The sequence below is a fragment of the Malus domestica genome, chromosome 10, assembly GCF_042453785.1.
Source record: "Malus domestica chromosome 10, GDT2T_hap1".
Taxonomy (NCBI): Eukaryota; Viridiplantae; Streptophyta; class Magnoliopsida; order Rosales; family Rosaceae; genus Malus; species Malus domestica.
The window spans coordinates 28,898,522-28,970,610 of NC_091670.1; the positions used below are offsets into that span (position 1 = coordinate 28,898,522).

The 72,089-nt window shown below is 38.9% G+C and overlaps 5 protein-coding genes across 5 annotated transcripts; 3 read left to right on the forward strand and 2 right to left on the reverse strand.

Annotated features, from left to right (window-relative positions):
- The first annotated feature begins 8,412 nt into the window (after positions 1–8,412).
- LOC103422213 (xyloglucan galactosyltransferase MUR3-like) lies at positions 8,413–11,436 on the forward strand. The gene is made up of 2 exons (XM_008360253.4): positions 8,413–8,554; positions 8,677–11,436. The coding sequence occupies exon 2, from the start codon at positions 9,105–9,107 to the stop codon at positions 11,100–11,102; it is 1,998 nt and encodes a 665-aa protein (XP_008358475.3). The 5' UTR covers positions 8,413–8,554; positions 8,677–9,104; the 3' UTR covers positions 11,103–11,436.
- A 26,337-nt stretch (positions 11,437–37,773) lies between these two features.
- On the forward strand, positions 37,774–38,537 carry LOC103422214 (large ribosomal subunit protein P1-like). Its single transcript, XM_008360255.4, has one exon. It carries the CDS (start codon positions 37,939–37,941, stop codon positions 38,272–38,274), a length of 336 nt encoding a protein of 111 aa, XP_008358477.3. The 5' UTR covers positions 37,774–37,938; the 3' UTR covers positions 38,275–38,537.
- Positions 38,538–42,095: 3,558 nt separating this feature from the next.
- LOC103445570 (putative F-box protein At1g23770) lies at positions 42,096–42,896 on the reverse strand. The gene has a single exon (XM_008384582.3). The coding sequence runs from the start codon at positions 42,894–42,896 to the stop codon at positions 42,096–42,098; it is 801 nt and encodes a 266-aa protein (XP_008382804.3).
- A 1,368-nt stretch (positions 42,897–44,264) lies between these two features.
- LOC103445470 (subtilisin-like protease SBT1.2) lies at positions 44,265–47,425 on the forward strand. The gene has a single exon (XM_008384488.4). The coding sequence runs from the start codon at positions 44,881–44,883 to the stop codon at positions 47,179–47,181; it is 2,301 nt and encodes a 766-aa protein (XP_008382710.3). The 5' UTR covers positions 44,265–44,880; the 3' UTR covers positions 47,182–47,425.
- Positions 47,426–47,683: 258 nt separating this feature from the next.
- Positions 47,684–49,148, reverse strand: LOC103445471 (photosystem II reaction center PSB28 protein, chloroplastic-like). Its single transcript, XM_008384489.4, has 2 exons — positions 48,875–49,148; positions 47,684–48,374 (listed from the first exon to the last, which is right to left on the reverse strand). The coding sequence occupies exons 1-2, from the start codon at positions 48,945–48,947 to the stop codon at positions 47,905–47,907; spliced, it is 543 nt and encodes a 180-aa protein (XP_008382711.3). The 5' UTR covers positions 48,948–49,148; the 3' UTR covers positions 47,684–47,904.
- Between the last annotated feature and the right edge of the window lie 22,941 nt (positions 49,149–72,089).

Here is a 72,089-nt window from a genome sequence, read left to right on the forward strand (position 1 = left end):
TTACCAACACTCCCTGAATAAGGTCTTATGTTCGGACACCAGACAAGACTAAGATCATGTTCAATAGAGAGAGTTAAAGATCTAAGAGCCAAAAAATAATTTGGTTTGTTCAAAAACTTATCTCCAACTAATGGATGAACTATAATTTTATAGAGCCCACCAGATCATTATTTGGACAAAGGAGTTTCATAGTGGACCTTTTTTTGGGGTCCTTATCTTCAATTGCAATAATTGATTCAACAGTTATATTTACAACAACAACAACAACAAAGCCTTTTCCCACTAAGTGGGGTCGGCTATATGAATCATAGAACGCCATTGCGCTCGGTTTTGTGTCATGTCCTCCGTTAGATCCAAGTACTCTAAGCCTTTTCTTAGAGTCTCTTCCAAAGTTTTCCTAGGTCTTCCTCTACCCCTTCGGCCCTGAACCTCTGTCCCGTAGTCACATCTTCGAACCGGAGCGTCAGTTGGCCTTCTTTGCACATGTCCAAATCACCGGAACCGATTTTCTCTCATCTTTCCTTCAATTTCGGCTACTCCTACTTTACCTCGGATATCCTCATTCTCAATCTTATCCTTTCTCGTGTGCCCACACATCCCACGAAGCATCCTCATCTCTGCTACACCCATTTTGTGTACGTGTTGATGTTTCACCGCCCGACATTCTGTGCCATACAACATCGCTGGCCTTATTGCCGTCTTATAAAATTTTCCCTTGAGCTTCAGTGGCCTACGACGGTCACACAACATGCTGGATGCACTCTTACACTTCATCCATCCAGCTCGTATTCTATGGTTGAGATCTCCATCTAATTCTCCGTTCTCTTGTAAGATAGATCCTAGGTAGCGAAAACGGTCGCTTTTTGTGATCTTCGCTAAATTGCTCCGGTCATTAGTGTGGATAAGTATATAAATGGATAGAGATAGGAAAGCAAACACAAGATGTACGTGGTTCACCCAGATTGGCTACGTCCACGGAATAGAAGAGTTCTCATTAATTGTGAAGGGTTTACACAAGTACATAGGTTCAAGCTCTCCTTTAGTGAGTACAAGTGAATGATTTAGTACAAATGACATTAGAGTACAAATGACATTAGGAAATATTGTGGGAGAATGATCTCGTAATCACGAAACTTCTAAGTATCGGAGTGTGGTATCGACTTGCCTTATCTGTCTCATAGGTAGATGTGGCAGCTTCTCTGGAAGTACTCTTCCTCCATCCAGGGGTGGTATCTTTAACTGGTGGAGATGCACAAGGTAATGTATCAATTTCACTTGAAGCTTACTTGTAGTTTCAGGCTTGGTCAAGCGCGATACAAACCATGTAGTAGGAGTCCCCCAAGTCGCCGAGCTAGGGGATTTGCTGAAAGAGGTGACAGACAAGGTAAGCAATCAGAGCTCCGGCTGATTGTTCACCTTCTCCCCATCTTGCAGCAGCATGAAGGATAAAGAGAAGAAAAATGAGAAGAGATGATATGGGATACTTTTGCTTTTGAAGAAGTAACTTTCCACAGGCTTATTCTTGAACTGAGCTGGAGGGTTTTCTGGTTTCCTCCAGAGTATAAGGCCGACTGAAGAATTTGAGGGTCAAAACAAGTCCATCAAATCTAGAGTACGTTCGACCCTGCTGATATGGGATACTTTTGCTTTTGACGGAGTAATGGATGGATCGGCACGTGTGCTGTTACGCTTGTCTCCACATGCTTCCTTGTATCCTTCGCACTTGCCCTATCTGTTCCTCAAGCAGATACGGTATCTTCCCTGGCAACATAAGATGTTGAAGATGAGTACTCGAGAGCAATGCCAGGTAAGTAATCAGGTAAGGGGTTCCAGGCTGTCAGTTCCTGGCTGGGAGCTTGATTTCAAGTGCTGACTGATTGCTCTCTTTCTCCTTGTCTTGCAGGTAAAAACAAGGCCAAAGGAAAAGACAGGGAAAAAGCATGATATGGGATACTCTTGCTTTTAACCCTGATGATATGAGATATTCTTGCTCTAGTATAGCTTGTTTGCAGAGGTATTATCGGGGGGAAAGAAAGCTGAATATTTCGAAAGGCTTCGTTGGGAGTGCCCTCTCAGATATGAGGAAGGGTTGAGCATTTTTGCAGGTCTGCCTGTCCGTTGGGGATGGAGGTCGACATATATAGGAGTCTCCCTAACAACAAGTAGTAATGCTATTCCTTTACCCTGCTTGGTCATAGCACGGTAGTGGGAGCTGCCAGCTTCACATGTTTTAACTCTGTCAGAGCACTTTGAAAAAGTGGTATGTGGTATCTGGCTCTCGAGATTCGGAGAACGATGCTTCTTCGATTTTTGAGAAAGCAATCATGGTGGGGGTCTGGCTCTCGAGATTCGGGGAGCAGTGTCTCTTCGATTTTTGAGAAAGTAATCATGTTGGGAGTCTGGCTCTCGAGATTCGGAAGGCGGTGCCTCTTCGATTTTGGAGTAAGCAATCTTGTTGGGAGTGTTTTCTCGGATGTGAGTAAAGGTTGGGCATGTTTGCTAGTCTACCTTGCCACGAAGCACGGAGGTTGACACACAGGGACTTTCCAATTATCCAGCAGTGGTACTGTTCCTTTACCCTTGTGGGTAATAATATGGTAGCTAGACCTTCAAAATTTATGCGTCTAAACTTTGTTAGTGCTGTTTCTTTGCTATTCTTTTACCTTTCTTGGTCAGAGCGATGTAGTGGGAGCTGCAAGCTTCACGTGCTCAACTTTGGCAGAGACTTTGACAAAGTTATCTGTGGTACCCATGAGCTATTGTTGCGTGTGGGAAGTGGGTGATTGAACAGTAAGATTCATGTGCTTTCTACTTCACCAGAAGTCTTCGACAGAATGCCCATAATTTCCGCAAAGCTGAGTGTGCGTGTAACATGTGCTGACAAGGCTAGAAAAGAAGGTGCCTCTTTGATTTCTGAGATCGGCCCTCGTGGTCTCTGAGCAGCCCAGCTTTTGAGAAAGCGAGCGCCTCTTCGATTGATTCGGAGAACGATGCCTCTTCGATTTTTGAGAAAGCAATCATGCTGGGGGTCTGGCTCTCGAGATTCAGGGAGCAGTGTCTCTTCGATTTTTGAGAAAGTAATCATGTTGGGAGTCTGGCTCTCGAGATTCGGAGGGTGGTGCCTCTTCGATTTTGGAGCAAGCAATCTTGTTGGGAGTGTTTTCTCAAATGTGAGTAAAGGTTGGGCATGTTTGCTAGTCTACCTTGCCACGAAGCACAGAGGTTGACACACAAGGACTTTCCAATTATCCAGCAATGGTACTGTTCCTTTACCCTCTCTTCGATTTTTGAGAAAGTAGTCATGTTGGGAGTCTGGCTCTCGAGATTCGGAGGACGGTGCCTCTTCGATTTTGGAGCAAGCAATCTTATTGGGAGTGTTTTCTCGAATGTGAGTAAAGGTTGGGCATGTTTGCTAGTCTACCTTGCCACGAGGCACAGAGGTTGACACACAGGGACTTTCCAATTATCCAACAGTGGTACTGTTCCTTTACCCTTGTGGGTAATAATATGGTAGCTAGACCTTCAAAATTTATGGGTCTAAACTTTGTTAGTGCTGTTTCTTTGCTATTCTTTTACCCTTCTTGGTCAGAGCGATGTAGTGGGAGCTGCAAGCTTCACGTGCTCAACTTTGGCAGAGAACTTTGGCAAAGTTATCTGTGATACCCATGAGCTATTGCTGCGTGTGGGAAGTGGGTGATTGGACAGTAAGATTCATGTGTTTTCTACTTCCCCAGAAGTCTTCGACAGAATACCCATAATTTCCGCAAAGCTGAGTGTGCGTGTGACAGGTGCTGACAAGGCTGGAAAAGTAGGTGCCTCTTCGATTTCTGAGATCGGCCCTCGTGGTCTCTGAGGAGCCCAGCTTTTGAGGAAGCGAGCGCCTCTTCGATTTCTGAGATCGGCTTTCGTGGTCTTTGAGCAGCCCAACTTTTGAGAAAGCAAACACCTCTTCGATATATGAGATCAACCCTCGTGGTCTCTAAGCAACCCAGCTTTTGAGAAAGCAAACGCCTCTTCGATTTCTGAGCAGGCGCCTCTTCGATGTCTGAAGCTCCGTCGAGTGCAGCTTTTTATAGGGGCTGGCATTAAGTTCCAAAGCACACTTGAATCTCCACCAGTAGAAGCTCCATTCTTGCACTTCTAAGATCTTGATTTGTCCGACCTCTTCTCTCTTCAATACCTTTGAAAATGTCTGGCCCCTCCGACCGTCGTTTTGACTTGAACCTTGTTGAAGAGGCAGCCCCGCCTTCTCCAGACAACATATGGCGCCCATCCTTCGTCTCCCCTACTGGTCCTCTTACCGTTGGGGATTCCGTGATGAAGAATGATATGACCGCTGCGGTGGTGGCCAGGAACCTTCTCACTCCCAAAGATAACAGACTACTTTCCAAACGGTCTGATGAGTTAGCTGTTAAGGATTCACTGGCTCTCAGTGTTCAGTGTGCAGGTTCTGTGTCTAATATGGCCCAACGCCTATTTGCTCGAACCCGCCAAGTTGAGTCATTGGCGGCCGAAGTGATGAGTCTCAAACAGGAGATTAGAGGGCTCAAGCATGAGAATAAACAGTTGCACCGACTCGCACATGACTATGCTACAAACATGAAGAGGAAGCTTGACCAGATGAAGGAAACTGATGGTCAGGTTTTACTTGATCATCAGAGATTTGTGGGTTTGTTCCAAAGGCATTTATTGCCTTCGTCTTCTGGGGCTGTACCGCGTAATGAAGCTCCAAATGATCAACCTCTGATGCCTCCTCCTTCTAGGGTTCTGTCCAGTACTGAGGCTCCGAATGATCCCCCTCCGATGCCTTCTCTTTCTGGGGCTCTACCGACTGCTGAGACTTCTCCTAAGCAACCTTTGTGAAGGCTCCATCTTGTTTGTTTATTTTGACTCATGTATATGTACATATTTGTAGCTTATCGGGGATATCAATAAATAAGTTTTCCTTCATTTCAACGTATTGTGTTAAATACACCAAAGCCTTCTTCGCTAAGTTCTTTGAATTTTCTTTTGTTGAAGCTTGTATGTTGAAGCTTTCTGAGTGGAGCATGTAGGTTGGGGTAGTGTTCCCTTAATTTTTCGAGTGAGGAAAACTTCTCGGTTGGAGACTTGGAAAATCCAAGTCACTGAGTGGGATCGGCTATATGAATCTTAGAACGCCATTGTGCTCGGTCCTGTGTCATGTCCTTCGTTAGATCCAAGTACTCTAAGTCTTTTCTTAGAGTCTCTTCCAAAGTTTTCCTAGGTCTTCCTCTACCCCTTCGGCCCTGAACCTCTGTCCCATAGTCGCATCTTCTAATCGGAGCGTCAGTAGGCCTTTTTTGCACATGTCCAAACCACCGTAACCGATTTTCTCTCATCTTTCCTTCAATTTCGGCTACTCCTACTTTACCCCGGATATCCTCATTCCTAATCTTATCATTTCTCGTGTGCCCACACATCCAACGAAGCATCCTCATCTCCGCTACACCCATTTTGTGTACGTGTTGATGCTTCACCGCCCAACATTCTGTGCCATACAGCATCGCCGGCCTTATTGCCGTCCTATAAAATTTTCCCTTGAGCTTCAGTGGCATACGGCGGTCACACAACACGCCAGATGCACTCTTCCACTTCATCCATCCAGCTTGTATTCTATGGTTGAGATCTCCATCTAATTCTCCGTTCTTTTGCAAGATAGATCCTAGGTAACGAAAACGGTCGCTCTTTGGTATTTCTTGATCTCCGATCCTCACCCCTAACTCGTTTTGGCCTCCATCTGCACTGAACTTGCACTCCATATATTCTGTCTTTGATCGGCTTAGGCGAAGACCTTTAGATTCCAACACTTCTCTCCAAAGGTTAAGCTTTGCATTTACCCCTTCCTGAGTTTCATCTATCAACACTATATCGTCTGCGAAAAGCATACACCAAGGAATATCATCTTGAATATGTCCTGTTAACTCATCCATTACCAACGCAAAAAGGTAAGGACTTAAGGATGAGCCTTGATGTAATCCTACAGTTATGGGAAAGCTTTCGGTTTGTCCTTCATGAGTTCTTACGGCAGTCTTTGCTCCTTCATACATATCCTTTATAGCTTGGATATATGCTACTCGTACTCCTTTCTTCTCTAAGATCCTCCAAAGAATGTCTCTTGGGACCCTATCATACGCTTTTTCCAAATCTATAAAGACCATGTGTAAATCCTTTTTCCCATCTCTATATCTTTCCATCAATCTTCGTAAGAGATAGATTGCCTCCATGGTTGAGCGCCCTGGCATGAACCCGAATTGGTTGTCCGAAACCCGTGTCTCTTGCCTCAATCTATGCTCAATGACTCTCTCCCAGAGCTTCATTGTATGACTCATTAACTTAATACCCCTATAGTTCATGCAATTTTGTACGTCGCCCTTATTCTTGTAGATAGGCACCAAAGTGCTCGTTCGCCACTCATTTGGCATCTTCTTCGTTTTCAAAATCCTATTGAAAAGGTCAGTGAGCCATGTTATACCTGTCTCTCCCAAAACTTTCCACACTTCGATTGGTATATCGTCTGGGCCTATTGCTTTTCTATGCTTCATCTTCTTCAAAGCTACAACCACTTCTTCCTTCCCAAAACTTTCAACAGTTATATTTGAAACGAAAATTTTGAAAAATAACCAATTTTAAATGCATGGATTGAATTTTAACCAAACTTTCTAATCTCTTATAATTCTAACCAAAATCCAGATAAAAAGTCTTAATTACCCATAATAATACTAATCCTCTTTGTCTTGAGCCGCTACGATTATTGCGACAGTCAAGCAGCATGCACTGGTCGTAGACGGGCAACAACCTTTTTCTCATCCTTTGTGGACCATTCCGCAGTGCCAGAAACCATGTGATGTATTCATGCAAATAACTCAACTATTGATACAATTAGATGCTATTCCAGCCATGGAAGTTGAGAATTCAAAAGCCAATACTGCTCGTTGTCCTCTCACTAAGCAAAAAAATCAATCGTCGTCGTCATCTTTAACCAAATCTCTGCACCAAGGATTCATCTAGCTAACCCCAGTTTGGAATACTAGATTCGCTCATTTTATCAGACGGCAAAGATCGAATGCATCCAAGAATGTGTTTGACATCTTTCCGAACGAGTTCTAATAATTTGTATGCACACAGGGGGTGGAAGGGTTTGCGGAAACTGAAAAGGAAATACTTAGTCCTTGCTTGTGGTGTATTGATCTCTAACCGTGAAAATGCTTTTAAAATTTGTGACTGGAAGACCAAAATCACTTGCCTGAAAATTACTTGCAATAGTTTCTGGCATTGCAGAAGCTGCTGCCGGGCTAAGCCAACGCTTGCTACCTGGCTATCCCAACAATAGTAGCGGCTCAAGCTCGTTAGAAAGAACAGGAGAAGAGAAGATGAGAGGATTGGCGTTACTAAGGGTGAATACGACTTTTTACCTAGATTTTTTGTTACAATTATAAGAAGTTAGGTGATATGGCTAAATTTTTATTTGTGCCTCTAAAATTGGCTATTTTTCAAAAGTTTCCTATTTGAAAACATCCAACGCTGATTTAATTAAATTAAGCAATAAATTTAAGGAACTGTTATTAGCACTTCATTAATCACATTCTACATTCCTCACAAACATATTTTTCTTTCTAATTATAGAAAGTTTGAAGTGCAAAATGAGATATTTGAAGTGCCAATAATAATTCCCTAAATTTAAAGTATAAAATATAAACTAATAAATTGTTGAGGGAGTTGTGTATAATTTTGCATGACTATAATTCTAGACGGGACTATGTTTAGTTTTTTTTGGTTGGAGATGGCCTAAAAGGGAGAAATTGAAGTAAAAACATAGGGTAGCGATGTGCTTCAAATTAGGGGTGTGCCATTAGAGCCTTGCTGCTATGTAGGAATTTGGTGTTTCGGACCTTGAATGCAAGAATTTCTCTACTCACTGATTCCATATGGGCCCTTTAACATTATTTTCTTTTTTATTTTGTCAAAACTAAATATTATTCAATGATGCGTAATTAAATTTAAAATGACAACAAGAACATTTCTCACTCACAAATATGAGTTGGATTTTATAAACCAAACAAAAGTGAGATTTTGTTTGGTGAGAAAATAGTGGGAATTTTTTTAATTTACTTGAGCGTTACTTTGCTCACTTCTTAAAATAAGAATGATGCTCACTCTCTTCATTAATTATCTTAAATTAATTGAACTTAATTGATGTAACACACGAATTACAAAATTATAACTAATTACCCTCACTTCAAGCGGCGAGCAAAAATACATTCAATATTTTTGTGGCAGGAAGAAATGAGTGACATCACATCCATCAACAAGACACCGTCCTCCCATCATTCCACGCGGCAAGATCCTACCGGCTACCGACACGAAACAGCCGCCGACTCACATTGCTAACGTGCGCCCACTTTCGCCTTCGACGCGCGAGCTCCTAGTCATATTATACTCACTTTCATCTCCCTCTCTCTCTCTCACTGTCTCTTAATATCAGCACCAAACAACATAAAATTTTGTCCAACTTTCTCGGCAAAACGAAACCCCTGTGAGTCTTTCTGTCTGTCTTCCTTTGTTTCGATTTCTTCCACATTGTTTCGTGTTCAATGTTTTAAAGTTTGTTTATCTTTAGCTGTTAACAGACTGTAAATTTCTGTAATATTTATTCAGCTCCGAAAGAGGCGCAACTTACGGAACAACTCAGTCATTCCTTCTGAATTGTTGACTGGAAAACTGGTTTGTCCTAGATTTGGGCGATTTCAGTTTGTTAAGGTTGCATCTGTTACTACATTCTTGTTCCTCAAATCTCTATATCTCAGTTGGGAAAAAATAAAGTTCTCTGCTTTGCTTTTTGGAGCTCAATATATAAGCTTTTGAGTTAAGTTGTGGGTGTGTTCTTTGTTGGTGCAAGTTTTGGGATTTGGGATTTGGGTTTCTGTTGGTTTGGTGATTGATTCTGTTGATTTGGGATTTGGGTTTTTGTGGGATTTTGGTGATTGATTTGGGGGATATGGGATTGTGGGAATTTGGTGAATGATTAGGGATTTGGGATTTTGGGTTCCTATGGGGTGTAGGAAGGTTGCTTGATTGAGTGGATTATGAATTCATTGAGACGCCGCTCTCCGGACAGTGTACCTGTGGAGCCAATGGAGAAGGGGACAGGAAAGAATCAGAATACAAGGATTTATTTCTTGGCCTGTTTGTCTGTGTTCTTCTGGATGTTATTGTTGTACTTCCATTTCGTTGTGCTGGGAGGGGGTACCGTGAATGAATCTGTCAATATACAAGCCGGTCCTGTTTACTCCGAGGTGAAGCCTACCCTTGTAACTAATGATCTTCAGATGGACAGCAAGAGCACTGTATCGACACCTACCCCTGTAGCCCGTTATCATCAGAAGGACAACCAAAACACTGAATCGACACCTACTGGTGTAACGGTTGATCTTCAGATGGACAACCAAAACACTGAAGCAACACCTACCTACACGGATGATCATCAGATGGACAACAAAAACACTGAAGCGGCGCCTAACAGTGTAACCGGTGATCAGCAGATGGGCAACCAAAGCACTGGATCAACCCCTACCAATGTAGCCATTGCTCAGCAAACGGAGGCCCCTGCGAAAACCGATCAGATCAATGAAGTGGAGAAATATCCGTTCATGAGAGCATTGGGAACTGCCGAAAACAAGAGTGATCCATGTGGTGGGAAGTATATTTATGTGCATGATCTTCCCTCGAGGTTTAATGAGGATATGTTAAAGGAGTGTAGGAGTTTAAGCCTTTGGACAAATATGTGCAAGTTCACAACTAATGCTGGGCTTGGGCCTCCACTTGAGAATGCAGAGGGTGTGTTCGGGGATACGAGTTGGTATGCCACAAATCAGTTTGCTGTGGATGTCATATTTAACAATCGGATGAAGCAATATGAGTGCTTGACAAATGATTCGTCTATCGCTGCAGCTATTTTTGTTCCCTTTTATGCTGGGTTTGACATTGCCCGATACCTTTGGGGATTCAACATATCAAGGAGGGATGCGGCTTCACTCGATCTGGTTGACTGGCTTATGAAGAGGCCAGAATGGGGCATTATGGGTGGCAAAGACCACTTTCTTGTTGCAGGAAGGATAACATGGGATTTCAGGAGACTGTCGGAGGAAGAATCGGACTGGGGTAACAAGCTTCTCTTTCTGCCGGCTGCTAAGAATATGTCTATGCTTGTGGTAGAATCAAGCCCGTGGAATGCTAATGATTTTGGTATTCCATATCCCACATATTTCCATCCAGCAAAAGATGCTGATGTGTTTGTTTGGCAGGAGCGAATGAGAAGATTAAAGCGTGAATTCCTTTTCTCTTTTGCTGGTGCCCCGCGTCCTGACAATGCCAAGTCAATTAGGGGGCAGATCATTGATCAGTGCAGGAGTTCAAAGGTTGGTAAGCTGTTGGAATGTGATTTTGGGGAAAGCAAGTGTCATTCTCCAAGCAGTATAATGCAGATGTTTCAGCGCTCTCTTTTCTGCCTGCAACCTCAAGGCGATTCATACACACGAAGGTCTGCTTTTGATTCAATGTTGGCTGGTTGCATACCTGTCTTCTTCCACCCTGGGTCGGCATACACACAATATACTTGGCATTTACCAAAAGATTATACAAGGTATTCAGTGTTCATCCCAGAGGACGATATTCGCAAGAGGAATGTTAGCATAGAGGAAACACTTGGTCGAATTCCTCCCGAGCAGGTGAAGAAAATGAGGGAGGAGGTCATAAACCTTATTCCAAGTATGATATATGCCGATCCTCGCTCAAAGTTGAGGATTTTTAGAGATGCCTTTGATGTTTCTGTACAGGCAATTATTGACAAAGTTACAAACTTGAGGAAGGACATCATCGAAGGCCGTATAGATGATAACTTCATTGAAGAAAACAGTTGGAAGTATGCTTTGTTGGAGGAGGGACAACGTGGGGTAGGAGCTCACGAATGGGATCCTTTCTTCTCGAAGCCAAAGGATGGGAACGGAGATTCTGTTGATGCATCTGCCGAAGCTGCGAAAAACTCTTGGCATAATGAAAGACGACATCAATCATCGGGCAGATAACAGCACAACAATAAGGATTCCACTGATAACTAATGCATGAAGACACCCAATCAGCGGATGAGCCTTCCCGCATTGAGTTTCAGCAGGTATTGTCACGAGCGCTCATCACTGAACTCGCCCTCAAGATATCCAGGCCCCACATTCTTGTTCAAATCCAAAACATATACGCATTCTGCGTCTAGTGCTTTTTTTTTTCCGATAGAAAAGTTACTGTTTCTGCATTACGTAATTTTGTCTAGTAATTTTTTGCCATGTAATTTAGCCGAGTTTTTCGTGTTTGTGTTTACTTACAGGAAATAAAAATGAGTATAATTATTGGTCCTCTACCATACAAGCGAATGAGTATAATTATTGGTCCTCTACCATAAGCTTCTGCTTCTGCACAAATTTAACTTTTTTCTTCTTTTGTTTTGTTGGCCGTGAACTTGGTATGTTCTTTATACAACAATTTGGGCCAGTCTTTCGGATCACAGGTTTTACCAAGTCTGAAAACAAATGTCAAAAGAACTGCGATTGATGAAAAAAATGTGGGACAGAAGACGATCAATTGCACACTATTATATTTACCGAAAGGAAAAAAATTGTACATTTGTGTGCATAGCATTTGCAATCTCTCTTTAAAGTCCACGCATTAATTTAGCGGGGTTCTTGGCTGTCTCCGGTATATCCCCTTCTCTCTCAGAAAGAAGGGGATGCATTTCCAGTAGGTTACGTGATGTGAGATACAAAAGAAAGAGAATGTAGTATGTCTTTTGGTTCTCAACAGACATTAGTAAGTAGGGAGCTGTAGACGGTTAAGCAAATATCAAATATACAAAATTCTACTATATTCGGTGTATGACATATGCATTAGAGCAATGAATGGTTAGATGTGGATTAAAAGGTCCAATGAATGATTCAACAACCAAAACTCAGAAGTTTCAACTATTTCCAAGGCACATAAACAATCAAACTAGCTACAGTTGTTTAGTTTTTAATTCTACGAAGATCTAAAACGAGATGCTCACTGCATATAATGTAATGTCGTGATGGTGATTAGTGGTGTCTTGATTCACTTGAATCAGTTGCCCTTTTATTCTTGGATCAATGAACTTCTTGCTTCAGCTGCTAATTGATTTTTTTTTTCACAAATGATTAGTGGTGTTGTCAATGATGAGGATCAAACTTGCACCATGGTGCATAGATATGATTGATTTTCGTCATAGGCATGATAATTGTTTTCCCTCACTATGGTAACGCACCGTGTGCTCCCACATATTAATATTATTGAATATACTTAACACAAGAATTTATTATTAAATAACTTGTATACTATAATATGAATTGACTGTATAGAGTGCACCATCAACATAGAGTGAAAATTACTGGAGAGAAAAATCCCAATCAATTCAAGCTCTCAAAATATCAGGTATTCCACAAAGGCAACGCTCAACATATTTAGATAATGGCAATCAAAGCAACATATTTGCTAGCCACACTACCCCGCAGCAGCAACAGCCAGTCTTGTAATAACGTTAGTGCTCGGCGCAAATCTTTCTCTCAAAGTTGCAGCTTCATTAGTTAGACCATTAGCCATCGGTGTGAGAATCTCTAAAGCTGGGGCCCCATTGGATGTGAGAATCTTGACTTTATTTGATCCCAGTTTTGTTTGCCGGTTAGAATTTGGCCCTTGTATGCAAGTGAATGACGTAAGGTGACCCAGCAGAAAAAAAGACATGCAGGAAAAAATCGGTTAGAAAACCCTAAAGTTGGACCAGCAGCAGTCGGTATAGTATGAATAAATTAACATTCAAATTGGAGTAATTAATTAGTTTCCTCAGTCTTCTTGGAAGTTGGAACATATATTCCTATTTCCTTAGGAAATAATAACAAAGTAATTGAGTATACGGTAGCATCTTTCGAACTTATTTTGTCTAAGTGTTCTTGATTTGGGCACATCTATTCGAGGAATTTCCAGATTATCTTTCGAACCTTATTTTGTCTGAGTGTTCTTGATTTGCTCGTTTCGCTCTCCACAACGGTTCCACAATCTGCTCCTGATTCGAGGAATTTCCAGATTATCTTTCGAACCTTATTTTGTCTGAGTGTTCTTGATTTGGGCACAGCCTATTGGCTTGTTTGCCTTACCATGTAAAACTTTTGGTTCTTATCTATAAAATCCTACTATCGTTTCGTTCAAAAAAAAAAAAAAGGCGCATCTATTCAACCTTCAATTAGGCTTATGATAAAACATCAATCTCTTCTCACACTTTCAAATCAGAAAACATCAATCCCTTCAATTCTTCTCCAAGAAAGACATCTCTTCTACTTTTGACATCATATTTCAGGTATATATTTTATTTATTTACGTTCTATTATCATGATATTTGTCTGGGTTAATATTTGAACAGTGGGTTTAAATGAAGGAAAGCCTAAGGATGCCAACTAAAAGGAGACTTGCCCGAAGCCCAGCACCGAGCCCAAATGCAAATTGAAGCCTTCTCAGCCAAGATATAAGTCATGTGCTTACCATTGAAATGACAAGTGATGGAGACTAACCCACTATCAACCAAAGAACACTTTTCAGTGGCATTACAGTAAAAAGTTGATGACTTACTACCCTTCAAGTGTTTTCGGGCAAGAATAAAGTTACAGCAGTCGGGCTAATTTGCCTATAAAAGGAGGAAGAGGCCCTAGAGACAAGGATACTCAACCAATCAAACAAACAAACATAAAAACTCTGCTCTCAAGCCAGATTTGCATCCAAAAGTTGTAATCAGCCCAGATCTTAGTCATTTTCAGGATAATTCCCTACAAAAGCTATCTTTTGTCTAGTTTAAAGCTCTATTATCTCCCTTAGTGTCGTAATATCGATTCCCTTATGTAAACTTGTTTACCATCCATCCCTTTTTAGCATATAACCCTTGTAAACTCAAAGAGAAGTGACTGCAAGAAGTTTAACCTTGCCAAACAAGGTGAAATCTTGCCCGAGGCTATTTGTTTGTTTTCTGAATTAATAGATCTATTACTTGATGTATTCTCCAGCATGTATTCAAGTCATTTCCATCAGTTCTCCTATTATAAGAGTTCCATTTGCATCTGGATCTAGTTAATTTAATGGATATGTTGTCATTAAAATCAATCAAGAACTAAGTAAATGACTTAAGGGGATATGGACTCCCTTCATTCAAACATACAAGACTATGAAATAAAAGTCCTTGTTTACAAGGCAAGAAAAAGAACTTAATGTGGACTTAACTCATCCACGACAATCCTTTGATAACAAGAAGTCCGAGTAACTTGGGGCGCAAGTAATCGACTTAAAATGCACTTGTTCTACATCTGCTATACTGAGACAGCAGTGACACGCCTAGCACTCAGTTAGTTTTGATTGCGAGCCTCAATGCCTACATCTAAGGCCCCACAAAAAGCACCTTTCAGAACTAACTTTGTCATCTTCTTGTAGCACATCGACAAGCAAAAGCCCGACTGCACATCCAAAGTGTCAATCCCTTGGGAAGCTGTGCTGAGGTCCGAGAAGCCTTCTTTAGAGAAATCTTCGCCCAAACAATATCCTAATTCTTTATGAATCAAGGTGCATATACATTTATTTTGAAATTCATCATAGTTGTTTATATTATTATTGCATATGTTGTTCTTACGTTTTCTTTTTTTCTTTTTCTTTTTTTTCAAGAAATCATCAAATTCAGCACTAGTTATATACACATAGGCTAAAAAGCTCAATCTTTTAGTCAAACAATACTACATAATGAGTATAAATTAGTTAATAACCGATTTGATTGCCATGTGTTTGTGCACTTTCACGGCTTGTTCTTTTCCTAGTTTCTTGTTGCACTAATTTTTTTTATATCATCGTCAACTCTTGTCAGATTGAGCGAACTTGCCAAAAGATGTTTTGTCTTTGATTTACGACAGGTTGTTTAGTACATCAGATTGCATACAATTCATGGCCATTTGTAGGTCATGGCGTTGTATGAAGAAAGACAGAAAATATAAACGTGCTAGGTTGACAACTCCAGTGGTCTTGGTTTCTGAAAGGAAAGAAAATACATGGACTGAATATGATTTCGTGAACAATCAAGTCCTTGGTTTTCAATTAAAATTACCAAAGACGCGATTTTGTGGATCTTCCAACGGATGAATAATAACAGTGGAGAATTTTGTTGTAACCCTAAGGAATCCACAATTTGATGTTAAAGGGAGGACAAAGAGGCCTTCAATCATTCGTCTTCCTCCACTAAAACCTCAAATTAATTACAAAATACAAGTGTTATGCTAAAGCCTAAAGCTCATTATGACTAGTTTGTCATCAAGGCTACGATGTTAGCAGACGTCAATCTCAAACTCCAAAGATTGCATTCTTATGGTTCTCTATGAACCTCTTAGTCAATTGGCTCCTATTAATAGACTTGGTAAAGAAACAAGGTGGACTTATATTGATAAGCATGGTGATGAAATTTATCCATGGATTAGAGATGTTCTTCTAATTGAAGATAAGATTTATGTGGTTGATAATTAGAGAAAAATTTGGGCTTTTGATTCTACTTCCATATCCACTGTAGACATACAATTGGTTGCTATTGGCATAGCAGATGAACCTCAGAAGATGTATCTTGTCGGTTCAAAGAAGAAAGGACTATTGATGATTTACAGATTTAGTGAGTATCGACTGTTTACCCGTGAGTTGAGGAAATTTAGAATTTTTTAATTGAGTTCTAATGATGAGTGGATTGAGAAAAACGACGATCGATGATATTGCTTTGTTTGGGGTGTACAATTTCAAAAGTCAAAGCGTTACAAAACTTGCACGTTTGAGGAATCCAATAAAGAGGACAAGATACCCTCCATTTATGCTTCAACCAATTGTTTATATGTAATAATTTATTATTTGTCCCTTAGAATATTATTTTAAAGTTAATTTATTAGGTCTTGTTTGGAACGTACATAGCCACATGAACTAGTTGATACTTGATATTTCCTTTTTGTTTATTAAAAAAAAATTATAAAATCAAGTACAATTCAAGATAATCCGCTGATAAATCATAAATTACAAGATGTTGGGGGAGGGAAAAGCTTAGGCTGGCCGTTTGGTGCAAATAATTAAATTGGAATGTATAGTCTAACTTCAAAGTATACTTGAAGATAGAAGAGAGTGATATTTTGTTTGCTGAATTTCATGATTCAAAGGTTGTTGGCTGTTTTATAAACTTTGTCCTATGCTAAAAGAAACTAATTCTCTCATAATTATGTCTTATTTATTTAGCTTTGTGTTTTCTTTGTAAAATTGTAGCCGCGGCCACAAGAGGAATGAATCAAAATAGAGCACCGCACACTACTACTCATTCACCTACACCCTCTTCAGACCAACTTGGTGATACCCAAGCATCACATGGTAGCGAAATACATGAGACACAACAAATATCTATTGAGAATCAACCTTCAAGTGTCCAAGGTACCTTATTTATATCGGTTTGAAAATGTGCTTTTTTGTAATTAGTTATTTATTAAACATACATGCACATTATTATTTTTATTGATTAGTCTTACCAAAAAGAAAGGTAGAGGGAAGGCTAAGGGTAAAGATGGGAATGACACTCCGATTGTAATACATGATAGCAGGTAATAAGCACAAGTCACTAAAAGCATGATTGTCAAATAGTTAACTATTTAGATATGTGAGTGTTTTAATCTAATTTTAATTTCATAGGATTGTAACCACAAATGCTACGAGAACTATAGGGGTGCTCTTTAATCAAGTTATTAAAGGGCTTTGGATTACATTTAAAGATTATCCAAAAGAGAAAATGGATGAATTGTATGATCGTTTTAAGGGAACTGGATACACATACACGTGTTTTGAAGAAGAGATGAGGGCTGCTTTTGAACTGCATATTAAAACAAGATATGTCGATTGGATGGGCACATTGAGGAATTCAGTTTTTCACAAGTACAAGACTACTAGGGAGAGATACATTAATTGCCCATCAAATGTATCTAAAGATGTTTGATGTAAAATGGTTGAAAGGTGGGAGAAACCTGAATGGAAGGTAAAAGTTTAATATAAGAAATATCATCTTATGATGGTTAATATATTATTTTCCGTACATGTATCTGCTTACTGTGAGACGATTGGGTTTTAATTTTGCTTTCTTTTTCATGCAGAAACAAAGTGTGCAAAACGCGTGCAATAGGGAGCAATCCACAATTGTGCACACCACAGGTTCAGTTCCAATGGCAAAGTACATAAAAGATGAGGTAAAAATACTATGTTTATGCTTTGTTTCCATACTGTCATTCTTGCATATTTAAAATTTATTTAACGAACTTTTTTTTTTATCTTAATAGCTTGATTGTAGTGGAATTGAACCTAGCTCAATTGATTGTTTCAAAAAATTTCATGTGAGTAAGCGTAAGAGTGAAGGTGAAGAAACTTGGGCAAGTGAAAAGGCTAAAGAACTTTATGTATGTTATCATAATTTCAATCTTTTTTTTACATGATATTGTGTGTATTACCTATGCTTACATAGGAAAAAATGGACAACAAAAAGAATACTGCTATGGAAGACCAAAATGAAGTAAATGATTGGGTTATATACAAGGAGGTGATTTGTGGCCCAAGTCATGGTCGTCTTCTTAGTGTAGGTGCTGGCTTTAGTACTAAAGATGCATATCCCTCAAATAGCCAAAGTTGTAATAAATATATGTGCTTAGAACGTGAAGAAAGCCATGAGCAATTGAAGGACCAAGTTCACACTTTAACAGATAAGTTGAATTCTTTGCAAGAATTAGTTGAAAGATTGATGCCAAACAACTCAAATAATTATGCGCGCTCAAGACCATCTGCTTCTATGGTAAATTGTTTTATTTCATTTTTATTGTTTGTCTTACTGTTGAATAATATATTATTTCTTTACTTACTCTCTTTATTGTTTGTTTGACAGGAGAATGTTGAAAGTTGGTCAGATGCTCAACATGAAGATTAGTAGTGCATCATACTTTCATTTTGATATTACCAAATATCTGAACTTGTTAAGTTTTATTCGACTGTAAATTCCTCTCGTTAATGTGCACATTTATAACAAAGACGCTCATATAGGAAAAACCCATTTTCAACCAAATATTGGTTATGAAAAAATTTGTGACGACTAAATATGGTCAATAATATTTATTTCCAATGAAGCTTCATCGTCAGAAATATATATTACCGATGAAACTTCACCATTTCAAATATATATATTCGACGAGGCTTCATTGTCGAAAATATATATATTCCCGACGAAGCTTGTCATTGCAAATATGTATTACTAACAAAACTTCATCGTTGGAAGTACATATTTTCGACGACGCTTGATCATAGCAAATATGCTTTTGTGCCTATTTCTGTCAAGCCGTTATGTATTTTCGACAACCTTGTATGGTCGGTAATTGTAATTGCGATGATTATGCACTCTCGTAAAAAAAGATGATTTTGTTGGAAAAAGATTTTCTGAAACAATTTTTTTGTTGGAAAAAGGTGATCTCAAAAAACATTTGTTGTCACTTGAAAAGTAATTTCGACAACTCTATAAGTATTTGTGACCAAAATTCCATGTCGAAAATAAAATAAGTTTGCCATTTTGAACATTCATTTCCAACATAAATATAACTATTAACAATGAGTCATGTGTGTCGAAAATGCATTAATTCCGATGGCTGGTCGGAACAAAAGTATTTCCAATGGGACAATAAGTATTTGCTGTTGGAAATAAGTATTTGCGACGGCAAAATTCCTTTTCCAACGGTATTTGACCTTCGCTAATGACACTTTGTTTTGTAGTGGGAGGGGAGGTTCAATGGATGAATAAGAAAGGGGAAAAATGAGTTCAGGAAATAGCATCAATTGTAAGGTTCCTCTTTGGTGGAGACTTGTTTGTAAATTTATCAATATATATAAGTTGATCTAGAAGAGTAAAGAGCTTACTGTCCTAGGAAATTAAACAATTATATGCGAAGGGAAATTAAACAAGATAACGCTTGCAGTAACTCATAACTGAAAGCAACTGAGTCCCAGGAAAAGAAATGCAATGCACTCCTCATTGCAGTGGCAGAGCCATAATTTTATAACAATGATGTCATAATTTCGGCTAAAGAAATTTCATTGGATCTTTTCATCGAGCTTTAAGTGGGTACCTAGCTAGTTATGCTTTGTTGTGTTGATTTTTGTCAAGTGAGGCATTTTATGGAAGACAAAAAAAAAAAAAAAGGTACAAATAAGTATACATAAGGTTGCACAAAAGAAGTAGTTAGTCGTAATTTAGTGTTTTTGACTCATTTTTGTAGTTGTTTTGAACTTACACATATCATCATAAGGATACCAAAACGTGGTTTAAACCAATTAGGAGTCATGACCATATGAATAAACTAAATTCCTATATAATAGGATTAAGGGGAACGTGATATAGATGAGGTTAGTCAACCTCATTTGAACGTGCAGATTAATGGGTTCTAACCGATCCCATTATAGCTGGGATTTGGTTACGGATATGCTTTATAAATAAGAATGTTCCTGCTCACCAGAGATACATTCACTTAATAACTAGACTATCACTAGTATTGAACATAAGGTCTGAGTGAGTAGAAGACCTTCAGGTTTTGACAAAAAAAAAAAGAGTAGAAGACCTTCTGGTAGTTTTCTCTTCGGCGCATTCATCTCATACTTCATGGCTTCCTCAGGTACGTGTATATGTATATGATTATTCAATCACGATGAACTAACACTTTAATGAATGTTGTAATTTAAGTTTGATACTAAATACTTATTCTAACATTTGGTATAAGAGCCTAGTTAGTCTCACTTGGATTTGTGTTTTATCATTATTTCAATTTATATCCATGCATCACCGTGTTCATCAGTGATTTCAGAACAAATGAAGGATCTCGAAAAGACCGTGTGATTATTTATTGGGACAATTGATTGCATAAACTACATCAAAGAAGGTTTATGATAATATATTATCCGAGTATGATAATAGCATAAAATTGTAATTCATCAATCATAACATGCATATAAGTTCTTATAAAAAAGACAATATGTGAACGGTTCAATTAATGAATTAGAGCATAGTGATTATTGGGTTTCCTCTGACATCACTGAATGGTGACATAAGAGAAGTTAGAAGAGCGGCTTCGGTTTAATGTTGTTCGACCAATTTGAGTTGTGGAAAATGCTAAACATGACAGAACTAATTTCCCAATGAGATGTTGTAGCACGTGTTCTCGTTCATACTGACGGACCAGGACCGGAACTCGTTTTCGATGATGTGCAAGTCGTGGTACGAGATCGAACGGTGGTGCATGATGTGATTTTCAGCAGGAATTTCTACGATGTCATCCCTAGGATGATAATCAAGTGGTTCCCGGACGTTCGATCCATCAGGCTCAAAGGAATGCCTTACTTCGCATACTTCAATTTGGTCCCCAAAGGCTGGGATGGTATTTGTACCCCTATATTTTCGCCATTGCTGTCAATTGTAGGTTTCTCAATCTCTTTGTTTCTGTATCTTTGCTTTGCACTGTGCTTAGTTTGGAGTGTTCGTTTCTCATTATAGAAGCTGGTTTGAGTTCGATGTCCATACCATATTGCAAAGTGGTTCTTTGTTCTTTTGGATGTATTAGTATGTTGTCATGCCTTGGCTTCAATCTGTAGTGCCACATTCTAATGTAAAGTAAATTATTTGGCCAAATAGAAACTACACATACCTCGAAACCTACTGGAAGGTTCTCCTACTTATCATGTTAAAGTTTATGCATGGATACTAGAGAAAGACCTAATTTGATTGCACAACTAATATTTTATGTCTCTTACCCAAAGGTGTTACATAAAATTGCATGTCATGATCCTTCATTGAATAACTAGTTTATATGCACATGGCAGAATTGAAGCTTTGTTGGAAGTATTTAGGCAAACTCATTGGAGTTTGATAAAGGATTGAATATGGTTGAATCATATTTTGAAGTTTTTGGCAAGGTAAAAATGTTACTATGAATTCATTATATGGCTATTGATGTCTAATTGATATACATGTTGCAACCAATATGCATAAAGCTGTAATGAACCTTAATTTTCTCTAAAAAGAGCTATTCTTTTAATTCACCATGATATCAATCGCATGCTCAACCTTGAACGTGTTACAAATGGTATATGTAGTATATGAATAAAGACTTCATTCATGTTGTATCTTGATTTATGATGCAATTAGCCTGCTTGAGATTCGTAAAGAATATTGATCTGAAGTCATTCAAATCACCTTATAAATTGACCTTGGGTTTCTAGTCTTCGATTTTAACAATTCATGTGCATAAAGTTTCTCAGGCGCCAGTTGAATGGCAAGATGATAAAAATTACTCATCTCGAAAGTTATTGAAACTAACATTTTGCAGGAGCAACAACCATAATGAGTTATTCTTGAACAAATGTTGATATAATTTTTCAATAAAGGGAAATTAATTATAAGGAAATTTTGTTCAAAGAAACTATATATAAACATATATATGATCATCAATTTATACCGTGTATTTATTCTTTTCAAAAGAAAAGAACTTTGTGTGCTTCAAATTGTTGTTCAGTTTATTGTACTTTGTAAAATGTTAAGTGGACTGTTCCTTTGCCTAATGTTTCTTGGATTCTTCAGATGGTTGGAAGCATAACAATAAAGTCTTAGATTTGGTACAAAAGTGAAAAGACTTTAGGTAATGGATTATGTAAATTGTGTTTTTAAAATTCATAACATGTCAATAGAGGAATGTATGAATAGTTTGAGATTTGTTCAGGCATAAAATTTTTTGAGAAAATTAAGTTGACTATTTTCTTGTCTAAAGATAAATCTTGGTTGTTTTCTTAATCTTTTACATGACTATTTTACAATAAGGTTACATAATCTATTTCTAAAATGATGCTTGTTTACGTTTCTTGCCCAAAGGCATAACATAAACATGTATGAATGATGGACGTGAATATTTGTCTATAAAAAAAAAGGTGAAGGCAAGAGGTGTCTATTGAGCCACACCGACATTGCATCAGTGATTGCAGATCTTCTCACAAAGCCCTTGGCTATGGGGTGTTCAAGGATCATATCATGAATATGGGAGTCATTGACTCATTTGACTCCGCTGCTATGTGGGGGTAAATGTTGTTCCTTTCATCACAATTTTCCTTGTGTTTTGAACAAGCATGGACTAATGTATTCGTATATTTGTCATCATGGCAATTGATGAGAATTGATTGTTTAAGGTATTGTATGTGTATACAAATATATATATATATATATGCAATGCATTGAAATAATGAAACTGAGAGCAGAACGAGCTGGACTATTAAAGCTTTTCATTGGAGCCAAATAAGGGCTTGACAATGATGTTTGGTTTGATCGGTGGGAGCGTAAAGGATAAACATTTTATATGTTTTGGCTCCATTAGGATCATGCATGAATAGTTTTGGGAGATGTGATCTCAAAGTGTTGGTACAAGTTCATTGTATGTACAAATTTTCTGGGGTTCAACTCTTTGATATTATTCATGGCAGGTATGGGAAATTATATGGTTGAATTGACTCATGTGATCACTTAAGGGATTGGTTTAACGCGTTGGATAAGACATGATAAGTGAAAGTTCAAAGTGGGAGCATGTTAGGTTTTGAACTTACACGTATCATCACAAGGATACCGAAATGTGGTTTAAACCAATTAGGAGTCATGACCATATGAATAAACTGAATTCCTATATAATAGGATTAAGGGGAACGTGATATAGATGAGGTTAGTCAACCTCATTTGAACGTGCAGATTAATGGGTTCTAACTGATCCCATGATAGCTGGGATTTGGTTAGGGATATACTCTATAAATAAGAACATCCCTGCTCACCAGAGATACGTTCACCTTCTGGTAGTTTTCTCTTCGGTGCATTCATCTCATACTTCATGGCTTCCTCAGGTACGCGTATATGTATATGATTATTCAATCACGACGAACTAACACTTAAATGAATGTTGTAATCTAAGTTTGAGACTAAATACTTATTCTAACTTGTCGCAGTTGTGTATATGTGTTATATATAAATATACATTAGGGTTATGAACCTATTGTGGTCATAAGCAGCCAATGACCCCATGTTGGCTCCACCACTGTCTCACTGCATTGTGCGTTCCACCCAAATGGCGCAACGGTATACTACCATGCATTAGAAACGAAAATGTTTATTCATAAAACTGTCAGTCCGCCTATTGCGTCGAATTCACGTAACTAGAAACTAAAATGTATGCAGCTATGCATATGTGTTCACCCTTGTAAACTATCTGTGCGTGTGCATATGTCTAGTTTTATGAACCTGATGAGAATCTATTTCTAGGTGCTTGCATATGTGTTGGTTTATGACCCCTAGGAATATTATAAAAACAACATGAAAAGAGAGAGCAGAGAAGGAAAGACATGTGGTGGTGAGGACAAAGGGGCAGGGATTGTGTTTCGAATACTAAGTGAAACCTCCAGTACTCTATTTATGTTCTAATGCGATTGTTGCCGCTTCTCGTAACCAGTATAATCACAGCATAAGTGCAACACACAACAAAGCAAAACATTTAAAAACTGCAGTTTATATATATATGGATCCTCATTTCGCACTAGATAAGTGAGATAAACTGATATGCATGGAGTAACTGAGATACCGTGTAGCTAGATTCCACAACTTTCCTAGCCATGCCTGCCTCGCCGAGTGACCACAAGTGATAGGGAATTATTACTTGTACCTTAGGAATAAGAGATCCCTACACACTCGAAGTCTCTAGGGACAATACACGCAGATGAAACATGAGACAAGTAAGTTGGTTAGTGGTGTTCCTTGTTGATGGGTTTGCCATATCTTATTAGTAGTTTACCTATAAAATTAGAAATGGAGTTTCTTAGCTTTGGCACGAAGGGTTGAGCGATGGGTACACTCAATCTATCTATGATTACGATGATGGCGAAGACATTGTTTCTTTCTCTTTTGGGCCACTTTTCACTAATCTAAGATTGAGTGAAGGGTGCAGTTGGTATAGGCCATCATTATTTTAGTCTCTAACTAAGTATCTCACTTCACTTGTGGCCCAAAAATATAATACGGAAGAAGTCATGATATGTGACATCTAAACCATTTAATTTCCCAAAATTGTTGAAGTGTTGATAAACAAACATATAAACGACTAGATACCAAAGAAGGAGAGTTGGATATCTATAAACTATCTAGAGCAAGGGAAAAGAAGACAAGGGACCTAAACCAAGTGAGGTGCATCAAGGATGAGGATGGAAAGGTTCTTGCTACAGAGAACGCGGTTAAAGACAGATGGAGAGGTTATTTTCATAATCTTTTCAATGAAGGACATGAAATGAGTGATTCTTTAGGGGAGTTGAGTAACTCAGAAGAGTGTAGAAATTACTCTTTTTATCGTCGAATCCGGAAGGAAGAAGTGGTTGTAGCTTTGAAGAAGATGAAACATAAAAAAGCAATAGGCCCAGACGATATACCAATCGAAGTGTGGAAACTTTTGGGAGAGACAGGTATAACATGGCTCACTGACCTTTTCAATAGGATTTTGAAAACGAAGAAGATGCCAAATGAGTGGCGAACGAGCACTTTGGTGCCTATCTACAAGAATAAGGGTGACGTACAAAATTGCATGAACTATAGGGGTATTAAGCTAATGAGTCATACAATGAAGCTCTGGGAGAGAGTCATTGAGCATAGATTGAGGCAAGAGACACGGGTTTCGGACAACCAATTCGGGTTCATGCCAGGGCGCTCAACCATGGAGGCAATCTATCTCTTACGAAGATTGATGGAAAGATATAGAGATGGGAAAAAGGATTTACACATGGTCTTTATAGATTTGGAAAAAGCGTATGATAGGGTCCCAAGAGACATTCTTTGGAGGATTTTAGAGAAGAAAGGAGTACGAGTAGCATATATCCAAGCTATAAAGGATATGTATGAAGGAGCAAAGACTGCCGTAAGAACTCATGAAGGACAAACCGAAAGCTTTCCCATAACTGTAGGATTACATCAAGGCTCATCCTTAAGTCCTTACCTTTTTGCGTTGGTAATGGATGAGTTAACAGGACATATTCAAGATGATATTCCTTGGTGTATGCTTTTCGCAGACGATATAGTGTTGATAGATGAAACTCAGGAAGGGGTAAATGCAAAGCTTAACCTTTGGAGAGAAGTGTTGGAATCTAAAGGTCTTCGCCTAAGCCGATCAAAGACAGAATATATGGAGTGCAAGTTCAGTGCAAATGGAGGCCAAAACGAGTTAGGGGTGAGGATCGGAGATCAAGAAATACCAAAGAGCGACCGTTTTCGTTACCTAGGATCTATCTTGCAAAAGAACGGAGAATTAGATGGAGATCTCAACCATAGAATACAAGCTGGATGGATGAAGTGGAAGAGTGCATCCGGCGTGTTGTGTGACCGCCGTATGCCACTGAAGCTCAAGGGAAAATTTTATAGGACGGCAATAAGGCCGGCGATGCTGTATGGCACAGAATGTTGGGCGGTGAAACATCAACACGTACACAAAATGGGTGTAGCGGAGATGAGGATGCTTCGTTGGATGTGTGGGCACACGAGAAAGGATAAGATTAGGAATGAGGATATCCGGGGTAAAGTAGGAGTAGCCGAAATTGAAGGAAAGATGAGAGAAAATCGGTTACGGTGGTTTGGACATGTGCAAAGAAGGCCTACTGACGCTCCGATTAGAAGATGCGACTATGGGACAGAGGTTCAGGGCCGAAGGGGTAGAGGAAGACCTAGGAAAACTTTGGAAGAGACTCTAAGAAAAGACATTGAGTACTTGGATCTAACGAAGGACATGACACAGGATCGAGCACAATGGCGTTCTAAGATTCATATAGCCGATCCCACTCAGTGACTTGGATTTTCCAGGTCTCCAACCGAGAAGTTTTCCTCACTCGGGAAATTAAGGGAACACTACCCCAACCTACATGCTCCACTCAGAAAGCTTCAACATACAAGCTTCAACAAAAGAAAATTCAAAGAACTTAGCGAAGAAGGCTTTGGTGTATTTAACACAATACGTTGAAATGAAGGAAAGCTTATTTATTGATATTCCCGATAAGCTACAAATATGTACATATACATGAGTCAAAATAAACACACAAGAGGGAGCCTTCACAAAGGTTGCTTAGGAGAAGTCTCAGCAGTCGGTAGAGCCCCAGAAAGAGAAGGCACCGGAGGGGGATCATTTGGAGCCTCAGTACTGGACAGAACCCTAGAAGGAGGAGGCATCAGAGGTTGATCATTTGGAGCTTCATTACGCGGTATAGCCCCAGAAGACGAAGGCAATAAATGCCTTTGGAACAAACCCACAAATCTCTGATGATCAAGTAAAACCTGACCATCAGTTTCCTTCATCTGGTCAAGCTTCCTCTTCATGTTTGTAGCATAGTCATGTGCGAGCCGGTGCAACTGTTTATTCTCATGCTTGAGCCCTCTAATCTCCTGTTTGAGACTCATCACTTCAGCCGCCAATGATTCAACTTGGCGGGTTCGAGCAAATAGGCGTTGGGCCATATTAGACACAGAACCTGCACACTGAACACTGAGAGCCAGCGAATCCTTAACAGCTAACTCATCAGACCGTTTGGAAAGTAGTCTGTTATCTTTGGGAGTGAGAAGGTTCCTGGCCACCACCGCAGCGGTCATATCATTCTTCATCACGGAATCCCCAACGGTAAGAGGACCAGTAGGGGAGACGAAGGATGGGCGCCATATGTTGTCTGGAGAAGGCGGGGCTGCCTCTTCAACAAGGTTCAAGTCAAAACGACGGTCGGAGGGGCCAGACATTTTCAAAGGTGTTGAAGAGAGAAGAGGTCGGACAAATCAAGATCTTAGAAGTGCAAGAATGAAGCTTCTACTGGTGGAGATTCAAGTGTGCTTTGGAACTTAATGCCAGCCCCTATAAAAATCTGCACTCGACGGAGCTTCAGAAATCGAAGAGGCGCCTGCTCAGAAATCGAAGAGGCGTTTGCTTTCTCAAAAGTTGGGCTACTTAGAGATCACGAGGGTTGATCTCAGAAATCGAAGAGGTGTTTGCTTTCTCAAAAGTTGGGCTGCTCAAAGACCACGAAGGCCGATCTCAGAAATCGAAGAGGCGCTCGCTTTCTCAAAAGCTGGGCTCCCCAGAGACCACGAGGGCCGATCTCAGAAATCGAAGAGGCACCTACTTTTCCAACCTTGTCAGCACCTGTCACACGCACACTCAGCTTTGCGGAAATTATGGGCATTCTGTCAAAGACTTCTGGGGAAGTAGAAAACACATGAATCTTACTGTTCAATCACCCATTTCCCACACGCAACAATAGCTCATGGGTACCACAGATAACTTTGCCAAAGTTCTCTGCCAAAGTTGAGCACGTGAAGCTTGCAGCTCCCACTACATCGCTCTGACCAAGAAGGGTAAAAGAATAGCAAAGAAACAGCACTAACAAAGTTTAGACCCATAAATTTTGAAGGTCTAGCTACCATATTATTACCCACAAGGGTAAAGGAACAGTACCACTGCTGGATAATTGGAAAGTCCCTGTGTGTCAACCTCTGTGCTTCGTGGCAAGGTAGACTAGCAAACATGCCCAACCTTTACTCACATTCGAGAAAACACTCCCAATAAGATTGCTTGCTCCAAAATCGAAGATGCACCGTCCTCCGAATCTAAAGAGCCAGACTCCCAACATGACTATTTTCTTAAAAATCGAAGAGAGGGTAAAGGAACAGTACCATTGCTGGATAATTGGAAAGTCCCTGTGTGTCAACCTCTGTGCTTCGTGGCAAGGTAGACTAGCAAACATGCCCAACCTTTACTCACATTCGAGAAAACACTCCCAACAAGATTGCTTGCTCCAAAATCAAAGAGGCACCGCTCTCCGAATCTCGAGAGCCAGACTCCCAACATGATTACTTTCTCAAAAATCGAAGAGACACTGCTCCCCGAATCTCGAGAGCCAGACCCCCAGCATGATTGCTTTCTCAAAAATCGATGAGGCATCGTTCTCCGAATCAATCGAAGAGGCGCTCGCTTTCTCAAAAGCTGGGCTGCTCATAGACCACGAGGGCCGATCTCAGAAATCAAAGAGGCACCTACTTTTCTAGCCTTGTCAGCACCTGTCACACACACACTCAGCTTTGCAGAAATTATGGGCATTCTGTCGAAGACTTCTGGTGAAGTAGAAAGCACATGAATCTTACTGTTCAATCACTCACTTCCCACACGCAACAATAACTCATGGGTACCACAGATAACTTTGCCAAAGTTCTCTGCCAAAGTTGAGCACGTGAAGCTTGCAGCTCCCACTACATCGCTCTGACCAAGAAAGGTAAAAGAATAGCAAAGAAACAGCACTAACAAAGTTTAGACACATAAATTTTGAAGGTCTAGTTACCATATTATTACCCACAAGGGTAAAGGAACAGTACCACTGCTGGATAATTGGAAAGTCCCTGTGTGTCAACCTCTGTGCTTCGTGGCAAGGTAGACTAGCAAACATGCCCAACCTTTACTCACATTCGAGAAAACACTCCCAACAAGATTGCTTGCTCCAAAATCGAAGAGGCACCGTCCTCTGAATCTAAAGAGCCAGACTCCCAACATGACTACTTTCTCAAAATCGAAGAGAGGGTAAAGGAACAGTACCATTGCTGGATAATTGGAAAGTCCCTGTGTGTCAACCTTTGTGCTTCGTGGCAAGGTAGACTAGCAAACATGCCCAACCTTTACTCACATTCGAGACAACTCCCAACAAGATTGCTTGCTCCAAAATCGAAGAGGCACCGCCCTCCGAATCTCGAGAGCCACTCCCAACATGATTACTTCCTCAAAAATCGAAGAGACACTGCTCTCCGAATCTCGAGAGTCAGACCCCCAGCATGATTGCTTTCTCAAAAATCGAAGAGGCATCGTTCTCCGAATCTCGAGAGCCATATACCACAGACCACTTTTTCAAAGTGCTCTGACAGAGTTAAAACATGTGAAACTGGCAGCTCCCACTACTGTGCTATGACCAAGCAGGGTAAAGGAATAGCATTACTACTTGTAATTAGGGAGACTCCTATATATGTCGACCTCCATCCCCAACGGACAGGCAGACTTGCAAAAATGCTCAACCCTTCATCATATCTGAGAGGGCACTCCCAACGAAGCCTTTCGAAATATTCAGCTTTCTTTCCCCCCGATAATACCTCTGCAAACAAGCTATACTAGAGCAAGAATATCTCATATCATCAGGGTTAAAAGCAAGAGTATCCCATATCATGCTTTTTCCCTGTCTTTTCTTTTGGCCTTGTTTTTACCTGCAAGACAAGGAGAAAGAGAGCAATCAGTCAGCACTTGGAATCAAGCTTCCAGCCAGGAACTGACTGCCTGGAACCCCTTACCTGATTACTTACCTGGCATTGCTCTCGAGTACTCATCTTCAACATCTTATGTTTCCAGGGAAGATTCCGCATCTGCTTGAGGAACAGATAGGGCAAGTGCGAAGGATACAAGGAAGCATGTGGAGACAAGCGTAACAGCACACGTGCCGATACATCCATTACTCTGTCAAAAGCAAAAGTATCCCATATCAGCAGGGTGGAACGTACTCTAGATTTGATGGACTTGTTTTGACCCTCAAATTCTTCAGTCGGCCTTATACTCTGGAGGAAACCAAAAAACCCTCCAGCTCAGTTCAAGAATAAGCCTGTGGAACGTTACTTCTTCAAAAGCAAAAGTATCTCATATCATCTCTTCTCATTTTTCTTCTCTTTATCCTTCATGCTGCTGCAAGATGGGGAGAAGGTGAACAATCAGTCGGAGCTCTGATTGCTTACCTTGTCTGTCACCTCTTTCAGCAGACCCCCTAGCTCGGCGACTTGGGGGACTCCTACTACATGGTTTGTATCGCGCTTGACCAAGCCTGAAACTACAAGTAAGCTTCAAGTGAAATTGATACATTACCTTGTGCATCTCCACCAGTTAAAGATACCACCCCTGGATGGAGGAAGAGTACTTCCAGAGAAGATGCCACATCTACCTATGAGACAGATAAGGCAAGTCAAGACGACACCACACTCCGATACTTAGAAGTTTTGTGATTACGAGATCATTCTCCCACAATATTTCCTAATGTCATTTGTACTAAATCATTCACTTGTACTCACTAAAGGAGAGCTTGAACCTATGTACTTGTGTAAACCCTTCACAATTAATGAGAACTCTTCTATTCCGTGGACGTAGCCAATCTGGGTGAACCACGTACATCTTGTGTTTGCTTTCCTATCTCTATCCATTTATATACTTATCCACACTAATGACCGGAGCAATCTAGCGAAGATCACAAAAAGCGACCGTTTGCGCTACCTAGGATCTATCTTGCAAGAGAACGGAGAATTAGATGGAGATCTCAACCATAGAATACGAGCTGGATGGAAAGAGTGCATCCGGCGTGTTGTGTGACCGTCGTAGGCCACTGAAGCTCAAGGGAAAATTTTATAGGACGGCAATAAGGCCAGCGATGTTGTATGGCACAGAATGTTGGGTGGTGAAGCATCAACACGTACACAAAATGGGTGTAGCGGAGATGAGGATGCTTCGTGGGATGTGTGGGCACATGAGAAAGGATAAGATTGAGAATGAGGATATCCGAGGTAAAGTAGGAGTAGCCGAAATTGTAGGAAAGATGAGAGAAAATCGGCTCCGGTGATTTGGACATGTGCAAAGAAGGCCGTCTGACGCTCCGGTTCGAAGATGTGACTACGGGACAGAGATTCAGGGCCGAAGGGGTAGAGGAAGACCTAGGAAAACTTTGGAAGAGACTCTAAGAAAAGACTTAAGAGTACTTGGATCTAACGGAGGACATGACACAAAATCGAGCGCAATGGCGTTCTAGGATTCATATAGCCGACCCCACTTAGTGGGAAAAGGCTTTGTTGTTGTTGTTGTTGTTGTTGATAAACAAACATAGACCACACTTTATGTAATTGATGTTCTATTCAATAGATGATGTGAGAGTCCAAATCACCATTCATATAGTTATCGATGATTTGTTCTAATTTTTTAAATGTTGTTTCTTATTAACAAAAAGTGACATTCAAACTTAAAACGTATTACGAAATTAAATTGAGTCATACAATTAGACTATCTTAGAGTTAGTTTATAAGCGGTTACCATCAAAGATATGTTTTAGTACTAATATTACAAATGATAACACCTTATAAGGAAGAGAACACAATTTCTTGTGCTCAGATGACCGTATAAGTATAGTGGACAACAAGAGTGAGATCATAAAAGAAGGAAGATGAAACCTGAATACGAAAAAATAATGTGTCTTGTATGTATGACCAGACAACTGTATAATATAATTGCAATCTAAGAACTAAGACCTGATCTTATAAAAATAGGGGTGTGATTCCACACACCCCCTTTTAACTTCTCTCACACATTTTTAATTTTCGACTGTCGGATTGGATGAATTGAAGAAGATCAAATAACATAAATTAACTAGGGTGTGGGAGAAGTAAAAAGGGGTGTGTGGATAGCACACCCCTAAAATTAAACACATGCTTTGTGATGTATCCAAAGTTTTTAGAAAAAAGAGAAAGACAATTACTTAAATAACACTCTCACCAAAGTTAAAACATAAACACATACTAAATTTTGTTTTGGATAATGCTAGAGAGACTAAATTTGTAGACTAAATTTTAGAAATTAAAGGACATGAAAGTTGTTGATTGGTTTATTACTTAAATGTTGATAAACATGCTCATTCATATTAGTAACACATTATTTAGTTTATAAATTTAATCTCCTTAGCATTACGTTTTCGCTTTTAACGATTCTTCTAAAATAGAAGAGAAAATAAAAATTGTTTAAAGTGACACACACATGACCCTCGCATGGTTTATTCCAGTCACGTGTCCCGGTGCAAGACTCATGTGTGACTCTGCAAAGGAGTAGGATTATCTCCCCTCTTTTTTTCTCTCCCCTTCCCTCCCCTTCTATTTGAACGGTCATGGTTAAGCCACGTCAACATCTTATATTTATTTTTTTATAGAAAGAAAAAGACAAAATAGAGAATGTTAGAGGAGAGGATGGAAGGGGATGGAAAGAGGAGGGGAGATAATCCTAGTCCCTTTGCAAGACTTTCTCTGTGTGCCTAAGGATGGACATGGTGCGGCTTGGTGCAGTTCCACCCCTAAACCAGAACCGAAACCTTAAAATATCAACGGTTTGGTTCGGTGCAATTTCGCTTAAATTTATTACTAGAACCGTACGGTTCGGTTGACACCGGTTCCGATTTGGTTTTTGCCGGTTTACGGTTTTGAATATTAAATTATTTGAACACCAAATTATCATGCATTCAAATACATCTTCTAAAACTGTTTATATAAAGTTACATACAATACATATCTTTTTTAATGCAAATGCCTTTGTCATTCACATACTTATTGAAATTGATCCACAAACTGATCCAATGAATTTGAAATCCACATAAGCAAAGCCGTATAAAACCTGAATACAAAACTTACAGCATATTCTAACAATAAAACAAAAGAATAAAACGGTTCGGTGACATGTGTGTGAGTGAGCCCTAATTGGAATGAGATCCATTGCTTTGCAACTTGGTGAAACTAATTTTTCAACCTATTATACCATGACATGTGTGTGTATATATATAATTTATTTATTTATTATTAATAAAACGGTTCGGTTTGGTTCCGGCCGGTTCCTGTTCATTCGAAACGGGAACCGAAACCAGTTTGAACGGTCCGGTTCGGTTTTTGACTCAAAGTTGACTTTTCTGGTCAACACGGTTCTTTTCGGTTTTTTTTCATACGGTTCGATGCGGTTTTGCAGTTTGATGGTTTTTATGCCCACCCCTATATGTGCTCTCATCCAAACCAATTCCAACATCCCATTTATTAGGAAGAAAAAATCGATAATATCGGTGATATTTCGCCGATATTATCGTTTTTTTTGGGGTCCGATATTTTTTTAACTATCCAAATGGTTTTCGTCAAAATATCGCGATATTTTCGAAACTATCGGGATATTTTGGCACTGTGCTAATCGGAGAAGAACGCCGGAGCAAAACCGAATCCCTAAATCCCCAAATTCGAATTCAAAGCAAATTAACCAAATCCCTAAATCCCCAAATTCGAATTCAAAGCAAATTAACTGAATCCCTAATTCCTAAATCCCTAAATTCGAATTCAGTACAAAAATGAAATTACATGCAGAAAATTCGAATTCTGTACAAAAATGAAATTACATGCCGAGAAGAAGAGAAGTAGGAGCCTGGGAACGTCATCTTCCTCACGAATCCAAGATGGCTGGGACAACGTCGTCCTCCTCACCGACGACTACGATGAGTTCCGGTCCATCGTCCGGTGTCCGCTGCCTCCGCTTCTCTCCGGATCCCAAAACCCGCTCGGGTTTGATGGATCCTTCGCTTCGTGTGGGTGTGGTGTGGCTGTGCTCCGGGAAGGAGAGTTGCAGAAATTGGGGGAGAAGAAACAAGGAGGAATAAGGGAGAAGGTTCGAGGGATTGGGGAAGGGGGAAACACGGGGAAGTGGGGTGTGTGTGTGTGTTTGTCTCCTCTGGGAAGGAGATATGCAGAAAAGAGATGGGGGGAGAATTGGAGAAGAAACAAGGAGAGGGAGGGTGTGTGTGCGTGTGTGTGTGTGGAATGAGGGAGAAGGATCGAGAGATTGTGTGTGCGTGTGTGTTATCCGAGAGAGAAAAAAAAAACATTGAGGGTGTGTGTGTGCCTGTGTGTGTGTGTGTGTGTGTGGCACACGGTTTTGTGTGTGTGTGTTATCCGAGAGAAAAAGAAAAAAACTTTGAGGGTGTGTGTGTGGCACACGGTTTTGTATGAAAGAATTGGAAGTGACTTTGCTCAGAAGAACCAAATATTCTGTCAGAGAAGAACCAAAAAATCTGCTTACTTTATCTTCTTCTCCACGTGAAGACCAAATTCTGTCAGAGAAGAACAAAAAATGCAATGTATAAAGTGTAAAATATTGTACTAATTCATTATATATAAATGATTATAGTGTGTTTAGACATCTTTCATTAATTACTACAGATTTTCTACTCACAATGTTTGTCAGCTCGCTATATAATCAACTTGATAATGTTAAATCTATCAAGCAATGCATTTCCTTCCAATTTTTTGTGATAAACTAATAGATAATTGACTAAATAAACATCCTGCAAAGTTTCAATAAAAATTTCCAAGTTTTTCTTACAATTTCCGTGGTTTCCATGTAATTTTTATCGATATCGATATTATCCCGATATTTCCATCGATATTTCCGTGTTTTCGAACTACCGATATTTCCGATATTACCGATATTTCTTCCTTGCATTTACCCCACACTACCGTTGGCGCGTAACCGTCATCCACCTTAGCTCGTAGATCACAATCTCGGCAGTCGTTTCTCAAGCGTTAACACCGCATCTCTGCAACCACACCAATCCCTCCGTATACCCTATCATCGAAACTGTCAATCAAAATGACTCCCACATAACCAAGGATTTAAATATCGAAAATATCGGCTCGTTTTTTTGAGTTACCGATATTTTAACAAGTATCCAATGAGTTTTCATCCACCTTAGCTCGTAGATCACAATCTCGGCAGTCGTTTCTCAAGCGTTAACACCGCATCTCTGCAACCACACCAATCCCTCCGTATACCCTATCATCGAAACTGTCAATCAAAATGACTCCCACATAACCAAGGATTTAAATATCGAAAATATCGGCTCGTTTTTTTGAGTTACCGATATTTTAACAAGTATCCAATGAGTTTTCGTCAAAATATCGCGATATTATCGATAATATCGCGATATGACATCCAAAAATTCTTAAAATTTTCTGAAAAGTCTCAATTTTGAGACTAAAGGGATTTGAACCCCCTCCCATTTGACTCTTAATGCCTTAACCACCATATCACTTATGTTGTTGTGATAATATGCTACTATATTTATATATATTGTTTGTTTTGAATTCTTTTTACAAGAAACAAATTTGCACATATTCCAAATTTTTTGTGGTATTATATTTTAAATTGTGTCAATTAATTACTTAGTCAATGGCATGTGGTTTTTAATTTTTCTATTTTTTATTTGGTCACTTACATGGTAGGGCTGGAAAAAATTCCCGAAAATCCCAAACCAAATCGAAAAAGTCCCAAACCCAAACCGAAAAATCCCAAACCAAAACCATCCTGAAGTTCGGGAATCCCATCCCGAAAAATACCGAAATTTTCGATATGGGATTGGTTTCCAAATCCCATTTGTTTGGTAATCCCGAAAAATACCGAAGTATTCGGTTTCCTATTGACTTTTGGGTTTTGGTTCTTGAAAACCATTGCCATGGTTGCTGACTACTCTTCACAATACACTTACTCTACAAATAGAGATGATAAAGATAGTGAAAATTTTGAACCTCATAGGAACTCTATGTGGTACTAAGTCACTCATGTATCTTACCATGCAATGTATAACGTGTAAAATATTGTACTAATTCATTATATATAAATGATTATGGTGTGTTTAAACTTCTTTCATTAATTACTACATATTTTCTACATTCACAATGTTTGCCAGCTCGCTATATAATCAACTTAAATCAGTTAAATCCATCATGCAATGCATTTCCTTCCAATTTTTTGTGATAAACTAATAGATAATTGACTAAATAAACATCCTGCAAAGTTTCAATAAAAATTTCTAAGTTTTTCTTACAATTTCCGTGGTTTCCATGTAATTTTTATCGATATCGATATTATCCCGATATTTCCATCGATATTTCCGTGTTTTCGGACTACCGATATTTCCGATATTTTCTTCCTTGCACATAACTAACCATATCAACCGCTTACATAAACTCATGTCCCTATCATGAATGCAGAGGTCGCAGACTTCTGGCTCCCAATGTTACAGGCCCGCTTTTCAAAATTTAAATTCTCACTCAAACCAAACGGCGCCGTCAAACTCGTCCGTCATCTCATCCCGCTATAAAACCCCAGACCTTAGTCCCTAACTCTCTCAAACCCTTCGTCTTCTTCCCTGACCATTTCTCCTTCCGAGAACCTTCTTCCCCTTCCTCACTCCCTCTGTCTCTACAGTAACTCTCTCTCCTGCACTGCTACGTATAAGTGGTTAAAAAAACCATGAAAGTTCTCTAATAAAAAATTATGTTAAAATTTTATTGAATGAAAAAGACTTAAATTTTAATTAAAAACTCTTAAATTAAAAAAAAGGACAAAAAAACTTTAATTTTAATGAAAATACATAATTTTAATATTAAAAAAAAACTGATGCACGGACCCACGTGCTGCTCACACAAACTGTTAATGAAACTTACTATACTATTTATGAAATTTAATGATACTACACTGTTTATGAAACTTACTACATTGTTTATGAAACTTAACGGTACTACACTGTTTATGAAACTTAACGGTACAAAACTGTTTATGAAACTTAACGATATTACACTGTTTATGAAACCTAACGGTAGATGCTTGTCCCAGATTTTCAAGTTCTTTCACCAGAGAGCAATAAAAAGATTAAAAAAAGAAAAAAACAAAAGCATGATAGAGATCAACGTCCACACCATTAAAGTCATGCATGGCTAATAGCTCAATACCATTACTAGAAAAATAGGCGATGAGTCCAACGATGTTGCCCCACCTCTACCCCCAACCATCCCAAAGCACATCTGACCGACTCCTTCCCAACCATATTGCTCCATATGTGGTTCTGAATCGAAAGGACCCACTTCAATTTGAAATTTTAATTTTAGAGGAATAAAATATGCTTGGATTATGTTCAAGGGTTATGCAACTGAATGATTGGTTGGGTGCTCTTTGCACGCGCATTTAGTTAGATATTTTTGTTTTTTGTTTTTCTCTTGTCCTTATTATAAAATAAAGTTATATAATGGTTTTTTGTTAAAACTCAAAGTTTTGAAGCTTTTGTAATTAGTTTTTCTCTAAAAGAATTGCTTATGACGTCTTCTTTGGATGAGTTTTATCCGCACACATATTTGTAAAGAAGATAGCTGGGGTACTAATTTGTTAGCTTCGTTTGTATATGCGATATGTGCTTATTGGTGGTCTATGAGTCTATTATTTGAGGCGTCTGCTCATTGACAAGATTTGTCTTCTTGTCCTACTTATTGTTTTCACTGATTTATTTTGTTGCGTGGGTTTTGGCTTAGTCCACTTAGTATCTTTTCTTCTCTTATTATGAATAAAGTTTGGTAGAGAGGGGACATACATGGGGTTTCTGGATGGAATGGTCCCTCCATTCAGAGCTTCGGAGAAAAGTCAATGCCTTGAACACAACTATTTAATCTCGTCTAAAAAATCCTCCTCTATAAAAGAAAAAGATAAATTTGACTGGTTGAAATGAAACAGCTTAAGTATCTTGGAACAACTTGTTCCATGACTAACAGATTCCACAGATAATGGGATATCCCTACAGACTAGGCAACAAATAACGAAGTCCCATAAGAAAAGGACAACAGTACTTATTCAGCAACATAAATAACGGCAACCCTTAACAATGCTTAACAATTAAAAAGACTATCAGATAAAGAAGGAAGAAACAAGGATTAGGAATATCCCTAAAACTTCAAAGCTTTCATCTCCATCTATAAATACATGCATTTTGTTGTTCAATAGAGATTTAGCTTGACAACCCTAGAAGAGACCCCTCAATCTCAGATATCTCTTGCCCCTAATTTCGGTAAAAAAAACTATGTCGGCTTCAGAGCTTGCTTGCAGTTACGCCATTCTAATCCTCCATGACGAAGGCATCCCCGTCACTTCTGAGAAGATTGTAACATTGGCAAAAGCTGCCAATGTCCCTGTTGAGTCTTACTGGCCTGGCTTGTTCGCCAAGCTTGCTGAGAAGAGAGACATTGACGATCTTATCCTCAATGTTGGCGTTGGTGGCGGCGCTGCAGTAGCCGCTGCTGCCCCAGCTGTCGGTGCAGCTGCCGCCCCAGCTGCTGCTGCTCCTCCACCAGAGGAGAAGAAGGAAGAAGCCAAGGAAGAAAGTGATGACGAGGGACTTTTCAATTTGTTCGATTAGGAGCTCCATTCAAACATGACATATACATAGTCCATTTTAATTTGCTGGTTTTTTTTATTTAAATTTGCTGGTTTTTAGTACTTTGAGATTAGGTACCTTATCAGTATTGTAGAAGGGCTTTGTTTATTTATTTTTGGCTTTGATTTGTAGACTCTGGGTTTAATGTTGAGCATCTAATTTTGAAGATCTTTTGTTTAGAGAAAGACTTGTATGGAATGAGTTCAAGTTGGAAAATCAATAGTAATATTGAACTTAGAATTTAATATTAATATTAATATTATTTTATTACGTGAATGGAAATTAATTAGAGGGAATCATTTTTCTTCCAAACGGTATTAAATCGGGTACTTATAATCTCTTTGAATGAAAGGGTCGCATCTATTCTGCCTTCTCATAAAAAGGCATATTGGTTCATGCAAAGGCATGACAATGCCTATATAAAGGATATTAAGTCAGCTGTTCAAGGATGAATTCTAACCGTGGAATTTTAGTTCAATAGTTAAAGATAGAGTGCGTTCTCTTACTTAGTAATTAAAGTATGTATTGAGAGAGTTCAAACACTATCTGGTTCGCCGTATTTAGAGGATTGGAGTGCTTCTTTTGTAAAGTGATAGGTCACTGTATCTTAAGACACATTTGACAATGCAAACTTTAAATTTAAAGAACTAGTGAGAAGCAATCTTTGTCTTAAGGACATAGTATCAAATATTAGACTCGATCTCAAATTTCAAGTTTTTCTAGTCCACACTCATTAGTAATGTGTTTGCTAAAGGATTTGCAATTGACCATTTGGTATTTAATTGCATAAAATATTTCTTGTATTTTTTATGTGATAATTAAATATAGCAATCAAACATAGTTTTTTCAATATTCACTTCCACATGTGGTATCCTGATCCAATTATACATTGGGTAGATGGTTCCATCGAACGACATAAAGCTCGTTTAGTCACCAAGGGTTTTAATTAGACCAAAGGCATTGACTATTATGACACTTTTTCTCCCACTACTAAGATGATCTTCGTTCGTTGCCTTCTTGCTATTGCTGCCAGTTAAAAGTGGTCTCTTCAACAACTTGATGTCAACAATGTTTTTTCCATGGCAACTTAGATGGAGAAATTTAAATGTCCCTTCCTCTTAGTATTCGGAGATAGGAGGATAATCTTGTGGTTAGCCTCAACAAGTCACTTTACGGCTTAAAACAAGCTTCAAGGCAATGACTCGGCAAATTCACCGAAGCCATTATTGCCATTGGCTTCACCCAATTTAAGGCCGATTATTCACTTTTCACCTGTAGTTCCGGAAAGTCTTACACAGCCTTATTGATATATGTTGACAATATTGTAAATACAAGCAACAATGTTGGTGCAATAAACTCTCTCAAAGACTTCCTTCATACTCATTTTCGCACTAAAGATTTGAGAAATTTAAAATATTTCTTGGGGATTGAAGTTTCTTGTTCCAAAGGGGGCATCTAAATTTCACAATGCAAATATGCACTTGAAATACTGAGAGATCAAGGTTTTTTGGGGAGCTAGACCAGTGGAGTTCCTAATGGAAGATGTCAAACTTTCAGATAAAAGCGAATTGCTCAAGGATCTTGCCCAATATTAGCGTTTGGTGGGCCGGCTAGTTTATCTCACTATCACCTGTCCAGACATCACTTATTCCTTACATGTTCTTAGCTGTTTTATGCATGAACCACAACAACCTCACATGGATGCGGCTCTCTGGGTTGTCTGATACCTTAAATCTACTCCTAGGCAAGGATTTTTTTTTGGGTCTGATAATAAATTAAATTTGGTTACTTACATGGGCAAGTGTCTTCGCCCATGAGCGGTAGGTCTCAGGTTCGAGACTTGGAAGCAGCCTCTCCATAAATGGGGGTAAGGCTAGCCGACATTCACCTCTCCCAGACCCTGCGTAAAGCAGGAGCCTTGTGCACTGGGTACGACCTTTATTGTGATTCAGATTGGCCTAGTTGCCCCCATGACTCGTCATTCAACCACAGGGCATTGTGCTTTTTTGTGTAATTCTCTCATCTCTTGGTGCACAAAGAGACAGAAGACCGTTTCTTTATACTTTGCCGAGCTGAGTATAGGTGATGGAAGGTACTTGTTATGACGTCACTTGGCTGAGATTTTTATTGGAAGATTTATGATTGTCTCATTTAGAAGCTTCACTTTTATTTTGTGATAATCAAAAGACTTTATATATAGTAGCAAATCCAGCTTTTCATGAGAAGACACGACATATTGAGATGGATTGCCACTTTATTTGAGACAAGATAATTGATGACACGACCACTATACTCGACATATAGCATCTTCGCAATAGCTAGCAGAAGTTTTTACAAAGCCGTTGGGCAAGGAAAAGTTCTCCGTTATGACACGCAAGTTGGGAATTCTTGACCTCCACTCTCCAACTTGAGGCGGAGTGTTAGAAAATCAATGTTCTTAGTTAGGAAGTTTTAATGTGATTGATTGTAGGAAAAATTAGTATCCGGTCTCCAGTTACTAATGTTCATTGGCTAAAACCTTATTAGTTTTCAGATTTTGATCCAAGTCTCTAGCATTAATATAATAATCAATTTACATATCAGTTACATAATTTTTTTTAATAAAAATTAATAATTTATTTATAATTTTAATACTCACACCTTTATTAAACTCCTAACTAATTTTCAATTCAAAACATTTTCAAAATAAAAAAAAATACCCATTAACTTTTTTAAAAAATGTTTTCAATTTTTTAATCTTATATGTACCCATTCATGTAATTTTTTTCAAATTTTTAATCTTAAAATGTATCATTCTTAAATATACCAATTTGTTATATTTAAAATGTACCCTTTTTTTATATAAAATCTATTCAATTTTTAAACTTCTATGGGTACATTCTTTTTTCTTTGATTTGAGAATGTATCCATGTCAAGTTTAATCGAATAAATTTACTAATGTTATTAACCTAATATCTTCTTTTTTTTTCTTTTCTTTTTTGTGATTTTGAAGAATGTACCCATGTTTTGGTACAATAATTTTTTGGTTAATTTTGATGAATGTACCCATGTATATATGTACACACACACACACAATAGTATAATTTATTTTAATATTTTTAATCCCACAAATTATGGTTTTTTATTTAAAATCTCATTAATATAAAGAACTATAAATTTCAATTTTTAATTTAAAAAAATATGGTAACATACATAGAAATAAATTATCACATTAATTTCAGGGACTTCGATCAAAAATTGAAAACCAACAATGTTTTAGTCAAAGAATATTCATAGCTAGGAACCACATCCAAAGTTTTCCTTGATTGTATTTGATTTTGTATTTACGATTGCAATCCTTGGATTGCAGAATTACCTATTGTACAAGGAAACATGTTGTATATAATATATATTCCTAATCCTAACAATCATGAGGCGTAGTTCCACCACCTTCTTCCCTCCACCTCCTGCTTTCATGGACTCAACAAACTCTCTTGGAGCTAACACTCAGGTTACACAAGTATCCGAGCCACAAAAATAGAACACCTCCTACTTGCTAATTAACAGTAGGAGTAGCGGTTCACCTGTGACTCCCACATGGTAAATAAATTGAGATGAAACTCTTAGAAAATTGTACAGTAATAAAAACAAACTTATCCATGTAAAATACTTGTTAGCTGCTCCAATTTGTCTTTAGATAAGAATGAAATTGTAGAACAAAGACAAAATTCTTCTGCTTTCGCCTTCACTAATGAAAATCTAACATTCATGAAATTAACACTTGAGTAAGCGTTGCACCTTCGTACGGTGTACGCAATATTATCTCAGCCTTCAACTCTCGAACGAAACTTGTGCTTCCAGAACTCTTGATCATCATTAACAAGATTTCTCAGCTTCTTACAAACACCTGGCACTTTTAAAATGTCAACACCAGAAAGTGACTCGAAAATCTTCCTTTTTATCTCCGGCAGAAGGTCCATAAACACCGTTGGAGCCGGCAAACCCGCCATCGGGCAAAGCTCAATCAGAAAAGGCAGTACAATCTCATCCCTGCAAATCTTCCACAATTCCAAAATTTCTTTTTCAGGGGACTGGTACTGATGCAAATCCCTATCTCCAAGATCCACATCCCTATTAGCCCAAAGAAATTCAATCGCGGGGCAAAACCTTTGCTCATCCAAACATAGGTGATGGATAGGTGAGTAAAGCCCTAATCGGTAACCGGACAAAGACGGATAGACATTGACAAAATTACCCCTACTCTGAATCATCAACTGAATTCCTCCTCCTCCTTCAATCACGTTATAATTTCCAGTAATGGTCCAACCTTTAGACTTTTCAATATTGGTCCAGTTTTGCAAAATCTGAGGGAGAGTGTAGTACACCCACATCGTCTGACTTTGATCCAGTGTTGACCATTTATCCAACAGATGAGGACGGTCCTGATCATCGGTTTGCTTGCCTGAAATCGGATCGATTGGGACGAAACCAGACTCTAAGAGCACGGCATGGACTGCGATCACCAACCGCTCGTGATTACTTCGCTCATCTGCCAACTCCTCCGTCAGCGCCCTCCTCAAGAACATGATCTTCTTTGCCACCGACCCACCACCAATTTCTTCCATATTTTTATGTAGTAAAAAAGAATAAAACCACTAGGGTTCGACTTTGACCTAGTAAAGAACACTAGGGTTTTGCATTCAAACCGTGCACGAAAACGATCTCTCTGTTCTGAAGCAATTGAACCAGCCGTACTAGATCCCTTGTGTTTTGTTGTTGGAAATACTATATATCCTTCTTTAACTAGGGTTTTTTGTTTTTTTTTTGTTTTTGTTTTGTTTTGTTTTGTTTTATTTTGGTGAGGAGGTGAACGATCCAAATCACCACTTTTCCCCGAAAACTGGTGAGAAGGCCTTTGTTAACTACGATTTTTTATTTTTTATTTTTGGTTATCTTATATTCTGTATGTATGAAGGGAGAAGACAAATTTGGTGAAACATTTATAATTCCAAAATTGCCCTCTCTCATTAAATTTTCAAATAAAATAGAAATTCACAAAAAAAAAAATTTAAAAAAAACTAACTTTATTTAAAAAAAAAATTATATATATATATATTACTTTGTTTTTCTGTTTTTTGCTTTTTCAAATAAAAAATCAAAATAGTCAATTGCCACGCGTGTGCCAAGAGGCTAATTTCCCTCTTTGTTTTTCTGTTTTTTGCTTTTTCAAATAAAAAATCAAAAGAGTCAATTGCCACACGTGTGTGCCAAGAGGCTAATTTCCCTTTAAGTTAATTATAATACACTTATAAATGGGAACGCTTGCGAGATCTCAGGTTCGACTGGTCAGTTTGAAGACCTAATGATTATGATTGGGTTATTGTGTAGTCTAACTCAAATCCGCCCACCCGTTGAAGGAAATTACAATATAAAGCCCTCATGTTTGGATCACTTTTAGAAACAGACACAACATTTCAATTTTTCAGTATACCTGAAGTACTAAAACTTTAACAGTTCAAGTCATTGTTGCGTTGGACAAAAATAGGACCAATCCTAATGATCATGATTGAGCTTGAGCCAAGATTAAGAACCTTCGTATTGGTCTTGGCTCTTGGATCTATTTCTTTGCAGTGCCCCATTTGCAGTGCCCCATTTGGGAGATTAGTTAAATTGACTGGTGTTACAATTTTAGGAATTTTTAACGAAAATGGCTTCACACAAATTTTTTTTATTCAAAAGCATTAATGAACTTTTATTAATAATAAGGATAAAAACTAGAGCAGTGGCAGTATTGTAAATATATTTTGAATTTGGGAGGTAATGGCAGTATCATAGTTAAGTTGAAACTTGTTGGCAGTATCATAAATAAGTAGAAATTTGGTGGCACTGACAAGTATTTTTTCATAAAATAAGGTAATTGTTTATTGTGAACCTTCGAACCCAAGACAGAAGGGACATGTTATTCACATAGCCGCTAGGCTCCGAAGTAACAGTGAGTAGTCTTTTTTTTTTTTTTTTTTTTTTGTTATTTATATTACTATTTCATATTGTTTTATTGTGATGCACGAGTTTTTAATTTAGTAGTACTTCTCTTTCCAATGCTAAAAGTAAATATAAGATGTCCTCATTTCGAATTTCCGCTTGTTCAAACTAGCAGCAATGCACATGCTGCATGTGGGAACGGAGCCAGGGAGACCAAAGTAGAGGCAAGAGAGCGCGTTGGTAAATGCAGAGCAGCATGAAGGGAGATCAGCATTGAAAGGCCAACTGATAATATTCTATGAAATCCAAGCACCAAACTGAGAAACAAAGATTCATAGAATTGCTTTTAACGTAACTGCCTTCCATGGTAATAAATGAAATAAATCTTAACCATAACATCCCGTGAAAAGCTTTTAGCTCAAGCTCAATCTCTCCACTCTTCACCACTACTAAGGATCCTCGTGATGCAGAGCTCTTAAATTTCACGAGTTTTGTATTTCAACTCAGAGCTCTCTTCTTTATTTTTTTTGAATCCTCCCCCAAACTCCTTCAAATACCCCATCAATTCTTCCTCAAAATCATGCACTTTCAGCAGCCTAACCTCCGTTGTGATCTTAACCTTCAACCATGGAACTCGAAGCATTCAAAACCCGTCTTTTTGTTTCCATTCTCTTCGTTTGCTTGGTTTCGATTCGTGCAAACACTCTCCAAACTTACATTGTTCAGCTCAACCCTCAAGGTGTGACCAGCTCCTCTTTTGCTTCTAAGCCGAGGTGGCATCTCTCATTTCTTGAACAAACAATGTCCTCCGAAGAAGACGCTTCTTTGCGGCTTCTCTACTCTTACCATTCTGCCATGGAAGGATTCGCTGCTCAGCTATCTGAGTTGGAGCTTGAGTCCTTGAAATTGCTGCCGGATGTCATTGCAATTAGGCCTGACCATCGGCTCCAAATCCACACCACTTATTCTTACAAATTCTTGGGACTTGGCGCTTCAAGTGAAGGTGCTTGGTACAAATCTGCGTTTGGTAGAGGCACGATCATTGGGGTGCTTGATACTGGAGTTTGGCCTGAGAGTCCAAGCTTCGATGATCGTGGAATGCCAGCAGTTCCCAAGAAATGGAGAGGAATTTGTCAAGAAGGGCAGAACTTCAATACTTCAAATTGCAACCGAAAACTCATTGGCGCCAGGTTCTTCACTGAAGGCCATCGCGTAGCTTCATACACACCAGATGGAGGTCGTGAGTATGTGTCACCACGTGATTCTCACGGGCATGGAACTCACACATCATCAACAGCAGGGGGCGCTACTGTCCCAATGGCAAGTGTTTTCGGCAATGCAGATGGTGTGGCTCGCGGAATGGCCCCGGGAGCGCATATAGCGGTGTACAAAGTCTGCTGGCTCAACGGATGTTATAGCTCTGATATCCTAGCTGCAATGGATGTTGCAATTAAAGATGGAGTAGACATTCTCTCCCTCTCTTTAGGTGGGTTCCCCATTCCACTTTATGACGACAGCATTGCAATTGGAAGTTTTCGAGCAGTGGAGCATGGAATTTCAGTTGTGTGTGCAGCAGGCAACAATGGTCCAATCCAAAGTTCAGTTGCCAATGAAGCTCCTTGGATCACTACCGTTGGTGCAAGCACAATAGACCGAACATTTCCAGCCATAGTTCAAATGGGGAACGGAAAGTACCTCTATGGAGAATCTTTGTACCAGGGAAACCATCTTAAGAGAGCAGGGAAAGAGCTTGAACTGGTTTATGTGACAAGTGAGAATAGTGGAAGTGAATATTGCTTCAAAGGGTCACTTCCACGAGCAAAAGTCCGCGGAAAAATTGTGGTTTGTGACCGAGGTGTCAATGGAAGGGCGGAGAAAGGCGAAGTGGTGAAGAAAGCTGGGGGTGCTGCAATGATTTTGGCAAACACAGCGATAAACCTAGAGGAAAACTCCGCCGATGTCCATGTCTTGCCTGCAACTCTCATTGGCTTCAAAGAATCAGTTCACTTGATGGCTTACATAAACTCTACTAGGAGACCGACAGCTAGAATTGTATTCGGAGGTACAGTTATAGGAAAATCCAGAGCACCAGCAGTAGCTCAATTCTCCGCTAGAGGACCGAGCTATTCAAACCCTACAATCCTCAAACCGGATGTGATTGCTCCCGGGGTCAACATCATTGCTGCTTGGCCTCAAAACTTAGGCCCCACCGGCCTTCCAGAAGATTCTAGAAGAGTGAATTTTACTATCATGTCGGGGACATCAATGGCCTGTCCTCATGCCAGTGGAATTGCTGCTCTTATACGCTCAGCTCATCCCAAATGGAGCCCTGCAGCCATTAAATCTGCCGTTATGACAACTGCTGAGGTAACTGACCATTCAGGAAAACCGATAATGGATGGAGACAAACCAGCTGGAGTTTTTGCAATTGGTGCTGGACATATCAACCCCGAAAGAGCCATTGATCCCGGGTTGATTTATGACATCAGTCCGCAGGATTATGTCACGCATTTATGCACTCTTGGATACACAAAATCAGAAATTCTTACTATCACTCACCAGAACGTTAGCTGCCGTGAACTTTTGAAGATGAACAGGGGTTTCAGCCTCAATTACCCCTCCATTTCAGTAATTTTCAAACATGGTACGAGAAGCAAAATGATCAGAAGGCGAGTAACAAACGTCGGGAGTCCTAATTCCATTTACAAGCTGGAAGTACTGGCATCCAAGGAAGTAAAAGTGAGAGTTAAACCTCAAATGCTAAGGTTCACAGACATCAATCAGAGTTTGAGTTACAGGGTACGGTTTATATCAAGGAAGAGAACAGAAAAAGGGAGGATGAGCTTTGCACAAGGGCAGCTGACATGGGTGAATTCTAACAATGGCTTGAACCGGGTTAAAAGCCCCTTCTCGGTGACTTGGAAGTAAAAGGGCTCGTAACACTCATGACACGAGAGTGATCGTGGTAGTTCTACTCTAGAAATCAAAAATCCATTGTTATTGACTCATTGGATTCACATTTATGACGATTCAAGGGCGAATACCTTATCCTAGCTTTTCGGGGGAGAAAATTTGAGATGTAAACTGTGTTTTTATCATCTGATAAAAGGCAGATGCTTTTATTGTATTAACTACTAGTCTTTTATGCTGTTGGAAATCTTTCGACTTATAACTCGTTCTACTTAAAATGTTTCTGCAGTGATAAAGATTCATGTTACCGTCCTACTGAAATGAATTTACATATAAATCTCAGTATCTTGTATAAGAAACCCCTTCTTAAATCATCTATGTCTAAACTTAACAGAACATGTAACAAAATTCTCAATGCAATATGAAATACTAGGCAGATATAGAAAGAAACTTACACGGTGTCAACGCCTTAACAAATCTGCATTCTGCAACGACAAGATAAATGGTTGAACACATAGGCTGGATCGTTTAATCTGTTACCTTCATCGTATCATTCTTCAAATTACAACAGAGTAATTAAAAGAAAGAAGACTTTGAAATTTGAGCTTTCTCACCTCTATAACTCAAAATACAGAGTACTGGCATAATTCTCAGTTAAGAGCAGAAAAATTGGTTGACTACAAGATACGTGTGGACTAATAAGATTTCCGAGTAAGACAACAGATAAGGATATACATTGCCTCATTTTTTAATGAAACTCAAGCCATTGTCATTTGCATAGCGTTCCATGAACCTCATGAATCTGTCCCAATCTCTCGGAGTTCGCATTATGTACTTTGCTTCAATTCCTGCAGGCTTTCCGTTGACAAATTTGGCGTTAACATCAACCGATGAAAGGACGCCTTCTTCGTCAATCATGTAAAAGCCAGTGATGTCACCAAACTCACCAGAGGAGTCAAACACAGAAGGCTGCTCAAACTTGAAAACTGCCACACCATTTGTACCATCTTTTGATTTGGTTAGCCTCACATCTGGTATTGTCTGTTCATCGGTCCCTTGGATGAACTGAATTTTTGGTTTGACCATCATTTTAATAGACCTGGATGCTTGAGTACACCGTCTTAATGGCGCCCATTGGGGACGAGACACGCGCAAAGACTTGCCATTGAATGTGGATTCTGCACTTCTATGAACACCCCAACATAACAAGCCTACACAATCAGAACACAAAACATCTTATGCTATGTTCATAATCCATCTCTTGCTCTTATCACTAATTCTCAATAAGAACATAATTAAAGGAAATAGAAAACACAGAAATTATAATTATAAAAACCCAATTAACAATTTGAGTGTTTCAATTGATCATGCAGAATTGAAAACCCAATAAACCCTTTTTGCTAATTCCTCAAAACAATCTCATCAACTTGAAAACTGCTAAAACTGACACAAAGTTTGAAACTTTAACAAAACCCATCAAACAATTTCACCCCATTTGTCCCTTCACCTATAACTTTTCCAAGAACACCACACAGACCTTAATGTACGGAGTTAAATTATGACAACAAAAGAAATCAAAGCATTAACCACAGTAAAATTTCTGCTTGGTATTAAATTATGACAACAAAAGAAATCAAAGCATTAAACAAAGTAAAATTTACTGCTTGGTAGTGGAATTACAGCACATGCAGTAAAAAACCAAAAAGATTACCCGAATGAAGGCGTGGTTGCTGCAGACATTGTGAGAGTGGAGAAGAGAACGCAAGTGACTGCAGGGTTGCCATTGCAGAAGTAGACGGTGGAGAGAGAGAGAGAGAGGGAGAGTATGTGTGTGTATGTTAAAGAGGAGAGAGGAGTTGTGGTTTGGGGATAGAGCGGTGTGTAACAAGGACAGCCATTCACTCTCAGTACATTCTTGGCTTTTCAAAGGATTGGTGGATATACTGGAGAGAGAAAGAGGTTGGCACTTTTCAATTCGGATTCTCGTCGGATTTTTTTTTTAAAAATCTTGATGATTCGTGAATCATATTCGTTCATCGTATATTATACTGTTAAAAATTATTTGAAATATTTTTATTTAAAATTAAATAAAAATAGTACCTAATAAAAATTGATTGAACATTATACAATAAACAATCCAAAATTCTCATTTGAAGAATTCGAAGAGGATCCTGTTGGGGCACTTTCAACTTGCTAGATTCTTGAATCTTGTTACTTGGCGTCTTGGTCCATGAATACCTGGCGAATCACCACAATTGGACACGTGGCCTGATATATTGCTTTGGGTCAAGCCCAACAAGGGTTCTTAAATGAGGTCTAGCAGCCCAATGTTTCCACTCTTATATAACTCAACCCAATTAATTCAGCCCTCAACCCGTAGGTGTCTTTTCTCTAGCGCACATTAGGTTTGTCATTTAATATTACAGTCTAGTTGTATTCTTCTTTATTTATAATTGAGAAGTTTTAGGTTTGATTTTCGCCAAAGACGAATTTAAACGACATTATTGCTAGCCTATTGTGAGGTTTAGCCCACCTCATCCCTCTTAGTGTAAATGATATTATTTAAAAAAAAACATTACACTACGAAGCAACCACTTTGTACTACGGTCTAATGGTATTCTTCTTCACTTGTAAGTGAGAGGTCTTAGGTTCGATTCTCTTTAAAGGCAAATTTGAACCACATTCTTGTTATCTCATTTTGAGGCTTAGCCCACTCCTCAACTCATTAGTGTAGATAATATCGTTTGTTAAGTTAAATGTGCAAACTTGAAGCAAACATGACCGACCTTTATACAGAACAAAAACTGTTAGACCCATCTTTCTAAGTTTCTAGTGTTTTTTTGTTTCGTTGTGTAAGTTAAATGTGCAAACTTGATGCGTACATGTAAGTTATAATCATTGTTTATGGTATTAAAATGTGATACAAATATATGATAAGCCTTACCATTACTCAAATGAGTAACTTCTAAATCAAACCGAATAGCCAACGCATTAGCTTAAAAGCCACAAATCAACATTGAAACCCATCTAACTATTGTTGAATTTCATATGATTTTGGGAGAAATGCGATATCATCCTATATGATATCATCAACCAAATGATGACTTACAAGCCTTGCCACTTGTGAAAAACCGAATGGATGAATCATATATAGGTAGCTTAATCATTACTTTTTGTGTGTCGTCTACGACTCGTGTTTCCAATCTCACACGATTTTTGAGTAATTTAGTTTCTGCAATAAGAAAAAACAAAGGAAACAGAAAGTGAAGGGAATGGGGGGTTTTCAACATGTAAATTCAGGCATGTTAATTTATATGGTTGTTAACTAACATCTTGAAGCTATATGCATGTGATTCAATATTTCTAATGGATAGGATGTTTGGTTTCTATCTATGCGTCCTAATTCGAGACTATGAGTTCGAAACTCTCGCTTCTTTTAATTATTATAATAGTTTTGAACTCTTACTTTTCCCTTGATAATAATAAAGGCGTTTTAACATAGGCGCCTCGTTTTACAATTTCGAACATACGTTCTTTATTGTTTGTACTATACTTGACCAATCCCAAAACTATTGAACACCGATCAACGTTATACCGTCAAGGACCTAGAAGAGTTTCCCTCCAACCATGAGGCCAATCACAGTGTGACACATGTCGACATCAGAAGCCAATCATAGCGCGACACGTGTCAACATCAGAAGCCAATCACAACACGACACGTGTCAATGTCAAAACAAAGCTAGAAACTCTCTTCTATAAAAGGAGATCATTCTCCCACATTATTTCCGAATATCATTTGTACTAAATCATTCATTAGTACTTACTAAATGAGAGCTTGAACCTATGTACTTGTGTAAACCCTTCACAATTAATGAGAACTCCTCTACTCCATGGACGTAGCCAATCTAGGTAAACCACGTATATCTTATGTTGGCTTCTTTTCCATTTACATACTTATCCACACTAGTGACCGGAGCAATCTAGTGAAGGTCACAAACTTAACACTTTATGTTGTACCAAAGTCTTCACTAATTTTGTGCGTCAACATTTGGCGCCGTCTGTGGGAACGACACTTATTCCCACTCTAGCTTTGTTAAGCTGGTTTCCACCATTCGTACACTCTCTTTTGACCAGGCATCCCTTTCCAACATGGGGAGCGAAGGAAGCCACAGCAAATAGAATGACACCCCTCTTGCATCTGGTGCGAAGCAACAAAAGAAGTTTGCTCTTCAGGCTAAAGTCGATGAGTTAGAGGCTCAGAACAACAAGATAGCGATGAAGAATGAGATCTTCCAAGAGCAGTATGAGAAAGTCTTTAAGATGTTCCACGAGGCTAGATATACTAAAACACACGAGCTCATCACCCTTGTGGAAGTCAACCATTAACTGGGTGCCCCCCAACACGGAGGGTTAATTGCCCTCGACATGGGTATTCCGGTTGAGGAGCGAGATACTCATCGAAATGGCGACCAACATGAGACTTCTCTTAACCCAGCTGCTTCGATCCGAAGCAAGAGGAGTGTAGGAATGCACCTCCTTACAGAAGGAGTGGAATGATCGAAAACTGTCTTTCGCGATTGTAGAGACTTTCTAAAGCAACATCGAGACAATCCCATCCATGTAAGCTCGAAGATCAATGACCCAATGGTCTCTGAAAGACTCGGTCATTTCCCATGTCCCATGCCGGCTACCAATTTGGGGAAGGGGCAACAAGTCATAGAGAAACACGAAGGTATAAGGGACTCAAAGATGTTCCGACAGACATACCTTGGAAGTCAGTATGGTGAGTCTAGGGAAAAATCCCATGCTCTTGATCAAACCTTCCTACTTCCAAGAGGAGATAGAGATTTACGAAAGAAAGCTCCAATGGTACATGACTCAACTCAGGACCCTCTTGTTCTACAGCTCCTTAAGGAAGTAAACAAGTTGAAGGTCGAACGACAAGCTAAGATACCTTATTGGAACCAACCTAGGCATGGCCCTCTTACAAGGAGGATCCTCAACACCCCCTCTAAGCAAAGACAAAGCAGAAGTTTGGCTTACAACTCTATACTAGAAAGAAGGACTCGATTGAACACCTTAACCTCATTGAGTCCACCATGGCATACCGGATGCACACCAACGAAGAATGATGTCTTCTCTTCCCCTCAACTTTCTCTGGAGGAGCTCTAAACTGGTATTGCCATCTTCCACCTGAGATGGTAGACTCATTTGAGGAATTGAGGAAACTGTTTGTTTCTCAACACATTTTTCAGACCAATCGCTTGCATTCTGCGGATGACTTATACACTATTCGCCAGAAGCCAGATGAGTCATTACGTATGTATGCTAGCCACTTCAGCCATGAGTATTCCCGTTGTGCCGAGGCAGACGACAAGACTACCCTCAAAGCCTTCACGGTAGGCCTACATGATTGTTTCTTTAAGTACATGATCAATGCCAACATTTGGAAGACTTACTCTGAGGTGATGGCACATGCTTACAATCATGCCTCCGCTGAGGCAATGACTGTTGGAAATGTGCCCTAAAGCCAATCATGTGATGATACTTTACGGACATTTCACATGTTAAACTAATCTAGTTTAACATATAAAGGGCATAAATTATTGTTTGAGCCGTCTCATATAAATGTTATATGCTTAAACGATAAAGTCCAAGGAATATGTGATTGGGAGAATGTAATCTAATGAAGTTAGATTCCTGAGACCATTCTTTCGTAGACACATCCTAAATGTTCCTGATCATAGGATTGCCAATTGGGCATTGGCAGTCCGTTAAGATCGGTACGTACTATGTCTTCTCTCGGGGAGAGTGATTAGTCTCGAATCATTGTTGTGTGTGACATCAAGACAAGTACGGTAGGTGCTCAATAGAGAATGAGTTCACTGAACGCGATCAACGAAGAGTTCTCATATTCCATGTCACATGAGAACTCATGGTTGGGATAATGCAAAGTAGTCCTTTGACCTGAGGCATCATAGTTGTCTTGTGGTTAAGACCTTGATCTTTGATTATGTCAAAGTCATCCCACCAGGAGGGTGTCCACGGCATCGTTGGGGTCAATCCGCTTAGCTATGGAGACAAGTGAATGCGCAACAAGGGATCTCTAACCTTCAAACCGTTTGAAGGAGAATACTCTCTGATATGATTTGAATCTCTGGCCAGAGTATGAATGAGATTTGGGAATGCGTTCCTAATCACATTCAAGGTAATCATATAAGCACAAGACACACATTGGATAGTAGACATGAGAAAATAAACTATCAAACCAAACAATGTGGTCAAGAGTATTAGATTAGAGAAGGACCGTATTGCATTTGTAATCCCAGACTGAATAGGTTCTCCACCTCTTCTGATTAGCTTGGGTAACCATGACATACGGCTAGGTGTCACTCATGGTTTGTGGAAGCCCTAAACGTGTGTAATCACTAAAGGGAGAATTGAAAATAGTTTCAATTCACAATCGATGTAAAATGGTTTTAATCGCCCACTACCTCGCTAAAAGGAACCTAATGGATCGTACACCGTGTAAGGTAGAGATGGACGAAATAAATGAAATGAGTAAGATTAATTGAATGGTTTAATTATTTATGGCAAGGATTAATTAATATGTTAATTAATCAAACGAATAAGTTCGTTAAAGACCACGGGATAGTTTTGGACCTTAAGGCCCAATGGGCTTCGAACGTCAAGCCCATTAACTTAAGTTGTATGACAATTTAATGAATAAAGATTCATTAAAGCCCAAAAGCCCAAAAATCCCTAAATGGCCGGCCATAAGGAATGAATTAGGGTTTTGGTTATTTAGGTCACTTAAAGAAGTGACTATATAAATGACTTTATAGCCAAATATTCATTAAGTGAAATAAGGGTTTATTTTTGGGGAAAATGGGTGAGAATTGTCTCTCCATTTTCTCTCTAAAGAGGCCAACACCTTGGAGGTGATTAGCTAGTCATCTAATCCTCCAAGGTCACTCATTCATCATCCAATCTCTCCTTGGTGTAGAGACTTAGAGGTTCTCAATTTTGGGAACTTGGAGAACCTATTCTTCCATCCAAATCCATGGATCTAAGAAGCAAGGAATGAAGGCCCTATCTCTTTGGGTGATTAGCCTTTGCTTATGCAAAGAGGAATCTACAAAGGTATTAATTTCAACTCACTTATTTTTGAGTTGATTATTGGTTCACCAATCTACTAGGCTTTGAATTTCATGGTCATGTTTTGTTTTTGAGTACATACAAGCATGATTCCGCCTTTAATTGTTAATTGCATGCTATATGATGTTGCTCAAATGAACATGTTTTCCCAAAAGATTTCCTTCAAGTGGTATCAGAGCCTAGGTCTAGTAGTTGGTGAATCCTTTTGTGTTTTGTAGTTCATAAGTTTGTGATCTAAAAGTTGTAATTGTTACAAGCTTTATTCTTGCTTCTTTGAAAGTAAATTTTGTTGGAAAATTTGCTATCTCAAATGTTGTAGATGTTGTTCATATGAGCATGAATATTGGAGCTAAAATTTGGTGCCATGCTTTTGGGAAAATTCGGCCAAATCCAAAGGGTGGATTTTTGGGTTCTTGTTTGACTTGTTAAAAGTGTTTTAATGTGTTCTTTGGAACCCCTAAGTACCCTAGTTTGGTTAGATGTTATTTCCCTTAAGTAAGAATGGTTTTGGAATGTTTTTGGGTGAAAAAAGTTCATGGAAAAATTTGGGTTTTTCATGGATGTTCTTCATTGTTCTTGATGTTCTTGCCAAGAACAAAAAGGTTTGGTGTTTTGATTCAAAGTTTTGATTTATTTCATAAAGTTTATGTGATATGTTTTTAAATGATTTATTATGTATTTAAAGTGTTAAATATTTGTATAAATGATGATTGAAATAATTGTGTTTGAATTATTTCAAAAACATATCTTATCTTACATACACTTGCATGTTTTTGACAAAACTCACAAATCAACACACACTCCCACCTTATCTTCCCTAAAACCGGCCACTCCCTCAAAGGGAGTACTTTTGGGGCTTTTATGCAATTACATAAAGTTTTGATACTTTTGTGTATTTGCACTTTGGCCCAAAAGTTTACGTTTTTACGTTTAGGTCCAAAAACGCTAAAGGACAAATTGTTTTGATCCTTTAATGAAGTTTTTGCATTATTAAAAGTTTGGGTTCTAGTTGTATTTACATGAAGTTGTGACTTTTGTGTATTGTACAAAGTGACCCCAAAAGTTTTTGTATTTGCAATATGGCCCAAAAGTTGAGGTTAATTGCAAGATGGCCCAAATAGGATGAGAACAAAATTGTTTTGTCTCTTTAAATGAGAATTGGATTTTCATTTTGTTTAGCTCCATTTAAATCAATTTTATGGATACAAAAACCAAATGAAAATGTTGCATTCATTAATTAGTTAAAGTGTTAATTAATTAAAGGGTGATTATGAACCTAAGCCTAATATAATTGAGCTATGTGAAAGGCGTTTCAAATTTGTTTGAACCATGGGAATGTGTAGATTAGATTTTGGTTGTAATTTGATTTGATCAAATGTTGTAAAAGGGCTTAAGCTCTTCTTTACTTTAAAGTAATTTGTTATATGCAAATGTTGTAATGAGCATAAGCTCACCTTTACTTTGAAGTACTTCTTTCTTGCTTTATACGATATGCATGAAAATGAAGTAGTTGGGTCCAACGCCCATAAGACAACACGCCTTAATGTGATTAAACGCGTAACTAAAATCAATCTTCATTCCTAGACCGAGATTCAACACAAGGCTCGTGTTGAATCTAAACAAAGGTTCATAATCATCCTTAGGCCCTAAGACAACTATGTAGTCCATCAAATGAATGCAAAGTTTATGTTAGTAGTATCATATACTCTTGCTTTAAAAAAATCGTTTTAAAAGCATAATGGGAGTATTATGTACAACTAAAACAAAGGGATGGACCAATAGTTGTAATAGGACCAAAATAGTTTTAATAGAGATTAAAATGTATGTTTATATGTGATGAGACCTAAAACCCTCAACCAAACCAATATTAAGTTGATAAGCGAGAGATGTTTAGAATATCTCTTCGTGGCCTTCCACCGTGGTGGGATCCAATCGTTTATGACTTGTACACCGGCTTCACCCTATCATGGGGGAGTACAAAGTGCATGCTTATACTCAGGAGGAATCCATATACATATGATGAGGTGAGTGTAGGCAACGAGGATAGCTATACATCGTATCATCGTGAGGCTATTCTTGAACCCCTTTACACACTAAGCATGGTGGGAAGAACTTAACTAAGTGAAATGGAGCCAACATCATATCATTGTGAGGTGACATTCTCTAGAGGCCAAATAAGATGGGTACTTGCATTAGTTGCAAATGAGTAAGCGTACTCTCTCATTATTATTGTTGCTAGCCATACATCGTATCATCGTGAGGTGGGCTTGGTAATAGTGAGCCTCCCATAACCTACTAGGAGTTTCATCCAAAACTCTCGAATTCCTATGAGGGATATGGAATTTGCCAAAAATAGTGGGTGGTGCTATTTGATTTAAAGACCCAAATCAAATGGCTTAAAATCAATCAATTTATATTCGTTATGTATTTGATTACCAATATATTTGCAAACGCTATCCAACACTTGACAAAACCGAACGTTTAGTTTACGGACTTGGTACTACAAAACCATAGATTGTCTTTAATGGCTTGTAAAAGTACCAAAGTAGTCTCATCCTCACAATCTTACTATTGATAATGTATCATTAGAAGAATATGTTAGAAAAGGTCTATCATAAAGAGGACAACACTATTAAATGTCATAATTCTTCAATTACAATTTGTTGTATGAAGAAATAGGAGTTGCTTTGAACAACCCTTAGTCAATGCAAACACTTAGTGCTTGTTTCTTTGTTACATGAACAAGGAACTTGAGAAGAAAGCACAAAGGCATGGACACTTTATGTGCCATGATTCTTCACTTACAATTTGTTGTGTGAAGAAATAAGAGTTGCCTTGTACAACTCTTTAAAGTTTGTAATTATGTTTAGAACATAATGGTTGGTTGACAAAAATAGTCCATTAACATGGATTTATAATGATTTTGAATCATTAAGTGTTGAAGTGATAAAACCACTTAATGAGACGGAAACTAGGCAAGGACTTCACCTTTGTTTCCCTATCCTAATCGTTCACTAAGTTTATTGTAAACTATGTAGTGAACAAAAACCACATGATCTCCAAAATTGTTTGATGTGTATAACACAATTGAAAAAGGTTTCAAGAGAGATAGTGGGAGTTTAGGGACAATGACTAATGTAGTCAAAGGTGAAAGTCAAATAAAGAAGATAAATAACTCCAAGGGAACAAACTTTCTTTATGAAAGGATGGACATTGGAAGGGGTATTTGCAAGAAATGTCTTGCAAGTGTCAAGGACACACCTTTCGAAGGTGTTGTAAATTGTTCTTGAATAGTTCAAAACAGTTGGTTCTTTTACTTGAATGCGTGATTCTGTATTAGTGACTATGTTTTACAATCGTTGTAAAAGTGTGACTAATAAGAAGTAGAAGATAAATGAGAGAAGAAAATGTGCTTCACATTCGGAAACGTGAATCAAATATAGATCTCTGCGAAAGCAGATGATACTTACTTCCTCATATGAACTACCAAAGAAATTGGAAAAACATAGATTGTCTTTGTATTCCAATTTTAAGGAACTAAATTCCGTCACTATGTGAAATGGATAAATGTTTTGTTTGACAAAACAATGTTCTTTATTAATCAATGATTGGATTATGGTAATCTAATTAATTATCTCTATAGTAGAGATAATATGGTAGTGTTAACTGTTTAGAAAATAATGATGCTTAAAACCCAAAAGGTTGCAAGGTAGTGACTAATCCCAACTAAAGTTGTGATACCTCTAAAACATAAATTATGAGTTGGTGAAAAATGGACGCTTTGGATCGTTAGATCCGGATCCAATACCTTCTTGTTAAAATTGTATGGAGGCGAAATGTTCGAATCTTTATTCTTTTGGAAAGAAGAAAGAATCACAAAAGTTGTTGAGGTTAATTCACTTAAATGTTAGTGGCACTTGTCCACAAACATAATATTACTCATGTTGAATAACATTCACCGAAGATCACTCTCGGTTGGACTATAATTTATTTTGAATAAACAAAAGTCCGAATACTTTGCAAAATGTTTCAAAGAATTCAAGTAATGTAAGTTGATGAGTAAGACATCTAAAGTATTTACCTCCTTAGATTTGATCCAAGGAAAGGTAATATTTTAGATGAGTTTCCTTGAAAGATATCAAGGAAATAAGCATCATAAGATAATGTATTTCTCCATTAGGAGAAGAACGAACTCGAATAAGATTTAGTTCGTTAGATGTTATCTATTACCCATATATAGGATATATACTTCTAAAACAATATGATTGTCAATGAGAAGATCTTCCAATATTTTCATAACTCCATAAGATGTAGTTGGAAAAGAAAGACAAATCTTAAGCATGTTAAAGATTTGGGGTTGTGTGCTAACAAGCAATATTTGTTTGATAATAATCTTGTAGGATATCCTTAAAATAACTTTTGGATATCGCTTCTATAAACCAACTAACAAATGTTGTTTTGTTGGGTAGTTTATTGTAATTCTACAATGTGATTTGCCTAAAAGCAAATGAACGAGAGATAGAACTCAAAGAATGGGTTCTTTGAGAGACAAGAAAGTAATCAACAAATATAACAACCTAGTTCCTATACCACAAGCTCCAAGGTAGTCGATAAGGATTTATAAACCGTCTTAGTTGAATGGTTTTGAACTTTATGACTATGTCATAGAGTTGCACCTCTTAATTCGAAAGAAATAAGAATGAAAATCCTTATGACTACATTGAGTGCATATACGATATATATTCAAGGAAATGATAAAGTACCATTTGACTCGAAATAATGAAACCTTCATAGCTAATTGGTAGCTTAAGGTGACTACAATCAAAGAGAATGGTTGACTTTGAAGAAACCATCTTTGAGATAGTCTTAGTTTCAATAAATTCGAAGATTGCTAGCTACAACTAAATGGTGATTCAATGTTTGGACATAATATGGGTTTCTGAAACCATTATTAAGATAGTCTTGATAATATATGTCTAAAACTATAAATCACAAGACATGTAAGTTGTAGAGATCCATCCATCATGGATCTTAGCAAGATAGTGGGAGCTATTTGCATTTTATGAGAAAAAGGATCAAATCGTTTGATTTCTCATAAAGATGTAAATGAATCTTTTGTTTACTAGTTTTACAAAAGATTAGTGGGAGTTAATCATGTTCCTAAAAATTTAAATATATATGATATATTAATTTTGGAAATGAAAAGAATACTTCTTCGTTAAAGTTATGACTTTAAGCATTCTATAAACGATAGAATGTATATGGGAGATATAGTCTATATACATGGGATGGAAATCTATAATGATATATTTCATGATATAATTGGATTATATCAATCCCTAATAATAGACAATGGATGCTAGGAAGTTTCTCATATGATGATAAACTTCAATTAGAAGGATGACTCTAGTAAGACTAGCAAGTTGCCCTTCTCAAAGGGAACGTGCCCCTTTGACTCCCAAAGAAATAATGCGTAAATAGAATCCTTTATGCATATGCAGAAAGGTGATTTATGTATTTCATATTGTATGAAAAACATTGATATGAGTTGTACCTAGAACGGTACAAGATGATATCAGTGCAAGCCCAGGATCAGAACCATGGCAACTGTCAAGTGAGTCCTTAAGTATTTAAGAAATACTAAAGGATAAATTCCTCAAAGAATGAGGAAGAATTAGAGTAACGTAATGGAAGCGTAAATGTATTAGATTATGAATCTAATCCATCATTGGATGTTTCTTCATTATGAATGAAGAGATAAACGAATATCTCTTTATTATGACTAAAGAGATATTTGGATGGAAACATTAAAGTAATGACTTTAGTGTGTTCCATTATGAATGCAAGATATATTGCCATATAGAAGTTTACAACAATGTTGTTTGGATGGGAAAGTTCATTTATGAACTCTCTATTCGGTTCCAACCAGAAAGTGTATGACACTAATGGGGCGATAGCTCAAGCCTGGGAATCAAGGTCTCATCAAGATCCGAACACAAATGAGAGACTGAACCACATGATTGAGAATCATGTATAATGGTGACGTCGTTATTCTCAAGGTTGCTTCTGTGGATAACACATATAGATATCCACTGTCTAGGCCTACTATTCAGCCATTTATGAAATGACTACAGAAGAGATATCATCATTGATGATCAAGCTGATTGGCTCTAGTGCAAGTGGGAGATTGTTGGAAATGTGCCCTAAAGCCAATCATGTGATGATACTTTACGGACATTTCACATGTTAAACTAATCTAGTTTAACATATAAAGGGCATAAATTATTGTTTGAGCCGTCTCATATAAATGTTATATGCTTAAATGATAAAGTCCAAGGAATATGTGATTGGGAGAATGTAATCTAATGAAGTTAGATTCCTGAGACCATTCTTTCGTAGACACATCCTAAATGTTCCTGATCATAGGATTGCCAATTGGGCATTGGCAGTCCGTTAAGATCGGTACGTACTATGTCTTCTCTCGGGGAGAGTGATTAGTCTCGAATCATTGGTGTGTGTGACATCAAGACAAGTACGGTAGGTGCTCAATAGAGAATGAGTTCACTGAACGCGATCAACGAAGAGTTCTCATATTCCATGTCACATGAGAACTCATGGTTGGGATAATGCAAAGTAGTCCTTTGACCTGAGGCATCATAGTTGTCTTGTGGTTAAGACCTTGATCTTTGATTATGTCAAAGTCATCCCACCAGGAGGGTGTCCACGGCATCGTTGGGGTCAAGCCGCTTAGCTATGGAGACAAGTGAATGCGCAACAAGGGATCTCTAACCTTCAAACCGTTTGAAGGAGAATACTCTCTGATATGATTTGAATCTCTGGCCAGAGTATGAATGAGATTTGGGAATGCGTTCCTAATCACATTCAAGGTAATCATATAAGCACAAGACACACATTGGATAGTAGACATGAGAAAATAAACTATCAAACCAAACAATGTGGTCAAGAGTATTAGATTAGAGAAGGACCGTATTGCATTTGTAATCCCAGACTGAATAGGTTCTCCACCTCTTCTGATTAGCTTGGGTAACCATGACATACGGCTAGGTGTCACTCATGGTTTGTGGAAGCCCTAAACGTGTGTAATCACTAAAGGGAGAATTGAAAATAGTTTCAATTCACAATCGATGTAAAATGGTTTTAATCGCCCACTACCTCGCTAAAAGGAACCTAATGGATCGTACACCGTGTAAGGTAGAGATGGACGAAATAAATGAAATGAGTAAGATTAATTGAATGGTTTAATTATTTATGGCAAGGATTAATTAATATGTTAATTAATCAAACGAATAAGTTCGTTAAAGACCACGGGATAGTTTTGGACCTTAAGGCCCAATGGGCTTCGAACGTCAAGCCCATTAACTTAAGTTGTATGACAATTTAATGAATAAAGATTCATTAAAGCCCAAAAGCCCAAAAATCCCTAAATGGCCGGCCATAAGGAATGAATTAGGGTTTTGGTTATTTAGGTCACTTAAAGAAGTGACTATATAAATGACTTTATAGCCAAATATTCATTAAGTGAAATAAGGGTTTATTTTTGGGGAAAATGGGTGAGAATTGTCTCTCCATTTTCTCTCTAAAGAGGCCAACACCTTGGAGGTGATTAGCTAGTCATCTAATCCTCCAAGGTCACTCATTCATCATCCAATCTCTCCTTGGTGTAGAGACTTAGAGGTTCTCAATTTTGGGAACTTGGAGAACCTATTCTTCCATCCAAATCCATGGATCTAAGAAGCAAGGAATGAATGCCCTATCTCTTTGGGTGATTAGCCTTTGCTTATGCAAAGAGGAATCTACAAAGGTATTAATTTCAACTCACTTATTTTTGAGTTGATTATTGGTTCACCAATCTACTAGGCTTTGAATTTCATGGTCATGTTTTGTTTTTGAGTACATACAAGCATGATTCCGCCTTTAATTGTTAATTGCATGCTATATGATGTTGCTCAAATGAACATGTTTTCCCAAAAGATTTCCTTCAATGACATATCAAGGGAAACCCCCCACAGCCACCCATTATCAGCAAGTAGGGAGTGGAAGCCATATCCAACCATATAAGAAAACCTTGACCTTCCAAACGGCAGCGATGCCTCCTCCTGCCTTACTTAATGCTTTGCCAAGTCAATAAACATATCAATCTCAGGGTAAAAGGAAAGGTTTTCATCCTCACCAGTCCTATTTTAGTAAAAAGAATAAGGGACACTATCGCGATAACCAAGGGTATCGCCATGATAATGCCCGCCCCCAGGCAATCAACACAGTGGGCTAAGCACGTGTCAGGACATGCCTTACCCCGAGGTATAAGACATACACGTCTTTGAACGCCACATGCGTGGCCATTTACCTCAGCATAACACACCTAATACTGAAGCCAATGCTGAGGCAGTCGGGTTACAAGCCCATGAAGAACACGGGCACGTTTTGCTGCTACCACGAACATAACGGCCATGACGGCGAGAAGCGTATCACCCTTCGTGATCATATTGAAGCTTTGGCGCGTGAAGGAAAAATTGATCGATTCCTCCTTCACCCTTTAAGGGATAACTATAACCAATATTCCATAAGCGGCGGCACACCCATATCTAAATCTTCCAATAGGGCCATGAAAAACAGCGAACGAGCTTTAAGGCCTGGCCACCAAGTGTTTCACATGGAAGACATCAGGGAAGGCAAGTATCAAAAGCCTAACTGGGATCCAATATGTTTCTACCCTAAGGAAGAAAGAGGTATCATCTACCCTCACAACGACTCACTGATCGTGGAGGCTCACATAACCAACTTTGAAGTAAGACGAATCCTGGTAGACACGGGGGATTCGATCAATATCATGTTTGATGAAGCTTTCAGGGCACTTAATGTAGCTGAACACTTGCTCGATCGCTCGATTTCTCCTCTGATAAGCTTCTTCGATGATATCATACAACCTATAGGGAGAATACACATACCTTTCACCATTGGTACATGCCTTTACACAGCTACCATTACCACTAACTTCCTGGTAGTTAATTGCCCAACGGCATATAATGTCATCTTTGGACGCACAGACATCAATAATCTAAAGGCCATGGTATCCACACATATGCTGTTGATGAAATTTCCAACCCACTATAGCAATGGTTACATCAGAAGAGATCAACTTAGTGCACGGTCATGTTACAACACTTCGGTCAAACAACAACACTTGTATGTGCCCGAGGAAACCTTTTCTATACATGACCAAGTCATAAAGACCAGCCTGGACGAAGCCAACTTGGATCTTCACGGTGGCAATAGTTAACCCAACGATCCTCGAGATGACTCTTTCACCCAGCAAGCACAACCCGCTGAAGAGTTGGAGAAGGTTTCTATATCAAAAGATTATCCAGATCACATGGTGAAGATTGGCACCACCTTGTCACCACCCATTCGGTTGGCATTGATCTCTTTTTTGCAAGAGAACACTAAGGTCTTCGCCTGGTCATACGAGGACATGTCAAGCATTTCTCCCAATATCATATGTCATCGCTTGAGTATTGACCCCAAGACCAAGCCGGTGAGACAGAAGCGAATATCTTATGACGCTGAACGATACGAAGCAATGAAGGCAGAAGTTAAAAAACTCAAAGGCATAAGCTTCATCCGTGAAATCAATTACCCAAATGGGTAGCAAATGTGGTCCTTGTTAAGAAAAGTCCGACCAAAGAAAGTTTCTTGCTCTAAAAGATCTTGTGGAGAATGTGTGTCGACTACACTGACCTAAACAAATGATGCATGAAGGGTGATACTCTCATTATCTATCTGTCGGTATCGGCTTCAACAATAAGTTTCGTTCTCATTCGAAATGATGGTAATGTTGAACGGCCTATCTACTACGCTAGCAAGGCCTTACAAGATGCAGAGACACGATACTCCAACATTGAGAAATTGGCTCTAGTATTGGTCATGTCTGCTCAAAAACTTCGCCCTTACTTCCAAGCACACTCCATCATCGTGCTTACCAATTATCATTTTCAACAGATACTCCAAAGTCCTGACACTTCAGGGCGAATGATAAAATAGGCGATAGCATTAGGTGAGTTTGACATCTCCTACCAATCAAACCCAGCTGAGAAGGGCCAAGCAGTGGCAGACTTCATCACTGACTTCACATATCCTGTGAACATTGTTTCTACACCTAAAGAAGTGGTTTCACTACCCTCGGAAATTCAGAAAATAGAACCAATAGCCCCAGCATGGCGTCTATATGTTGATGGCTCGTTTAACCAACAGGGTTGTGGAGCAGGACTAGTCCTTACGACCCCTGACAAAGTGGTGATGGAGTATGTTCTTCGTTTCAAATTCAAAGCGTCAAACAATGAGGCCGAAGCCCTCCTAGCAGGCTTACGTTTGGCCAAACACCTTAGGGTTAAACAAATTGATATCTTCAGTGACTCTAATTGGTAGTTAACCAGGTCACCAACAACTTTGACGCTAAAGATAGCTCTATGGCAGCATATCTGGCACAAACACAATTGTTGCTCCAGCACTTCCACTACCAGATCACCCAAATTCCTTGAGTGGCAAACAGTCATGCAGACGTTTGGCTCGTCTCGCCTCAGCAATGGAAGACAAAATTGGGAGAAAAATTCAGGTCAAATTGTTGGCAGCACCAAACACCATGGTCGCGAAAGTGTGCAACTTACAACAGGGAGATAGTTGGATTACCCCGATTTATAAATTCCTTACGCATGGCGATAGTTGGATTACCCCGATTTATAAATTCCTTACGCATGGCACTCTCCTAAATGATAAAGTTCAAGCTAAGCAGATTCAATACAAGGCTACCCGTTACTTGATCATTAATGACCAACTCTACAAGCAGGGTTTTAATCTACCATACTTAAGATGTCTTACACCTGCGGAGGCGGAAACTGTCCTTCGGGAAATACATGAAGGAATCTGTGGAGATCATGCCGGATCTCAATCCCTAGCACATAAGGCTTTTCGTCAAAGATATTACTGGCCAACACTCCACCAAGATGTGATCAGAATATCCCGCTCATGTGATAAGTGTCAACGCTACGTAACTATTCCTCACTCCCCTCCCGAGCCGCTCACTCCTATGATCAGCCCTTCGCCCTTCGCCCAATAGGGACTTAATTTGATCGGCCCAATGCCTGCAGGGAAGGACACGGTCCGCTATGCAATCATTGTAGTTGACTACTTTACAAAGTGGGTCGAAGTAGAACCCTTGGCAACCATTACTGAGGCAAAAATATAAGACATCGTATGGAAGAACATCCTTTGCAGATTCGACATTCCCAATGCGATAGTCATTGACAACAGGCGACAATTCCACAACAATAAGTTTAGGATGTTCTGTTCTAAGTTCAACATCAACTTATGTTTTGCACCCCCAACTCATCCTCAGTCTAATGGACAAGTTGAAGCCATCAATAAAATAATCAAGTGAACTTTGAAAACTAGCTTGGACAAGGCTAAAGGTTGTTGGTCATAATTTGTACCCCAAGTTCTTTAGTCATACTGCACTTCGTATCAGACATCAATAAGGGAAACCCCATTCTTACTTACATTTGGTATAGTGGCAGTTGTCCCGATTGAGCTTGAGCAAGCAACGTTCCGAGTCCAGAACTACATCCAAAGCGAAAATGACAAACAACTTACCCTCAACTTAGATCTAGTCGAGGAACACAGAAACCAGGCTCATTTGAGGAATGTCGTCTACAAGCAGCGCATCTCCAACTACTATGACTTGAGGGTCAAACCTCGTTCTTTCAAAGTAGGGGACTAGGTATTGAAGAAAAGATTACTCTACCACAGAGTCCTGAGTGAAATAACACTTAGTCCAAACTAGGATGGACTATTTGAAGTTGTTGGCATCAGTCGCCCTGGCTCCTACAAGCTTAGAAACTCCAATGGCAAGACTATTGGCCATCCATGGAACGCGAATCACTTGAAGTACTATTACAAGTAAACTCACATTGTACAAGTGTTAAGCTTCAGCCGTTCGGCATCCTATGTAATGAAGATTATTTGGCATGAATTCAATAAATAGGTGATTTAGACAACTCGGTCCTAATCCTCTTACATTCCTAGCAATGAAACACTCGGGTTCAAAGCTTCAACATAAATGTTTCCAAAATGAAACAAAGTCTAAGTATATGTTAACAAGACTATACAAATAAACGAACAGTTTCATAGTATATTCGTTCAATCATACATTCCAACACATTCGTACATAAGCCAACTATGCTTCGAAAGGGTTCAACATACTTTGTGTCATTCGACACTTGTTATAATGTGCCTCGACACCTTGCCCTTATTTTCACCAACCATGTGATGAAATGTGAAGAATGAACTCATCTTCATGCCACCAACCAAGTGATGAAATGTACAACCCGTACTCTCCTTCATACCACCAATCAGGTCATGAAATGTACAACCTGTACTCCAATATCATTTGGCAACTTACAACTCATGCCACTAACCAGGTGAAAAATGAACTCATCTTCATGCCACCAACCAGGTGATGAAATGTACAACCCGTACTCTCCTTCATGCCATCGACCAGGTGAAGAAATAACTCATCTTCGTGCCACCAACTAGGTGATGAAATGCGATGAAAGGTTATGAAGGAACTCACCTTCGTACCACCAACCAAGTGATGAAAGCAACTCACCATTCAGTCCACCTACCAGAAGAGGAATGCTACAACTTGTACATGTGAACTCCTAGCATTCACAAATAATCAAAAACCATCAAGCTTGACAACTCAACTAAGGGAGCACTTATGCCTAACAAGAGTTATAGTCACCAACAAAGCCTTATTGCAAGCCAACAACAACTTCAGTGCATGGCATACAAAGATCAAGCTATTCAACCCTCTTGCATCTGCTTCAAACATTTCTCCTCTGTAACAATACAAACACTACAACTCGTAGAATGTTTCACACACTCTTGATCAAGACAATGTGAAGCAAAACCAATTTATGGTGCCAATAAGAGCTTCATCAAATGAGTTCAACCACAATTCTCAAAAGCTTCACACAATCTTGATATAGTGTGAAGCAAAATCAATTCATGGTACCTAACAAAGCTTCACCACAAAAGCTTCATCAATGGAGGATAACTACAAATTCTCAAAAGCTTCACACTATCTTGATCAAGATAGTGTGAAGCAAAATCAATTCATGGTACCCAACAAAAGCTTCAACTCCAAAGCTTCACCTACAAAAGCTTCAACACAAAAGCTTCACCGACAAAGCTTCACCTACAAAGCTTCAACTCCAAAGCTTCAACACAAAAATTTCACCCACAATAGCTTCACCTACAAAAGCTTCACCCATAAAAGCTTCACCAACAAAAGCTTCACCCACAAAAGCTTCACCAACAAAAGCTTCACCCACAAAAGCTTCACCTATAAAAGCTTCACCAACAAAAGCTTCACCCATAAAAGCTTCACCAACAAAAGCTTCACCTATAAAAACTTCACCAACAAAAGCTTCACCCATAAAAGCTTCACCAACAAAAGCTTCACCCACCACAAAAGCTTCACCAACAAAAGCTTCACGTACAAAAGCTTCACCTACAATGCTTCAACACAAAAGCTTCACCCACAAAAGCTTCACCAACAAAAGCTTCACCCACAAAAGCTTCACCTATAAAAGCTTCACCCATAAAAGCTTCACCAACAAAAGCTTTACCCACCATAAAAGCTTCACCTACAACGCTTCAACACAAAAACTTCACCTACAAAAGCATCACACTATCTTGATCAAGATAGTGTGAAGCAAAATCAATTCATGGTACCCAACAAAGCTTCAACCTCAAAGCTTCACCTACAAAGCTTCAACACCAAAGCTTCACCTACAAAGCTTAAATATATATTCAAAAATTCGTAAATTCGTAAAATCAAAAAAAAAATCGAAAAAAAAAATTTTAAAAAAAAATGTCTAAGCCTCCTCTTCTTTGGGCCAACCAACTTTCATAACAAATATATATGAATGAGGAGTTTTAGGCTACCACTTAGAAAGGAAATGCCTCATTCGTCAACTCCCTCGACCGGAGACTTGGGGGACTCCGACCATATGCTACTACACCTTAATACTCAGAAGTCTCACGACCACTCAGTGACTTGGATTTTTCAAGTCTCCAACCGAGAAGTTTTCCTCACTCGGGAAATTAAGGGAGCACTACCTCAACATACATGCTTCACTCATAAAGCTTTAACATACAAGCTTCAACAAAAGAAAAAATTCAAAGAACTTAGTAAAAAAGGCCTTGGTGTATTTAACACAATATGTTGAAATGAAGTAAAGCTTGTTTATTGATATCTCCGATAAGTTACAAATATGTACATAAACATGAATCAAAATAAACAAACAATAGGGAGCCTTCACAAATGTTGCTCAGGAGCAGTCTCAGCAGTCGGCAGAGTCCCAGAAAGATGAGGCACCATATGGTGATTATTCAGAGCCTCAGTACTGGGTAGAACCCCAGAATGATGAGGCACCGAAGGTTGATCATTTGGAGCTTCAGTACGCGATACAGCCCCAGAAGACTAAGGCAATAAATGTCTTTGGAACAAACCCACAAACCTCTGATGATCAAGTAAAATCTGACCATCAGATTCCTACAGCTGATCAAGCTTCCTCTTCATGTTTGTAGCTTAGTCATGTGCAAGCCTATGCAACTGTTTATTCTTATGCTTGAGCCCTCTGATCTCCTGTTTGAGACTTATCACTTCAGCCGCCAATGATTCAACTTGGTGGGTTCGAGCAAATAAGCGTTATGCCATATTAGACACAGAACTTGTACACTGAACATTGAGAGCTAGAGAATCCTTAACAGCCAACTCATCAGACCATTTGGACAATAATCTATTATCTTTGGGAGTGAGAATGTTCCTAGCCACCACCGCAGCGGTCATATCATTCTTTATCACAGAGTCCCCAACGATAAAAGTACTAGTAGGGGATAAGAAGGATGGGCGCCATATGTTGTCTTGAGGAGACATGACTGCCTTTTCACCAAAGTTCAAGTCAAAATAACGGTCGGATGGGCTAGACATTTTCAGAAATGATGAAGGAGAAATGAGGTTTAATAAATCTCTGAAGTACAAAAACAAGGGAAAATTTCCTACAAGCAATAACTATATGAACGTACTTCTTGCACACAATTGGTGCCCCTATAAAAGAAATGACAGCATGGCCGTTTGTTCAAAAATCGAAGAGGCACCACTCTCCGGATTACGAGAAGCAGATTTTCCTGAGTAAAATATGTCGACAATCCCCACAAGAAACATCAGCTCCTCGGGTACCCCAAATAACTTTGCCAAAGATCTATGACAACGTTTAGACACATAAATTTTGAAGGTCCAACTACCCTACTATTACCCACAAAGGTAAAGGAACAACACCACTGCTTGATAACTGGAAAGTCCCTATGTGTGTCAACCTCCGTGCTCTGTGGCAAGGCAAACTAGCAAAAATGCCCAACCTTAACTCACATTCAAGAAAAAACTCCTAACAAGATTGCTTGCTCAAAAATCGAAGAGGCACAACTCTCCGAATCTCGAGAGTCAGACTCCCAACAAGATTACTTGCTCAAAAATCGAAGAGGCACCGCCCTCCGGATCTCGAAAGCTAGACTCCTAATAGGATTACTTGCTCAAAAATTAAAGAAGCACCGCTCTCCGAACCTCGAGAGCCAGACTTCCAACAGGATTACTTGCTCAAAAATCAAAGAGGCACTGCTCTCCAAATCTCAAGAGCCAAACTCCCAACATGATTGCTTTCTCAAAAATCGAAGAGGCACCGTTCTCCGAATCTCGAGAGCTAGATCCCCGACAGGATTACTTGTTCGAAAACCGAAGAGGCACCGCTCTCCGAACTTCGATAGCTAGATTTCCTTGGATAAAGCTTGTCTGCAATCTTCACATGCAACTTCAGCTTTCTAGATACCATAGACCACTTTTTCAAAGTGCTATGACAAAGTTAAAACACGTGAATCTTGCAGCTCCCACTACATTGCTATGACCAAGAAGGGTAAAAAAACAGCGTTACCACTCGCTGTTGGGACAATTCCTATATATGTCGACCTTCATCCTCCATAGCTAGGCAGACCTGCAAATAAAAAAAATGCTCAACTTTTCTTCACATCTGAGAGGGCACTCTCAGCAGAGTCTCTCGAAATACTCAGTTTCTTTTCCCTCCGATAATACCTCTGTAAACAAGCCACACCAGAGCAAGAGTATCTCATATCATCAGGGTTAAAAGCAAGAGTATCCCATATCATGCTTTTTCCTTATCTTTTCCTTTGACCTTGTTCTTACCTGCAAGACAAGGAGAAAGAAAGCAATTAGTCAGCACTTGGAATTAAGCTTCCAGTCAGGAACTGACTGCCTGGAACCCCTTGCCTGATTACTTATCTGGCATTGTTCTCAAGTACTCATCTTCAACATCTTATGTTCCAGAGAAGATACCACATCTGCCTGAGGAACAGATAGGGCAAGTGAGAATGATACAAGGAAGCATGTGAAGACAAGCGTAACAGAACACGTGCCGACACATCCATTACTTTGTCAACAGCAAAAGTATCACATATCATCAGGGTCGAACGTACTCTAAATTTGATGGACTTATTTTGACCTTCAAATTCTTGAGTCGGCCTTTTACTCTGGAGGAAACTAGAAAACCCTCCAGCCCAGTTCAAGAATAAGCATGTGGAAAGTTACTTCTTCAAAAGTAAAAGTATCTCATATCATCTCTTCTCATTTTTCTTCTCGTTATCCTTCTTGCTGCCTGCAAGATAGGGAGAATAAGAATAATCAGCCGGAACTCGAAATCAAACTTTTGATTTGGGATTGATTGCTTGGAACTCTGATTGCTTACCTTGTCTGTCACCTCTTTCGGCAAATCTCCAAGCTCAACGACTTGGGGGACTCCTACTACATGGTTTGTATCGCACTTGACCAAGCCTGAAACTACAAGTAAGCTTCAAGTCAAATTGATACATTACCTTGTGCATCTCTACCAGTTAAAGATACCACCCCTAGATGGAGGAAAAGTACTTCCAGAGAAGATTCCACATCTACCTATGAGACAGATAAGGCAAGTGAAGACGATACCACACTTCGGTACTTAGAAGTTTCGTGATTACTCAGCGGCTTGGATCTTTCAAGTCCCCAACCGAGGAGCTTCCCTTACTCGGGAACTTAAGGGAGCACTGTTTGTATCATACTTGACCAATCTCGAAACTACTGAGCACCGGTCAACATTATACCGTCAAGGACCCAGAAGAGTTTCTCTCCAACCAGGAGGCCAATCACAACGCGACACGTGTCGACATCAGAAGCCAATCATAGCGCGACACGTGTCAACATAAAAAGCCAATCACAACACGACACGTGTCAATGTCAAAACAAAGTTAGAAACTCTCTTCTATAAAAGGAGATCATTCTCCCACAATATTTCCGAATGTCATTTGTACTAAATCATTCATTAGTACTCACTAAAGGAGAGCTTGAACCAATGTATTTGTGTAAACCCTTCACAATTACTGAGAACTCCTCTACTCCGTGGACGTAGCCAATCTAGGTGAACCACGTATATCTTGTGTTTGCTTCCCTGTCCTTATCCATTTACATACTTATCCATACTAGTGACCGGAGCAATCTAGCGAATGTCACAAACTTAACATTTTCTGTTGTACCAAAGTCTTCACTGATTTTGTGCATCAACACTTATAATTAGAAGATCTTAAGTTTA

Bases quoted from the DNA above. Each gene is read 5' to 3' on its own strand.
- LOC103445570 (XM_008384582.3), bottom strand. From the start codon at position 42,896: ATGGAAGAAATTGGTGGTGGGTCGGTGGCAAAGAAGATCATGTTCTTG.
- LOC103445471 (XM_008384489.4), bottom strand. From the start codon at position 48,947: ATGGCAACCCTGCAGTCACTTGCGTTCTCTTCTCCACTCTCACAATGT. The intron at 48,375-48,874 runs GTAATCTTTTTG...CTGATTGTGTAG, and splicing joins GCAACCACGCCTTCATTCGG to GCTTGTTATGTTGGGGTGTT.
- LOC103422214 (XM_008360255.4), top strand. From the start codon at position 37,939: ATGTCGGCTTCAGAGCTTGCTTGCAGTTACGCCATTCTAATCCTCCAT.
- LOC103422213 (XM_008360253.4), top strand. From the start codon at position 9,105: ATGAATTCATTGAGACGCCGCTCTCCGGACAGTGTACCTGTGGAGCCA.
- LOC103445470 (XM_008384488.4), top strand. From the start codon at position 44,881: ATGGAACTCGAAGCATTCAAAACCCGTCTTTTTGTTTCCATTCTCTTC.